Below are 72,089 nucleotides of genomic sequence, written 5' to 3' on the forward strand. Positions count from 1 at the left end.
TATGTTAGGTACAAAGTTAAGGTATATCGTTTGTTTTCCACTTCGGAAATCCACAAATCCCCCTCGAGGCTCAGTGTGGCCACATGCAATTCTGCAGTGGATTTTCGAATCTTGACACACTTTGAAGAAAGAAAAACTATTAGACCCACACAGGCACTAACAGACCCACACAGGCATTCGCACACCCACTCACAGACCCACACAGCTACTCACACACCCATTCACAGACCCACACATCTGTACTCACAGACCCACATGGGCACTCACACGCCCACTCTCATAGCCATGCAGGCACTGACGACCCATTAACAGATCTATACAGGCACTCAAAGACCCGTCACAGACCCACACAGGCACTCACATGTGCACTCACAGACCATACAGCTAGCCATACACCCAGTCACTGACCCACACAGACACTCAAACACCTTCACACAGACCCACTCACACACCCACTCATACACTCACAAACCCACCCACACCCATAGACCCATATAGTCATATTGTCACTCACACAGCCACAAACAGACTCACACAGACACTCACACATCTACTCACAGATGCACTCACACACCCACTCACAGATCTACACAGACACTCACATACTCTTTCACAGAGCCACCCATTCACACACCAAGTCACATACCTATACAACTACTCTCACACCCACATAGGTATTTACACAGCCACTGACACTCTAAGAGAAGCACTCACACGCCCACTGATATACCCATAGAGCTACTCACACACTTACTCACACATGCATACGACCCCTCACACACCAACTCATATACCCATATCACCATGTACACACCCCATTGAGACACACTCACACACCTATCTAATCTGTGACACACCTACTCACACACCCATGCAGCCAGTCAAACACCTACCACCACTACTCACCTACTCACACACTCATACAACCACTCACACAGTGACTCATATACCCATATTACCACGTACACAGCCATTGAGACACCCAGTCACACACTCACACACCCACTCACACACCAATCTATTATGTGACACACCTACTCACACATCCACACAGCCAGTCAAACACCTACTCACTCACTCAGTCACAGACTCACAAACTCAGTCAGCGACCCATACAGCTACTCATACACCAGTTAGATGCCCCTACAGGCTCTTATACACCCACCTACACAGCATCAATAACACTGAGATACCACCTCACAGACCTATACAGGCACTTCCACACTCTCTTAAATGCCCAAATAGCCAGTTATATGCCTACTGTATTAAATGTGTTGCTATTTTACATAAGGGGTTTTGGCTGGGAAAAACCTATTGCTAATATATATTCGAATGTGTGGCTTTGGTTTGGGTTCAATGATGCTCAAAACACTAAACTATGACCCATAATCCGTACTATGACCATTTTGTAGGGAAGGAGGAGTAGCACAGAGGGAAAGGCTGCAGTAGAATGAAGTAGTTTTGAAGATGAAAGGGAGCTTAAATGGAGGACAGCAAGTAGAATGTAAAAGAACATATTTGATTGAATGGTGGAGATTGTTACTTGGGCCAGCGTGGGTCTGGCCACTGTGTTCCCTCTCACAGGGGTGTTGAGGTAACTCTCCCTCTGAACTCCTGTCCTGATAGTCACGACAGTGAAGTAGGGACGTAGGTGTTTATTTAGCGTGGCTCGGCACGTCGTGAGTCAGTTAATAAACGTTAATGAAGCAATAAACGCGAGTCCGTGTCGTGATTCCCAGTGTTAATAGTGGGGCCTACTGACATCCGTTGTTCCCAGTCGAGGAACACAACAGAGATGAGCATGGAACTAAAATTAGGAAGCTGTTTGGAGGAAAAATAACTACGTTTGTGATTGGTGTAAAAAATAATTATAAAATATGTTAGGATTATGCTTGAAATTGCAATCAATCAACCACACCTACTACGGTATTTGAAGCTGGTATGCTGCTTACAGAACATAATGTGTACTTTGACCTAGTGATAGGTAGACAGTGCTGATAACATGGTCATCATGGAAACTGAGGTAAAAGAATATGGGGGAGGGGATCAAAAACAACTGCATTTTGAAACTCAAAAAGAGAGATGTTGAAACATTGGTAATTGCGTAGTGCTTGGCTTTAACTGAATAGTATTAAAAAAGTAAAACTTAAATGCACACTATTAATAATAGATTGTTAAATGCTCCTAAAGGCTTTTGTGTGGATCCACAGGTCCACTGTGAAGTTACACAGGGGAGGCCGCGCTGAGCGTCGGGGTGGATCAGCAGATTTGTGGAAAAAGCCAACCAAATTGGACTTCTCAAGAAACATGGAAAGGGTTAAAAGAATACTGACGATTTAGAAGTGGTATACAAAAAATAAAAGATGAAAGTAAGCCTGTGATTTGTTAACGAAAGGAGTATAAGTACATGGTAAAGGTTGGCTATTTCTGCTGCTTTTGTCTCGAGAGTGGAGGATGATTGCTATATCCCTGACTAGATATTTCCAAAGAAAACAGATGTTCACAGAAATAGAAATTAAAGTTGGAGAACACCAAAAAGCTTTTACAGGTATGCAAATTTGGTTGCAGTATAAAAAGTATGTTTAGATAAAACATTGTGAGTGTATGTAAGAAGAAATAAAATGTGTAGCTTCTAGACACTATACTAAAAGGCAAAACAGAAATACAGAAGGTAGCGTAGATAAGAACATTAACTAAAAAGTTGAGTGAGTAGGAAAGGAGAAAGAGGGATTGGTGTGCTGAATATATAGTAATTTCATTAAAAGCCATTGTGAATGAATGTGTTTGCAATTAGATGTGGGTGTTTGCTTTTGGTAACTAATTTAATAGTATGTAATTTCCATCCACTCACATAGTTAGTCAGGCACTTACACACCCAGTTACAATCCCATAAAAGTACTTATGTACCCAACACTCATATAGCCAATGATTTCCACAATCAGTCACAGACCCAAAAAAACATTCACACACACACACACACACACATTTACATACACATATCTAATTATTTACACACTCACACATACACTGGCACACCCTCTCACCTGTACAGGCATACATGTACCCAGCACTCAAACTATCAGTTTCACATGCACTTACACATGTATACACTCAGCCATCCACCTATACAGCTACTCACATACCGAATTACAAACCCATGCAGCCACTCACACACTCAGTGATAAAGCAACAGAGGCACTTACACATACATTCACATAGCCAACATCACTTATGTATCCAATAGTAACTACACTAGGTGCACAGACAGTTACATACCCCAAAATTCACTAACACACCCAGCAAGCAATCCATACAGCCATTTACATACATATTTACAGACCCCAGTTACTAAGAGAACAAGTCATATAGCGACAATGGGCCTAATTACAATGCCGGTTGGGCGAGCTTCTGACTGGCATTGTTTCAGAAACGCGACCACTTGACAAGGAGTCAGAGGTACCACTTTCCCAATTAAGATGAGACCGCCTTCATGGCAGTTGGAAAGTGTATCTTTTCTGTTGCAGTTTGTGCTGGGGGCGGCAGCACAAGCTGCAATAGGAAAAATACACTTTATAAACATCCATGCACCATGTGGCAGACACCATGCAGTGCCTGGCACACAATGCATGAATGTTTAGGGGGGCACCACCCATAACAGAATCCCAGGGAGGACAGTGGCCCCGCTAATGGTCCCCAAAGACTCTTTCCGACATCTTTTTTTGATAGTTGGACCGCAATAGAAAGGCTGTTGGAAAGTGACATCGTAATCCCTATGGCGGTGCCTGAGCAGGCACTACCCCTATTGTAGGGGTTACACTTTGACCAGTGCCCCAACAGGCTCCTTCAGCCTATTGAAAAGCAGTGGGTGTATTTCAGCCCGCTGGCTCTGACTGCCGCATCATAATGTGCCTGTCAGACTACAGAGCCAGATGGGGGCGGACCAAAAACAACAGCCTGTTGGTTGCGGTCGAACCGACAACATAATGAGGCCCATAGTTACTTACACATCCAGTGACACTCTCACAGCGCATCTGATAGAGCCACTCAGAAATGTTCTCAAGTACTGACACTCCTAGTCAACTATCCAGAGAAGTAGCCCTTTATACAAAGTATGGGTGAAATTTGCGAATTCGCGTTCTGCGAATTCACGCGAAATCGAATTCGCAATCCGCAAAATCCACAAATTTGTGCGAATTTGCGGATTTCTTGTTTTTTTGCGTGTTCGCGGGGCTTTTTGCGTGTTTGCGGGCCGCTTGCATGGCGAAGTTACCCATGCAGTCGTGTATGGGCACAGCACCCTCTGGTTCACCACTGCCACCCTCTGGTTCATCACTGCCACCCTCTGGTTCACCACTGCCACCCTCTGGTTCACCCCTGCCACCCTCTGGTTCACCACTGCCACCCTCTGGTTCAGCACTGCCACTCTCTGGTTCACCCCTGCCACCTTCTGGTTCAGCACTGTCACCCTCTGGTTAACCACTGTCACCCTCTGGTTCATCACTGCACCTTTGGTTCACCCCTGCCACCCTCTGGTACAGCACTGTCACCCTCTGTGTCACCACTGCCACCCTCTGGTTCACGACTGCCACCCTTTGGTTCATCACAGCACCGCTGGTTCACCACTGCCACCCTCTGGTTAACCACTGTCACCCTCTGGTTCAGCACTGCCACCCTCTGGTTCACCACTGCCACCCTCTGATTCACCCCTGCCACCCTCTGGTTCACCACTGCCACCCTCTGGTTTATCACAGCACCCTCTGGTTCACCCCTGCCACCCTCTGGTACAGCACTGTCACCCTCTGGTTCACCACTGCCACCCTCTAGTTCACGACTGCCACCCTCTGGTTCATCACAGCACCTCTGGTTCACCACTGCCACCCTCTGGTTAACCACTGTCACCCTCTGGTTCAGCACTGCCACCCTCTGGTTCACCACTTCAACTCTCTGGTTCACCAATGCCACCCTCTGGTTCACCACTGCCACCCTCTGGTTCACCCCTGCCACCATCTGGTTCATCACTGCCACTCTCTGGTTCACCCCTGCCACCCTCTGGTTCAGCACTGCCACCCTCTGGTTCAGCACTGTCACACTCTGGTTCACCCCTGCCGCCCTCTGGTTCATCACTGTCACCCTCTGGTTCATCACTGCCACCCTCTGGTTCACCACTCCCACCCTCTACCGAGACCTTTTGTGTCGCAGCGGCAGCACAAAAGATGCACCATGGTGCTGGGTATTAACAACGTGACGCATCTGAGAGATGCGTCACGTTGAACAGCCCTGCGCCATCAGGAGGCGTTCCGGCGCAGGGGAGGGCGTTCCTGCGCAGGAACGCCTCCTAAAAGTGGCTCAGTGAAATCTACAAGAATTCACTTAGTCACTTTTAGGCCAATGTGGCGTCAAAACCCTGCGATGCTTGAAGCAGGCGCAAGGCTTGATGCACCATTGGGGAGATAGGGCCCTTACAGAGCATTGCTGGAGCGGAGTCGCAAGCGCGACGCAGCTCCAGCAATGCACTGCTTTTACGACACAGATGCGTTTTTTTGTGCCCTTCTGCCCTCTGTTAGACTCGTTTTTCCTTTGTTTTTCTGCCCTTCTGCCCTCTGTTAGACTCGTTTTTCTGCCCTTCTGCCCCCTGTTAGACCCGTTTGTTGTGCCCTTCTGCCCTCTGTTAGACTTGTTTGTTGTGCCCTTCTGCCCTCTGTTAGACTCGTTTTTTGTGCCCTTCCGCCCTCTGTTAGACTCATTTTTCCCTTGTTTTTCTGCCCTTCTGCCCTCTGTTAGACTCGTTTTTTGTGCCCTTCTGCCCTCTGTTAGACTCGTTTGTTGTGCCCTTCTGCCCTCTGTTAGACTTGTTTTTCCCTTGTTTTTCTGCCCTTCTGTCCTCTGTTAGACTGGTTTTTTGTGCCCTTCTGCCCTCTGTTAGACTTGTTTTCCCTTGTTTTTCTGCCCTTCTGCCCTTTGTTAGACTGCTTTTTGTGCCTTACTGCCCTCTGCATCACCACATCATCACTCAGCACCACCACAGCATCACTCAGCACCACCACATCATCACTCAGCACCACCACAGCATCACTCAGCACCACCACAGCATCACTCAGCACCACCACAGCATCACTCAGCCCCACCACAGCATCACTCAGCCCCACCACAGCATCACTCAGCACCACCACATTATCACTCAGCTCCACCACAGCACCACTCAGCACCACCACAGCATCACTCAGCACCACCACAGCACCACTCAGCACCACCACAGCATCACTCAGCCCCACCACAGCATCACTCAGCCCCACCACAGCATCACTCAGCCCCACCACAGCATCACTCAGCCCCACCACAGCATCACTCAGCACCACCACATTATCACTCAGCTCCACCACAGCACCACTCAGCACCACCGCAGCATCACTCAGCACCACCACAGCATCACTCAGCACCACCACAGCACCACTCAGCACCACCCCAGCATCACTCAGCACCATCCCAGTATCACTCAGCACCACCACAGCACCACTCAGCATCATCACAGCACCACTCAGCACCACCACAGCACCACTCAGCGCCACCCCAGCATCAATCTGCGCTACCATTCAACAACAACTGGTTCAAATATGTTCTCTCAATGTTTCAAACTTTATTACAAATGTCACAAAAAGATGTTAATATTTCACTTCTGTTCTTGGATTTTCGTCACAATAAAATACACCGAACATAATCTTCACAAATGTTATTTACAAAAGTTTAAGTTTAATTAAAATCACTTTTATTTAAGTATTACTTATTTAAAAAAATTAAAAGCCATTGTAATATGTAATATCAATACAGCTAAGTCACGTAAATACAAAACATGTTGCATTACAAATGCTATAGGTCTCACATTTGCAAAAGTTATAACTATTGGCATTGTAAATGACAAAGCTATTAATTTAGCTATTTTCAAAACCAACACTTGAATAAAAAAAATTGTCATTTACAAGACCAATAGCTCAAACTTTCCTAATGCGAGACCTATTGCATTGCAAATGCTTGTTTTTATATCTGTCAGTGCTTCCTGTTGAGATTTAATTTTCGTGACAGGCGCCTCATTGCCTACTTGTAACTATTCTCTGACCCTGCTTCAAGGGTCAGAGAATAGTTGCAAGTAGGCAACAAGGCGCCAGGAAGCACTTACAGGCTTACAGCAGCAGGTGCCCAAGTTGAAGTTAATTTCTTTATAACCCTTTTGTAAAAGGTTACAAAAAATTTGCTTCAACTTTTGCACCTGCTGCTGTAACCCTGTAAGTGCTTGGCTGAAAATTCGTCCTCGCTGATTCGCGGATTTTACCGCGATTTCGCGAGATTCGCGGATCGCGAAACCGCGGAAAATCCGCAAATTCCGCGAGCGCAACTAATTTTCAGCCCATGCTTACTTTATACATGTCTCTGGCGTGCTACTGCAGAGCCTGTGTATGCAGTTTTACTGCCATGTTAACTTGGTATTTAAAACCCCTTGCCAAGCCTCAAACTCCCCTTCTAGAACATATAAGTCACGCCTAAGGTAGGCCTGAGGTAGGCCATAGGGCAGGGTGCTATGTGCTCAAAAGGTGAGACATTTACTTTGAAATTTCAGTGAGTTAGATGTGCACTTCGAGACCCATACACCTGGTTATACATCCAGTGTCCCACCCATACTGCTGTGACTCACAAACCTATGTACAAAAGCATAGCACCACTAACACACCCAGTCAGACAGCGACAAAGTCAGTTGCACATTCACTCACACACTCACATAGCACTTATGTATCCAGCAGTAACAGAGCCAATTGCATACCCCAACACTCACTAGGACATCCAGTAAGCAACCCATAAAGCCACTCACAAATACATTTACAGACCCATAGAGTTACTAAGAGAGGCAGTCATATGTTGACATCGTTATTTACATATCCAATGACATACCCTCAGAAGGACTGATATACTCATTCAGATATGTACTCTAGAACTGACTGTCCTTGTCACCTATCTAGACAAGTGGACCTTTAAGCATGTATTGGACTTTTTACTGCAGAGACTGTGTGTGCAGTCTTACTGCCAGGTGGACTTGGTATTTAATAACCCCTTGCCATAGTTCAAACGCTCCTTTTTTACATGTAGTCACCTTTAAGGCATAGCTTTATAGCCCAATGGACACAGTGCTGTGTAGTAGAAGGTAAGACATGTACTTTTAGGTTTCACAAGCACAGTACTTACGTATGCACTACTAATACAGCCACTTGCACACGAAGTTACACAGTCAAACACTGACTAACACTGCCAGTTACTAACCCATACAGCCACTGGGAAGTGGGAACTGGCAACTGGGAAGAAGGAACTGGCATCAGTCAGTAAACACCTGAAGGTTCAAAGGGGAGGAAAAAAATAATTAACTCCGGTGATTCTTTACTGTATCCAGGTTGTAGCCACAGATAACATTTTTCAAACCATGGGCATCTAGCATTTACTACCATGACTTACCATCTCAGATAACTTATCGGAGGCAGCTGGCACAGATGAGACAGCCAGTAACAAGGGTTCCACTAAGACTACTGCAGATAATGATTGTTCTTCTACTGCACCTACCTTCCTCTTCATTATGCAAAGGTACATGCATTGATGGATAGTTTTGACGTATTTCCACATGGAACTTGTCCCATGGCAACACATCTTCCCAGTCTGTCTCGACAATTGCTTGATGCCGACATTGCAGAGGATAAAGTTACCACTAACCTTTTTCTCTCCTGAAGGAATACTGAAATGTTTTCAAACATGACTCTCCTTCTTTGAAGGTGGCATCTCTTTCTGCTCATGGAGTACAGGCTCAGGTTGTCCATGTTGGTATAAAAACTAGCCTGCATCTATCTGAAATACTTGTGCACAAAAGCTTACTTGTAAATGGTTCAATAAGTTATGTTATGCTTATCTGTTTATTTTTTGGTTTACATTGTATAATGTTACAGTCTCAGATAATTTATTGCAGTAAGCTGGTACTATTGTTTGTGGAATATTTGAAGATTCCCCCAAGACTACTACAAATGGTGAGTGTGCTTTTGCTCTAGTTGCCTTCTTATGCATGAAGTTATTATATGTCCTTTCGTGGTTGGCTTTAACATTCCTTGACATGAAATTTATCCCATAAGATACGTTCTGCTAGTTTCATCTTGATAATTGCTTGCTGTAGATGTTACACTGCACAAACTTGGCATATACACCACTTCTTTAAGTTCTCCTGTTGTCTTGAATTTGATTCCTTTAATGTTAGAGTTTGTTTCTCTCAAAAAGTCATGTAAGTCATCCCATGGTTTTTCTTTACAAAAGGGTTAGAAACTAAGTTGGTGTTCCTAAAGTTTGCAACATGCACAGGAGCTCACCATGATGATGATACCAGTACTCATTGATCCCACATTGACAGACCATCAAATCTAACTAATTTGAAGAGGTAAAGTAAATAGACAGCAGCACTGCAAGTACATGGGTGGGGTCCTAGTGTAGTTAATCATAAGTTCAGGTTTGGGTGTGTTTCTTTAATTGTAAATAGTTACAAGTTTGGTTATGTTTTTTCGTCAATTGCTTGATTTAAATTACAGTGTAATGTGTTAATAAAATACATTTGTAAAATTAGAAAAATTTATATTTCCAATTAAACTTATGGGTCATAAACACACCCATTCAAATAGTCATATATTAATTCACATGCCTATAGAGACATTCACACAGGTACTGACACACCCACACATACATTCACACACCAAACCAAAAGCCCATACAGTCAGTTACACACCCATTTACACATGTAAACACTTATATACACATAGCTTGTAGTTTTTCTACAATCGTTGATTCTTTTTCCACACTGTTCAATGATGATTCTTTCAACATTACATAATTTATGGTATATAAGTATAGAATCCTAGAACAGTAAGAAAAAAGGGAAAATGCACCCACAGAACACATTCTTACAGTGACTAGCACATAGCATTTTGCACAGTGAGTAACCATCTCACGCAAACCTTCGCAGGCAGCTACTATTGTAATGACAGCAGCTGATGATGGTTCTCACCAGGGTGCTGTAGAGGTGGACTGTCCGGCTACATCTGATTTCTCCTGCAGCATCCGTTTGTGGACCCTTTCATGAATTGTTTTTAGGTGCGTCACATGGAACTTGTCCCATGTAAATACTTCTTGGTAGTGCCATTGGATAACTGTTCGCCGCAAATTTTAAACTGCACATATTTAGCTGTAACCTTCTTTTCCCCTGAAGGTATTGTAAAATGCTTCCAGACATCACTTTTATTTTGTCCTTGCTGACTGCATGTATCGGGAGTATTTGTGAACAAAAGTGTGTTTGTGAACAGTAAATGAGTTGCATTATGTTTATTTGTTAATTGTTTGATTCAAATTGTATTGTAATGAGTTAATACAATGTATTTTGAAAGGTATAAAAATGTACATACTAAGTTAACTTATTGGTGACAAACACCCATACAGGTAGTCATACATGAACACACTCACCTATACAGAGATTTACACAGGTAGTCACACACTCACAGATGCACAGACACCCACTCAAAATCTCAAAGTCAGTCACACACCCATTTACACATGCAAATACCTACTTACATAGACTCATACACCCAGTCATTCACACAACCACTCATACAGCCAGTCACACATAAAGCCAGTCACCAACATAGCCACTCATACAACCAGCTATACACTGATACATCCACTCGCACACCCACACCCCAATACAGGTACTCACACACCCACCCATACACTGTTAAAGTCACACAGAGACTGATACATCCATGCACAGACCAATACAGTCACTGACACACCAAGACACTCACCGATACAACCACTGACGGAACCAGACTCACAATGATACAACCACTGCCCCTATCAGGGACACACCGATACAGCCAGTGACATACCCAGACACACACTGATACAACTACTGACACACTCAGGCACACACCAATATAGAAACTGATACACCCAGGCACATACTCATACAGCCAATGACACACCCAGTCACATATCTATACAACCCCTTACATGTTCAGCCAAACACTGATACAGCCTCTCAAACACCCATACGCATACTGATACAGCCAGTGACATACTCTGCCACACAATAATGTAGATGGTAACATACCCTTCACTCATTGTTATAGGCACTGACACACCCAAGCACTCACCGATATACCCACTGAAACACCCAGGCACACACTGATGCAGCCACTGACACACTCAAACACCCAATAGCACATCCTCTCACACATTGATACAGCCACTTGCCCCAGGCAAACCAATACAGAAACTGACACACTCAGATACAGACCAATACAGCTATTGACACATCTAGTCAAACACTCCTACACTTACTTACACAGCCAGCCAAACACCCACACAGCCTCTGAAACACCAGTGCACACATACCACCATGGACACACCCAGCCACACACAAATACAGAGAGTGATACATTCATGCACACACCGATTCAACCACTGACACACCAATACATCCATTGACATACTAAGTCACACAGTACTTTTCACATCAAGAACACAGAGTTAGCTTTTTCTATGACAAGATGGTGGATCTAATAAAAACAATTTTTTTTGTCGAAGTTTTTTACGCTTTTGTTTTTTAACAAAAAGTAAACAGGGTAGTAAAAGGGTAAGGAGAGGGAAATGAAAAGAAGCAACTGGCTTTAGTACTCAAAAAACCTTATGAGGTAACTGGCAGAAGAAAACAAGTATTGGCAGTGCCAATAGATCCCGTATTTGTGAGGGTTAGAGCTATTGACGTAGATGATAATATCTTTTACCCATGTGTTTTGATTTTGAGTGAAGTGGCTGCATGTGGTGTGGAGTGGCATTGTGTAGGGTGGATTAAAATTAGTAGTTGTGGAATTGTGTGATGTGGGTGGATTTATATAGTGGAATTATGTGCATGATGGAAAGGTGGGGTGAGAGCTGCACAGAATAGACAGAGAAGAAGACAGAATGGGATAAGTAGTTTGTGCATGAAATCCTGAATGAACTCGAGACAAAGGAGCAGAAAGAGTGTATGAAAAAGAGAGAAAGAAAAGGAGAGCAGGTGACAGGCACATAATGAGGAAGCACCTGCGTACACAGAAGACTTCCCAAGAAGAGGAGGAGAGCGTGGGACTGTGGGACAGAAACCTTGAAATGGCATGGTAATGAAGATGTGCTCAAAGATCTTAAGTCTGCCACATGAGAGAGGCTGGAAGAGTGTGTGAGAGAGTGAGAGAGAGTAGGGGAGAGAGAGAGAGAGAGAGAGAGAGAGAGAGAGAGAGAGAGAGAGAGAGAGAGAGAGAGAGACTAGTTGCCCTTCCCAAAGAAACTTTATTAACCTCAAAGTAAGGCAGGTGTTCAAAGAGCCAATGACCACCCACCAGCAGATGACAGCGCACTGAGGATGGGCACCGGACTGAGAGAGTTTATCATCATCATCGTCATCATCTTTAGTCGGTCAAATTAAAAAATAACCATAAAGGTACATGTAAATATATCAATAAAAAGATATTATTACAAAATATTATCATTTAAAATTCAAAATATTTCTTCGCAATCCTGGAATATTCAATTCAAGAGTTCTTTATTCGATGATTAAAAATCACCATAAAAGCACATATATATACAGTTAATTAAAATCCCATTAAATCATGATCAGAACCCTGCCTATAGTACAATCTAATTTTTAAACAGAAAAAAACAATATAAATTCATTGAAGGTCTTATCAATCAATCCCCCCCTCTAGTTACCCTCAGTCGGACCGCCACTTTAATGAAATTCATAATACAACACAATGTAAAAGGGTCAGTCGCTTGTTGTAAATAAATTATAGCAGCTCTAGCATATATCAAATTAGCTTGTTTTAAAATATCTATCAAGAATCTTCGCCTGGGCATTGAATAAAAAGAACACAATAATACAAAATGAAGGGAGTCCTGCGGAGACCTATTGTCGCAGCCGCAGGGTCCCTTCTGTTCAATTGTAGTTAAAAACCCTGACGGGGACGCTAATAAATAGGGTAATAAATTGAGCCTAAAACGACACATTAAAAACCTATCTTGGGCATTGTACATAAGGTATAAATATGGCTCCATTCCCTCTGTACTTTTGACAAGACTATGGGCACTCACAGTTTTTTTGGACCCTTCAACCTCAGCTCTGTATTTTATTTTCTGGCCTAAAAAGGCTCTCTTTACGATCACTTTGTCCTGAGGTACAATTGCTACCGGGTCGACAAAGAGATTCTTATAGCCCAGGGTTTCTAGGGTGGCCTTTACATAGTTGAGCCATGGAATGCTCATACATTTATCTCTTCCTAGGCAATCACTTAAAATTTCCCTACTTAAGGACGCCTCAGGATTTGTCCAAATTTTCAGCCAGGCCAGATGGGTCTGAGCTTCACCAGATCTTCGAGGTATGGCCTCCCTAATTCCCTATGTGCTATAACAGCAGGGGTACTTTGTGGGTCTTTCAAGATGGGTCGTAAGTATTTCTTTTCTTCCCGCTGTAATTGCGTGATGTTAGCAAAGCCCCATACCTCCGCCCCATAGATGACTTTGGAGCAACACATAGGGGCACCATATACCTACCCTTCGCCCATAGCTTGCAATAGCACCATTAGTGGCAATCATTTTACAACAACGCTTCTCCACCAGAGAATTACATTTTAAAGACCCATCGAATAGTAAGCCTAAGTAAGAGAATGTTTTAACCCTCTCTATTTTGTGGCCTCCTATCTTAAAAGTGGATTTAGTACAAGGTTTATTGCCTGCCAACAACACGTATGACTTGCCCAGGTTGACGGACAGATCTAAAGATTCCATAAATTTAACAAATCCGTCAGTTAAAATCTGTAGACTCTTTGGCGTGCGCGCGAGGAGGACCGCATCATCCGCGTAAAGTAAAACAGGGATATAGCGGGACCCTACTCTTGGACAGTCTGTTTTTAAATTTAACAAGAACTGCTCTAAATTATTTATATAAAGTGAGAATAAAAAAGGGGCGAGAATATTGCCTTGCCGTACCCCGCTCCTACATGGGAATGATTCGGTCAACCCACCCTCCTTATTGTACCGTACTTTTGCTGAGGTGTCACTGTAGAGCTCCCTTAAGGTATTGATTAGGCCAACGTCAATCCCCATAAGAGTCATCATATCCCAGAGCTTATCCCTATTCACATGGTCGAAAGCGGCTGCCAAGTCCATGAACTTAATATAGATGGCTTCATTGCTGGCCTTGGTGTATTTGGCAATCAGCATATAGAGGTTCAGGCATTGATCGCTAGTAGATCTCCCTATCCTAAAGCCGTACTGAGTGTCAGAGATGGTGTTATTTTCCTCAATCCACTCAGACAGATGATTAAGGATGCCTCGACCCAAAAGTTTAGCAGACACGTCAATCAGAGAAATCGGACGATAGCACTGGGGGTTGTCCCTATTGCCCTTTTTAAAATTAGGGACAATTATGGCCGTTGACCATGAAGGCGGCAAACCTCAACTAATAGCTGCATTTATAATTCTAGTCATTATAGGGGCCCACAGCTCAGGAACAAATCTGGCGGGATCCCATCTGGGCCAGGGGCTTTATTTTTTGACATACCCTCAATTCCGGCGGTAATTTCCTTAATGGAAAAAACTACAGGCTGACCCTGCTGCACCGTCCCTGCCTTCTCTTCAATCATTCCTGCTTCCTGATTGTACAGCCCCTTGAAATGAGTGACCCACTGTTATGGCAGAATATTTGTCCCTATTTCGGGGGCATTATCATCCTGGAAACTTGGTCTGTTGATAATTCTCCAGAATTCAGCCATGTCCCTTTTTTCTGCTGCCTCTCTTAAGTCTGCCCATGCTTCCCCCTGTAGGACTAATTTCCTCCTCTTGATCTCGCTCTTATATTTATGTCTACACTTTGCTACTAATTGGGTATCCCTAGGCCTTATTTTGAGGCTACGTTTAAGCTCCCTTAGAGCATGGGAGCAATCGCTATCAAACCATCTAGGTTGACAGTTTTCCCTCATAGGCGCCCTTGTTTTTAACAACCCATCTATCAAGCTAGCAATCTGCCCAAATGCCAAGAGTAAAGCAAAACCTTCTACTGACATATCTAAACAGTCCTTAAAAGCGGATTTCCCAGTATCCATCAAGGTTTTATAGAAGGTTTCCCCATCTACTTTGGACCACCTCAACCGTCTACCCTGGTCCGTTACCTTCTCAATGGTTGTACCAGGCTGTCTCCACCTGGACCGAGCGAAGTAGAGGAACTCCAGTACTAGGGGATTATGATCACTAAAAGAGCTCCATTCTATCCCTACACTGGAGATTCTGTTTTTTAAGACTCTAGAAGCTAGGATATAGTCAATAAATGAGGAGCACCCTCTGCCCTTGAATGTAGGGGGTAGACTGCCGTTCCTCTCCACAGCCATCATGTTAATTGTGTGCTCTAAATCATGGTTATGTAGGAGTTTACAAAAGGCCAGACCTTCTAGTGTGTGGTCGAAATGCGACCTGTTCTCCACGGGGCAATGTGACCATTCTGCGTCTATCGGAACTAGAGCCGGGCATAGGTGGTGGTTGAAATCTCCCATAACGAGAATAGTAGGGGCGTAAGCCCCCTTCCTAGCTATGGTTTCATGGCTCAATCTGTCATTCAATTCCCGTATAAATGTATTATAATCTCCACTTGCCCCTTTATTGTAAACATTAAACATGGTCAGCCTTAATCATTTGCCCCTAAACCGTACTGCCTGTAGAACATGCGAGCACCAGTCTGTATCGGACCATATGCCCTGGAGGTTCAAATCTACATATATAGACAATCCTCCCATGGCTCTACCCGATCTTGATTTCTGTGCCGGGACAAAAAAACATTTATACCCCTGAATGTGAAAGGGGCTATTGTGAACCACCCATGTCTCTTGGAGGCTGATTATCTGGTACCTGCTGATGTATTCACGCCACTCGTAGTTATTAAATTTGGATGCCAGACCAGCTATATTCCAGGAGATGACTCTTACTACTTCCGCTGCTTCCCCTGTTCCACTGATAGACCATTCTTCATCAGAGGTTCCGACGTGCTCTGGATCCAACCCTCTATCCCCTATGGATTGTTCAGCCGCTCTAGTCCTTGTCTCTATTAAATCTAGGCCCCTGCCCTCAGTGGGGATAGTTAACTGTGCAGGCGAACTTTGCAACCCAATTTCCACTGGTAAACCCACTCTATTTACATCAGCTAAACTCACCCTTCCCTGAGCCCTAGTGTTAACATCCTCGAGTCAGTCATTAATATCCAATGAACTCAGGACCTCATATCTGTTGCTTAATGTGACTAAATCAATATGGGGAACTCCTTGGGAACTGGGCTGTCTTTTACCAAAATCTCCAAAGTTATGGGGGGGATAAAAAAAAACCAACGGAAGTACATTTACATAGTCGTGGTGAATTCTAGCTGACCCCGCCTGCCTCAAAATGTCATCGACCAATCTGGGGGAGCTAAAACTCACCACCACACAGTCACCCTCCATACTTTTCTTAGACTTGCCCACCCATGGTACCCTTCTCACCATCTTACAGTTATTATGCAAGTGTTCACCCAACACAGTTTTGGTGCTCAGAAAATGAAGGGCTTTTTTTTTTAATGTGGTCCAATGTTCTTCACGACCATCCCGGGTTTTCTGAACATTTGCTAGGATTACTGAGTATGGGCATACCTCTGGTGGGAGGTGCATTGCGAACTCTTTTTTGGAGCGCTATGCCAATGATCTTAATCTTCCCACTGGGCCAGAGGCCCTTGTTTAACTCCCTCCCTGACTCCTTGGGCTGGGGATATCATAGTAGGTACTACAACTTGGGCTGTAACTTGAGGTAAAGGGGTCATCATAGAATCCACCAAGTTGTTTACTCTAGTTGTAATTGTACTCAAAGGATGAGCTACTGGTGGATCATTCCCAAGTATTGGATTTCTGTGGCTTAAGAAGTGTTTTTCGATGATATTTAATCTACTGTCTATAAGCTCAAGTTTGGCCATTAGTGGAGAGATAAAGGACCTAAGCTGTTCGTCCATGAGCCTCAAAAACATAGACATATTACACCCCTTATTGGTCACTACTTCTTGAGTCTGCTCAGTTCTACCTGGGACTCTACCTTCAGCGGCATTGGGTGGAACCTTATCTTGCTGACCACCCAACCCAGATGAGAAATTTATATTCCTGGGCTGTTTAGCTTGTTGCCGGCTTCCTTTGGGAGCATTGCTAGCCTTTCTTTTACCCGTTATGGTTTTAGCATTACTCGCCGGCATGGCCCGATGTTACCTAGTGCGTGTTGCCGGGGGTGAAGGAGGTAAACTGATAGCAGGAGAAGAAACCGTACTGATGGATAAACTGCCGTCTAGCACTGACCCGTTGGTAGCCTGCGGGAGATGTATGGGATCAGATAAAACAAAAGGACAATCCAACATCTCTGGAATTAATATAGGAGGAACAATACGACAAGATGGGTCCAGGGACCACCTCCTTTCTACGAGTGCAATTTCCTTGGCCACATCAGATTCGGCCCGTTTAAGGAAGGCATCTAAAGTCCCAACTCAACCAACCCCAGGACACACTTTAGGGTTAACTTTAACCATAGCAATACAATGAAATAAACCTAAACGTAGGTAAAACACTCTTAACCCAAGTCTGTCAGTACGGTAGGCCTAGTATAACAATGACTAACAATGTCTCGCAGCTTACTTGTTGGAGTCTCTAGTATTGGCCAACCATGAATGTAAGAGGGGTGGCACTGCCCGGCCTCCTCTGGCCCCGGACGGCCACAGGCGGCCCGCCCTCCGCCCGGGCTCAGCCCGGCTAGTCCCACGCGCGTCCCGCGACGCGGGTGAATCCACGCAGTTTTAAAGCACCTCCGGGCCCGTTTAGAGGCGTGGAGTTTGTGAGAGCACCTGGGGATTGTAGTTCCGAGCCTCCCCCTCTCGGCTGCTGCGCCCGATGTCCAGTGGCGCCAGCAGCGGGGAGAAGCTCCAACAGGGCAGAAGCGGCAAGCGGGAACAGACGGAGACACACAGCAACGCACAGCAGGTATCAATTAGAGCAACCCCTCGAATAAGATGAGAATGCATGAAAATGTAAAAAATAAGACATTTCATATCGCGGATCCTGTTACATTATTATTGCTGGTCGAACTCAGTGGACTACATATAATCCCCTTCCTTTTCCTCATGCAGGTCCATAGGAATGTTGCTACGGAATAGCAAACCAAAGGGTCGGGCAGTGTTTTTAAAAAGAATAATGCTGCCCGACACTGCTTAAAGCCCATTTTCTTTAGAATTGGTCTCAAATGGGCTTTCCTTTCGCTATCATAGAACCCATAAAAGAAAACCAAATGCAGTTCAGTTTGGGGTGATAAGTTATCACACGAACACATGCTTAAATTGGAGTGGTTATACGTTTTTTCAGGATAACCAAGCATTAGAGGAATTAAGTTGGTGCAGAATCTTCACAATATAAATCTATGTTGCCATTTGGGTCAGGGGTACTGTGTATCCCCTTCAAATGGAATGCCATAGGAGGAGTGGAGCTAATTGTATATAGTCTGATATGTAAGAAAGTGTAGTTCTGTGGTTTGCGAGTGAGGTTCGAAGGTTCCGAACCCGTTAAATAAAGGTTGTCGGAAATGGACGATCTTGGTGTCAGCAGACCGCAAATGACGAGTGTAGCGTGTCTGAGTGTTTTCGCATGAATCGATCTATGAGAACACTCCGTATTCAAGGATTTAGTTTGGACCTTCGGGTTCCATTTTGTGTATGGCAGCCATTTTGTATGGTTGCCCTCACATAGGCCCGATGACTGTGGCCGAACGAGTCCTTGAGACATGTATGCCTTAGCTGACTTTTGAGTGACCTGGCCGAACTGACTCTTTGCCCGAGGCTGACCTCGCTGAGCCAGTTCCTTGTTAAGCAGCTGGTCTGATAAAGATCTAAGAGTAGGACGTGCCCGAGTTTATGGTACACTGCTCCCACCTTTCTATCTCACTTCCAATCTGTTTCTGCCTTTCCTTTACGACATAATCACTGATTTGGGTTGAGGGTTTTATGATGGGTTTGTCTGGCCTGATCCGACAAGAAACATGGAATTTGCTTGGTCATTTCTGGTGGGCTGGACAACGGAAAGTGGATTGTCGTCATACGCTACTTTTGAAATATTACGCTACTATTGGCCAGTTTGTATGAACCTAATGCTAATTTGAAATGTTGCCTGAGGCTTGATTTTTGGCATAAAAGACCATGCTCCGCTCATTGAATTTGTGCAGTCTCTAGTGAACCACCCGTGTGTGCTTCGTAGATCTCTGTTCCTGGTTGCAGCCAATAAACTTTGGTCTTTGACGTCATCAAGAAGTATCCCGTGTCTCTGTTTGCCAAGACAGGGGAACTCGAAGGCATCGGGCATTCTCCCTGACGCCGCTGGGTTCTAAAACCCGGTCCTTCAGTTGGCGCCCCACGTGGGGCCACTTCAGCGGTACCGGTCCAAGCCCGAAGATCGTGAGAAGCTTCGTGTGAAAATTCTGGAGGAAGGCCAACCACTTCATCGACCCCTGTATGTCGGCGTGGTCCGAAAGTCTTTGCTGCGAGGTTTCCCGCTTTCCGACGGCTACGAAGGACTGCTGCCCTGACTGTCACCCTGTTTTGGAGCCTTAGACGTTTGTAGAGCGAGACGATTGACGGGTCTTCTGGTGACGCCATCGACATTTCAGTTAAGTATGAGTGGAGCGTCTCCTAGTCCTTAGTTTGTGGAAGAGCAAGAGAGCGAACAGATGCTTAGAGTGAAGAAGTTAGAGGTAGATAGATGCTACCCAGTCTTGCTGCCTAAAGAGCAGAAAGACGAGAAAGATCTTGCGAAAGATCCTTTAATGACGCATCTGTTAAGTTCGCCACCACCTTATGCACAGAGTGCTTTGGCACCACCGCCACCAGTTGTGGCTGTGCAACCTCCGATTGTTGTGCCACCTGTAATTCTTCCACAGCCAGCTCCTCTTCCGTTGGCTACTGCTCCTTTGGCGCAGCCTCCTCAGGGGCCGCCAACTTTGCCTTCGTCTGCTACTTCTACGTCTGTTCTTAATGCTCCTTCTGCTCCGACTCTGGATTCTTCTACTGTTGTTCCGTCTTCTCTTATTCTTCCATCTTCTCCTTCTACTAGACAGCGAATGACAGCTGCTTTTTCTGGTTTTCTGACTCCATTGTTGGGACAATTGGGTATGTCTCCTGTGAGTGAGAGTAGACAATTGCATAGTCAATTGCCCGATACAGATGAACGTGCAGTTTTGGATCATATGGCACGTAGATGGGTTACGTATACCTCCCAGTACGATCTTGAGGGTATTATAGATGTTTTTCAGCAATGGAAAGCACCAAAGCAACGATATGTTTTTGAAATGATGTGTGTGTTCCTCCATTTAAAATTTTAAAAGACCTTACTGCAAAAAAAACACCATCACTGCCGCCACCTCTCCGGACCTATGTAATAATATGGCCAATTTCTTTACCGACAAAATAAAGAAAACTTACGATACCTTCCCCAATTCCCCCCAGATCTCTGTCACTTTGGACCCCACCAGACCCTATCTCTCTTTCCTCCCTACACTAGAGCGTGAGAGCTTTCAAAAAATCTGTAAAAAAATCAAATCTGGCTCCCCGGCTGACCCCCTAAAACCCGAGACCTTTTGTGAAGCCAATGAGCTTGTCACGGAACCTATACGGAATATCATTAACCTGTCTCTTTCCATTGCCAAAATACCCTCTAAATGGAAGCAGGCATGGGTATCTCCCATCTTAAAAAAGCCCACCCTAGATCCCACTCTTCCTGAAAATTTTCGGCCTATCTCACTTCTCCCCTGGCCAGCTAAAATTATAGAGACTCACGTCAACACCACCCTCACCAATTTCATCCTAACCAATAACATCCTGGATAACTCCCAACACGGGTTTAGAGCTGGTCATAGCACCGAGACAGCCTTGCTCAGTGTTACAGAGGACCTCCGTGCCATTCTTGACACCGGCGGAACGGCAGCACTGATCCTGTTGGATCTCAGTGCTGCCTTCGACACGGTGTCACACGAGGTCCTTCTGATGAGACTGGAGGAAATTGGAATCACAGGGACTGCCCTGGGATGGTTTAGAGACTTTCTTTCCAACAGATCCTTTAAAGTCTCTACCCCCCCTTACCTCTCTAAAGAGCACAGCACTGGACAGGGGGTGCCTCAGGGGTCATCACTGAGCCCCACCCTGTTCAATGTTTATGTCCGACAGCTAGCAGAAGTGGTTAAAAAGAGTGGACTGGCGTTAGTGTCTTACGCAGACGACACCCAGTTGGTGGTAGCTCTCAATGACAACAACGGTTTGGAGGCCCATCACTTCAAACAGACCCTTACTGACATCACCAACTGGATGACGGCGAATTTCCTCCAGCTCAATGCGGGGAAAACAGAGATACTGCTCCTGGGGAAAAACACCGCATCCTGGGGCGAAAGCTGGTGGCCCGACACCTTGGGCCAACCTCCTAAGCCCAAGGAATGTGTTAAAAATCTGGGAGTCTGGGTAGACTCGGCATTGAAATTCACCCATCACACCAAAAAAGTGGCAGCCACCTGCTTCGGCATCCTGCGCAATCTAAGACCTATCCTGAAGTTCTTCGACTGTCACACCCGCCAGTTAATTGTCCAAGCTACCATCCTTTCTAGGCTGGATTACGCCAGCTCCCTTTTACTGGGCGCTAACCTAGCGGAAACTACCAGACTTCAGAGAGTCCAGAATGCTGCCGCCAGGGCTCTGGTAGGTCTCCCCCGCCACTCCTCGGTGGCTGGAGTCCTGAAAAAACTGCACTGGCTCCCGGTGGGAAAAAGGATTCAGTTTAAGGCACTCTGTTTAGCCTTCAAAATCCTTAAAACCGCCTCCCCCCCGATGTTGCGCCCCCTCCTGGCGGAGTACATTCCTAGGAGGTCACTTCGTTCAGAAGGACAACATCTTGTGGTCATTCCCCGTACCAAACTGGCCAGAATGGGCGGCCGATCCTTCAGCCTGCTCGCTGCCAAGCTTTGGAACAGCCTACCGGAAACAATCCGTGGCATACAGGACCTTCTGGCATTCAGGAAAGCCATCAAAACCCACCTCTTTCAGTAATCTCCCCTTCTCCCCTCTGATGCTTTTTTCTTTATCTGCCTTCTGCCTCACTCGCAGCGCCGGGACGCCCCTTGGCTGGGGCAGCCGAGCGCTATATAAATCCCAATAACATTAACATTAACATTAACATGAACAGTGGATGGACGAAGTGGGTAAAGCTCCTGAAGAATTGTATCGAGTGCGTTCCGAGTTTGTGAAAGGGACGATTGTGAGTCTCCTCGACATCAAGAGAGCGGTGTCGACGTTGTTGTCGTTTCGTAATAATGCTCCTTCCGAGCGATTGTTCGAACCTGATTCGTCGGTTAGGAGAAAAGCGCGTCAGTATCCGATGCGTGAGGTTCCTCCAGTTTGGAGACCTGCTGATGCAAATGCTGTTCCACCTATTGCTGCGCACTTTCAGGGAGTGTGGGTACATGTTCCTTGGAAGCGTGCTGAAGTTCTAGCACTTAAGCAGACTTTACCTGATCCACTGAAAAATCGGGCGGGATATTATAAAGAGCTCACTCAAACTGTGGGTTCGTGCGTCATGAATTTAGCGGACATAGACATGTTGTTTGGTAATGTTGTTCCACAGCCTATCTGGAATGTGATTCGACATACGGATCATGATAATGAATTGGGTGATACATGGGTTAATCTTGTTGCTGCAAATGATAGACAAGTTGGAGGTGCTAAGCCTGAAGATCTTATTACTGAACTTCCTGGTAGGATAATTAATTTTATGAAGACTTTGATACCCCTAAATTATGTATAATAATTCTTACAGTTTATGCTAAACGTATTAGCCCAATCGTATGATAAGTACCTCCCCTGGTGTTGTAACTTCATATGTGTAATGTTTTATTCTGTACACTTTTATGATGTTTTAAAACAATCGAATAAAGTTTATGAAACGAAACGATACCCGAAGTGTGTGTTAATTGGGACAAGTTGTCCGCATGTAAGCAGAAGAAAGACGAGACGGTGTCTGAGTTCTTCACGCGTTTTGAAGAAACATTTGTAGATCATAGTGGTCAGGATATGGCTACCGAGGGTGGCCAGAGATTGTTCGTTGACAAGTTTGTGCATAATTTGCTTCCCGAGTTGTGTACTAAGTTGAAGAATTCTGAGAGTGCTTGGCCCGTTTCCACGCCAGCACAGATTTTAGCTACGGCCCAGTACTATGAAAATAGGCGCAAGGATGAGTTAGAGAAAGCGGATAAGAAGACTAAGGAATTGAAGACTAAAGTTCTTCTACAACAAGCTTATCCACCCTGTGTTACTAGTCAGGTGATTATCAGCAACCTCAGCAGTATTCGAGAAACTCGCAAAGGAACGAGTCTTCTCAACAGCGTTTCCCGTATGGGCCTAATCAGTGTGCGTATTGCAAAGAAGAGGGCCATTACAAGAATAGTTGTCCGGTTTTGTTACAACGCACAAATGGTGCTTCTGGTGTATGAGGTAGAGGTGCTCAACGAGCGCCTAGAGGTAGAGGCCGCGGACAGAACATACGTCCTTTGCCTCCGCAGAACTCGATGAATAGTTTTGATCAACAGCAGAGTTTGTCTGGTAGGACAGCACAGTATTATGTGGATGATTACTATGTTGAAGGTGACAAAGCAAACGGTGATAACTGTCAGGACAGCCATGGACAAAGAGAGGGAGTTGTTTCAGTTCCAGTAGATCAGAGTGGACCTTATGTTGAAGTGATTACATCAGGTGTGTCAGAACCTTTTCTGCTAGATACTGGTGCTACAAAGAGTTCTATTATCCATTCTAAACTCCCTGGCGCACCTTTGTCTGGCTTTGATAATGTTTCTGTAGGTTTTTCTGGCGCCCCCGTTACGAATCCGATTTCTGCTCCATTGTCTCTTTCTATTGGTCCTCGTAAGTTCGAAGCACCCCTTCTTTTGACTACAGGTTGTAATGAGAATGTGTTGGGATTGGATTTGTTGAAGAGATTGCATGCAACATTGTATTGTTCTCCATCAGGAGTTCATCTTACTTTGGGTGAGAGAGTGATCTCTCCGATGTACCTGTCGAAAGATAGTCTTCCATCTGATTTGTCTCTCTTACCAGATTCATTGTGGGCTACTGCTCCAAATGATGTGGGCCTACTGGACATTCCCCTATATGTTGTGACACTGAAGGCGAATGCTAAGTTACCGCGCATTCCACAATATCGTATCTCGAGTGATGGTGAGCGTGCACTTTTAGCGATTATTTATGATCTGATCGAAAAGAGTGTCATTGAGGAAACAAGAGGTAATGTGTGCAATAGTCCTGTTTTGCCTGTTCTGAAGAGAACTGATCCTTCACAGCCTCCTGTATATAGGTTTGTCATCGATCTTCGCGAAGTGAACAAGATTGTTGTTCCACAATTTCCTGTTGTGCCTGACATTACAGCCTTGTTGACTCTGATTCTGGCTACTGCCACCTGGTTTTCGGTGATTGACTTGAAGAATGCTTTCTTCAGCATCCCGATTGCCATGGAGAGTAGGGACATCTTTGGATTCTCTTTAGGAGTACGAAGTTTCCGCTTTAAACGCGCTCCTCAAGGCTATTGCGAGAGTCCATCGATCTATAGTCAAGCTTTGAAGACACAACTTGATCTGTTGATTTTACCTGATGGTGCAGCCCTTATTCAATATTCAATACGTCGATGATTTGCTAGTTGCCGCTGATACTGAAGAGATTTGCAGGGAAGCCACTTTGTCGTTACTACGCCACTTGTCTGATTGTCATCACAAAGTTTCTCTCTCCAAGTTGCAATTTTGTCGACAAGAAGTAACCTACTTAGGTCACCTCTTATCGAAGGAGGGAAGGAAACTGACCCCAGAAAGAATTCAAGCTATTGCGAAAATGAGTGTGCCTACGACACAGAGAAAAGTACCTGCGTTTTTGGGTATTACATCGTACTGTAGATGGTGGATCCCTAATTTTTCTTTGTTAGCGAAGCCCTTGATAGCTCTTACTGTTAAGGATACTCCAAATCCTATTCCTTGGACTGACGAATGTCAAACGAGCTTTTCTGAATTACGCAATGCGTTGTGTTCGGCTCCTGTGTTGGGTACTCCCGACTACAGTAAGCCCTTCACATTGTATGTTCACGAGAGAGAAGGATGTGCATTGTCAGTTTTGACTCAGCAGTTTGGTGATAAGCAACGTCCATGTGCTTACTTTTTGTCGACTTTAGATCCGGTAGCTAGAGCGTTGCCGAGTTGCTTGAGAGCTACGGCGGCAGCGGCTGTTTCAATTCTACAGTCTGCTGGTTTGGTTATGGACAACACGCTAGTGGTTATGGTTCTACATGCAGTGGATACCTTATTGAACCGTACGAAGACACAGCATTTAACTAGTGCTCAGTTGTCAGGTTACGAGTTGACATTGTTAGCGAGTCATGTGCACATTAAACGATGCAACACATTGAATCCAGCCATGTTATTGCCGATTTCAGTTGAGACAGATGATGATAGTGAAGAACGTTTCGGAAGGTGAGTAACCCAATATACCCTTGCGGGCTCGGGCAGAGTTTAGTAAAGTATAAATTGGCCAGCAAGGGATTTCATTTATATGAATTTGCAGCACTAGTTTAGGACTTGTTGAGTAACAATCAAAGTACCTAAATTTGAGTTCAATCAGCGGCTGTTCGAATAAATTTAAAAGTTTCTAACAATGAGAAAGCACAGGATGTTACCACACTAACATCAAAAATAGAGTAAATGAATAATAAAACATGAAACCAGGATAGTTTTCTTGTCTGAGAAGTTATTATTTTTGCATTAAAGACAAAGAATAATTCTGTACACAAAATCAACAATAACATAAAGCAGGGTACATACAAAGATATATAATGGATATTAAAGGTACTGGTTACTTTTCCTATAATATATCCATGAAAACTGTCCAGACTGCTAAAGAGGTGACAACTTGATTTCTACTATTAATCAGGAGAAAATCAACAGTCGGTACAAATCATACAGTGCAGAATTGGACTATGTGGGTCGACGTTTCGGTCTTATCTTGATCATTTACAAGACCATCATCAGGACGGAATATTGATATATACAAGGTTGACCCTTTTTTTATTCCAGCTCACGACACTTATAGGTTTAAGTGACGGCCTCAGCTAATTTCTTTAAGAAGCGGGCAATGTGCAGACTCAATTATGAGTATCACGCACTTGTGCAAACAGCAGTTTTGCGAAAGACAGATTCTGGTGGTTTATTCAAATCGCGCTTCTTTTACCAAGTATTCACAGTTATTTATTATAATCGCGGAGCGTCAGCAACGAACAGTCCGGAGAGTTCGTTGCTGACGCTCCGCGATTATAATAAATAACTGTGAATACTTGGCAAAAGAAGCGCGATTTGAATAAACCACCAGAATCTGTCTTTCGCAAAACTGCTGTTTGCACAAGTGCGTGATACTCATAATTGAGTCTGCACATTGCCCGCTTCTTAAAGAAATTAGCTGAGGCCGTCACTTAAACCTATAAGTGTCGTGAGCTGGAATAAAAAAAGGGTCAACCTTGTATATATCAATATTCCGTCCTGATGATGGTCTTGTAAATGATCAAGATAAGACCGAAACGTCGACCCACATAGTCCAATTCTGCACTGTATGATTTGTACCGACTGTTGATTTTCTCCTGATTAATAGTAGAAATCAAGTTGTCACCTCTTTAGCAGTCTGGACAGTTTTCATGGATATATTATAGGAAAAGTAACCAGTACCTTTAATATCCATTATATATCTTTGTATGTACCCTGCTTTATGTTATTGTTGATTTTGTGTACAGAATTATTCTTTGTCTTTAATGCAAAAATAATAACTTCTCAGACAAGAAAACTATCCTGGTTTCATGTTTTATTATTCATTTACTCTATTTTTGATGTTAGTGTGGTAACATCCTGTGCTTTCTCATTGTTAGAAACTTTTAAATTTATTCGAACAGCCGCTGATTGAACTCAAATTTAGGTACTTTGATTGTTACTCAACAAGTCCTAAACTAGTGCTGCAAATTCATATAAATGAAATCCCTTGATAGTGAAGAACAGCATGACTGTTTTCTGAGAACTGAAGAAGAGACGAAAGGGAGAGTAGACCTTAGGGACACTCCTCTTCTGAATGTGATGGTACTTTGTGGGTTGATGGTTTGTGCTTTAAGTTGCCAAATGTTGATACGACTGCGGCATATGCTGTTACGACTTTGCATACGATTGTTGAAGCTGCGCATATCCCACATAATTCAGCACAAGCAGCGGAGTTGATTGCATTAACGAGAGCATGTGTGTTGGCGAAAGGAAAACGAGTGAATGTGTATACTGATAGCCAATATGCCTTTGGCGTGGCTCATAGCTTTGGACATTTGTGTCGTGAACGTGGATTTTTAACTTTGCATGGGACGAAGATCCAGCATGGACAGTTGGTGAATGAACTTCTTGAATCTCTTACATTGCCATTACAAGTAGCGATCGTGAAATGCAGTGCCCATAAGAATGTTACGGATGACGTTGGCCGTGGTAATGCGTTTGCGGATGAAGTTGCGAAAGAAACTGCGAGAAATGTGATGAGTCGAATGTACGTTGCGGGTCCGGCGAGATGGGTTCCAGAGAAGAGTATGTGTGAAGATACGATTGAGAGTGTGAAATCCATTCAAGCTGAACCTACAGAGAAAGAGTTGAATGAATGGAGAGAAAGTAAGGGTAGATTGGATTCGAATGGTTGTTGGACTGATTTGTCAGAGCATCAGAGATGGTTGTTGCCTAACGTGTATGTGCTGCCGGTTGTTACAATGGCTCATGGAATGGCACATATTAGCGTGAAAGGGATTTGCAAGTTGTTGGCTCCGGTTTGGCAGAATGCGGGAATTCCAAAATGTGCAGAGAACTTGGTGAAGAACTGTATGGTGTGTTTGATATACAATCCTGGTAGAGGAACTCCAACACCAGCTGGTCATTTTGCTCCTCCTACGTATCCGTTCGAGGCTTTGCAGCTAGATTTTATCCACATGGAGAGATGCAACAACTTGAAATATGTCTTAGTGGTTGTTTGCTCCTTTTCTAGATGGGTAGAAGCTTATCCCCTTAAGGACAATACTGCCTTGTCCACAGCGAAAGTTTTGATAAAAGAGTTTTTCCGGAGGTTTGGAATGCCGAGAATTATCTGGAGTGACAATGGGAGTGAATTTGTGGGTCAAGTTATGAAGAAAGTGTGTGAGGGACTAGGAATTCGGCAGAAATTCCACGCTGCAAATCACCCCCAATCAGCTGGTTTAGTCGAGTGCTATAACGGTACTCTTAAATTGAAATTGGCCAAAATCCAAGCGAGCACTGGTCTACAGTGGCCAGATGCCTTGCCTTTAGCGCTTTTGTCCACGAGAATGAATGTGCATTCGCAAATGGGTTTGAGTCCGTATCAGGTTGTATTTGGTCGCCCGGTGAATATTTGGGGCGTACCAAGACCAACAAAGTTTAGTGACCTCGAACATCCTGTGTTGCTTGACTACTTGCGTGAACTGACGACTAAATTGCGTGTTTTACACCAACAGGTTCACAATAGCCTTCCACAAGCTTCAGAGGATCCAGGCCATTCTATCAAACCTGGTTCATGGGTCTTCGTGCGAAATTTTCAGCGGAGCAAGAACGATCAGCCCCGCTGGACGGGACCCTTCCAAGTCCTCCTGTCGACACGATCTGCGGTCCGAGTGCGAGGCAAGCGAAACTGGATCCACGGAGTACATACTAAGCGGGCACCTTTGCCCTTACCATACGATAAGTGGGTCCAGGAGGGACTTCCAGATTCTGAAACAGACATTGTTCCACGATTTTTACCATTCAGCGATGCTTTTCTGATTGGTACGAACTCTGAAAGAGAAAGTGATGATATTTTGCAAGAAGCAGGGCCTCCTATGAATCGAATGAACACTACTGAGCCTGAACTCTTATTTAAAGATCAGGAATTGCCTGGAAGAAGCCGCTATAATTTGCGACCGAGAGTCATGGACAAATAAATAAAGACAAATAAAGTTTTATGATTTTTCTGTTTGCAGGTTAACTCTCCACCAAGGATCTGCTCATTTTTGTTTTTCGAACCGCCATCCGGGTTCAGCTGTAGGGTCGCGGTTGCCGAAAGTCTTTGGAGTACAAGCCTGAGACACTAGGTCGAGGGTTCTGGTTGGCCTAAGGGAGTTGCCCTGGGTTGACAGAGGCATTCCTTAGCAGAATCAACCTACCATCGCGAGCAGCATATTTAGTTTAGGATGGATTTCTTCGAGTTGGAGAGACCTGCAAGGACAATGATTTTTAGAAAGAGGATATGTAAAATCATATCGAAGAAAAGTTTTTTGATACCATGTTTGTTTTTGCTATTGAGCCTGATGATGTTCATAATTGGTTATGTAACATTTTCTTTTAAAGTGACGTTTAATTCCACTGTGCAACCTACACCTACACCTACCATTTCTTCTCATTCTTTTCACCCTCTGCCTGAACATGAGGTAGTTAGACAATTGGAATTTGCTAATAATTCCTTTATTCAACTTTTGCACCAACACCAGTTAGTAATGAACACGACAAACTGTTGGATTTGTGGTCTAATGCCCCATACGACTGATAAGGGTATTCCGTATTTAGTTTTGACTTGTAGTTTAAATGGTTCGATCTGGGCTTATAGAACGATGTTTATCTATGCCCATAGTGTCTATCCCCAACGTTCAGTGAAAGACAACCCAAAGAATAGTGCTCTAGTCAAGGGTATAGTCGACATGATTAGAGGGATTAGTTCGTATGAGACTATTCCGAGAGATGAGACATTAGCCTACATTGGTTGGAACGTTACTGGATATGGAGTTAGTCTGAGTGTTAACCAGCGAGCGAAGAGTTCTCCACCGATTTGGATAGTGCCCCATCAGGGTCGCTATTGTCTGCAGGGTAATGGCAAGAATCCGAGAGCTCAGTTAGGGAAGAGCGTTTATACTGATCCCTACGTATTTACGTCTCAGTCTTCCCCAGCATTTTTAGCTGCTAAGGGTACCTACTTTGTTTGCTATGACAAAGCATATACATGGTTGCCCCCTGATTTTTCGGGCACATGTTTTGTTTCTTTCCTGTTAGCTCCCACTATTACAGCTGCGGCAGATTACCATAAGACAAGAGTTGCTAGAGGTGTCTTTAGTCTGGAAGACACTGCAGGGCAAGAGTTGGGAGATTTCTTTAAGGGTTTTCTGCCGTTCTGGGGACCGATGGCTAACAGTAGGAATATTCGCCAGTTGTCGAGAGTGGTTGAGTCCACCATAGTCAAAACTGCCGGTGCCCTTGGTAATTTGACTGCTGAGCTCCAGTCGGATAGACTTATGACACTCCATAATAGAGTTGCCCTTGATGTCATACTAGCAGACCGAGGTGGAGTTTGTAAACCGATTCAATGGAGCTGCTGCATTTTCATTCCAGACAACGCTCCATCAGTTTTCCAGGCCATTTCCAAGCTACATAAGATCTCCGATTCTGTCCATTTGGACAAAGAAGATTGGTCGTTGATGGGATGGTTATGGGGATTGATATCCACTTGGGGTTGGAAGATTTTGATGGTCATTGGGATGGTCTTAGCTATCCTTTTCCTGTTCTGTCTCTGTGTACAGTGTACTCCTTCAATTTGTGGCCTCTGTGCTACTTCGTGTGCAAAGAGATCTGTCCAGAGAGAGGTACTAAGTAATAGGATGATGCTACAGCAACATATTGATGATCTGATGAATATAGATCCAGATTCAGATTGACATGGGTTTGGGTCTGTTGCCTATGTAAGGGCAAAAGGAGGGCCTGTAGTTCTGTGGTTTGCGAGTGAGGTTCGAAGGTTCCGAACCCGTTAAATCAAGGTCGTCGGAAATGGACGATCTTGGTGTCAGCAGACCGCAAATGACAAGTGTAGCGTGTCTGAGTGTTTTCGCATGAATCGATCTATGAGAACACTCCATATTCAAGGATTTAGTTTGGACCTTCGGGTTCCATTTTGTGTACGGCAGCCATTTTGTATGGTTGCCCTCACCTAGGCCCGATGACTGTGGCCGAACGAGTCCTTGAGACACGTATGCTTTAGCTGACTTTTGAGTGACCTGGCCGAACTGACTCTTTGCTCGAGGCTGACCTCGCTGAGCCAGTTCCTTGCTAAGCAGCTGGTCTGATAAAGATCAAAGAGTAGGACATGCCCAAGTTTATGGTACACTGCTCCCACCTTTCTATCTCACTTCCAATCTGTTTCTGCCTTTCCTTTACGACATAATCACTGATTTGGGTTGAGGGTTTTATGATGGGTTTGTCCGGCCTGATCCGACAAGAAACATGGAATTTGCTTGGTCATTTCTGGTGGGCTGGACAACGGAAAGTGGATTGTCGTCATACGCTACTTTTGAAATGTTACGCTACTATTGGCCAGTTTGTATGAACCTAATGCTAATTTGAAATGTTGCCTGAGGCTTGATTTTTGGCATAAAAGACCATGCTCCGCTCATTGAATTTGTGCAGTCTCTAGCGAACCACCATTGTGTGCTTCGTAGATCTCTGTTCCTGTTTGCAGCCAATAAACTTTGGTCTTTGACGTCATCAAAAAGTATCCCGTGTCTCTGTTTGCCAAGACAGGGGAACTCGGAGGCATTGGGCGTTCTCCCTGACGCCGATGGGTTCTAAAACCCGGTCCTTCAAAAGGGCCAATTCCGTGTGTAATATCTAATTTGTGAGGGACAGGGGGCGGTCCACACAGATTTAAAGAATTTATTTTCGATGATTTGTAGTGGTGTGGTTAGGACCATACCCCAAACCCCAGCTCAATAGGTCACGGCTGCTTTTACTCTAGCCTGATATATATATTTTTTATAGGTAATAGGGGTTTGGCACCCAATTTGTTTGCAAAAGATTTTACAGCACCATCACCATCACCAGCCTCCTTCCTTCCATCAATGTTGTCAATGACAGACCTTTTTTAAAAAAAAAAACTAAATAGGGGAAAGAAACTACAACATCAACTTTTCCTGCGTCCGCTCAAAAATGCGGGACTTTATCTCTTTTAAGTGCCCCCAGCTGTAATTATGAAAGACTTAGATTGATTTAATTTTAGCTGTAATGAGTCCATAAAAGAGACATGCGCAGTTATAAGCCTTTGTAGTCCAATCCCCGTTCTTGCACTTGAAAATGCATCATCTGCGTAGGACAGTATCGGTAGCATTTGGTTTTCGTAGAGGGGAACGTCCCTAGTGGCCACTGTAAGCGCCTTCTCCTCTCCATTTGTATACAGGGAGAAGAGAAATGGGGCTAGTACGCAGCCCTCTCTTACTCCCTTTGAAATTTTAAAAAGACATGCGCAATCTACAGATTTAACATGGGAAAAGTCCAGACCGAATGTAAGACATTGTTCTGCATTCTATCCATCAACTGTGTTTTTTGCAATTTTCACCCCGAGTGGGCAGGGTATGCTCAGACGTGAGTCCAAAGCTCTCCACATCACTGGAGTCAAGCTATCCAGGCTGAAGAAGGCTGATAGCCAGAAACCGGTCCTTGGATGCTTGATTCCGGTCTGGGAAAGACATGGCTTGGTAGTTCGTACTGGACTGTTCCCATGAGGCACAGGGTCAAGGCTGATTTGCATATAGCCAGTGTCTGACCTAGGGTGGTGTGGAGTGCAAAAGAACGATGGATTTAGGCCCAGATCTTTGTACTGGGGTGAATGTAAGAAGTTGTTCGGCATTCTGTCCATCAACTGTGTTTTTTGCAATTTTCACCCCGAGTGGGCTGGGTATGCTCAGACGTGAGTCCCAGGCTCTACACATCACTGGAGTCAAGCTATCCAGGCTGAAGAAGGCTGAAGAAGGCTGATAGCCAGAAACCGGTCCTTGGATGCTTTATTCCGGTCTGGGAAAGACATGGCTTGGTAGTTCGGGCTGGACTGTTCCCATGAGGCACAGGGTCAAGGCTGATTTGCATGTAGCCAGTGTCTGACCTAGGGTGGTGTGGAGTGCAATAAAACGATGGATTTAGGTGCAGATCTTTGTACAGGGGTGAATGTAAGACATTGTTCTGCATTCTGTCCATCAACTGTGTTTTTTGCAATTTTCCCCCCGAGTGGGCTGGGTATGCTCAGACGTGAGTCCCAGGCTCTCCACATCACTGGAGTCAAGCTATCCAGGCTGAAGAAGGCTGATAGCCAGAAACCGGTCCTTGGATGCTTGATTCCGGTCTGGGAAAGACATGGCTTGGTAGTTCGAGCTGGACTGTTCCCATGAGGCACAGGGTCAAGGCTGATTTGCATATAGCCAGTGTCTGACCTAGGGTGGTGTGGAGTGCAAAAAAACGATGGATTTAGGCCCAGATCTTTGTTCTGGGGTGAATGTAAGAAGTTGTTCGGCATTCTGTCCATCAACTGTGTTTTTTGCAATTTTCACCCCGAGTGGGCTGGGTATGCTCAGACGTGAGTCCCAGGCTCTACACATCACTGGAGTCAAGCTATCCAGGCTGAAGAAGGCTGAAGAAGGCTGATAGCCAGAAACCGGTCCTTGGATGCTTTATTCCGGTCTGGGAAAGACATGGCTTGGTAGTTCGGGCTGGACTGTTCCCATGAGGCACAGGGTCAAGGCTGATTTGCATGTAGCCAGTGTCTGACCTAGGGTGGTGTGGAGTGCAATAAAACGATGGATTTAGGCGCAGATCTTTGTACAGGGGTGAATGTAAGACATTGTTCTGCATTCTGTCCATCAACTGTGTTTTTTGCAATTTTCCCCCCGAGTGGGCTGGGTATGCTCAGACGTGAGTCCCAGGCTCTCCACATCACTGGAGTCAAGCTATCCAGGCTGAAGAAGGCTGATAGCCAGAAACCGGTCCTTGGATGCTTGATTCCGGTCTGGGAAAGACATGGCTTGGTAGTTCGAGCTGGACTGTTCCCATGAGGCACAGGTCAAGGCTGATTTGCATATAGCCAGTGTCTGACCTAGGGTGGTGTGGAGTGCAAAAAAACGATTGATATAGGCCCAGATCGTTGTACTGGGGTGAATGTAGGACATTGTTCTGCATTCTGTCCATCAACTGTGTTTTTTGCAATGTTCACCCCGAGTGGGCTGGGTATGCTCAGACGTGAGTCCCAGGCTCTCCACATCACTGGAGTCAAGCTATCCAGGCTGAAGAAGGCTGAGAGCCAGAAACCGGTCCTTGGATGCTTGATTCCGGTCTGAGAAAGACATGGCTTGGTAGTTCGGACTGGACTGTTCCCATGAGGCACAGGATCAAGGCTGATTTGCATATAGCCAGTGTCTGACCTAGGGTGGTGTGGAGTGCAAAAAAACGATGGATTTAGGCCCAGATCTTTGTACTGGGATGAATGTAAGACATTGTTCTGCATTCTGTCCATCAACTGTGTTATTTGCAATTTTCACCCCGAGTGGGCTGGGTATGCTCAGACGTGAGTCCCAGGCTCTACACATCACTGGAGTCAAGCTATCCAGGCTGAAGAAGGCTGAAGAAGGCTGATAGCCAGAAACCGGTCCTTGGATGCTTGATTCTGGTCTGGGAAAGACATGGCTTGGTAGTTCGGGCTGGACTGTTCCCATGAGGCACAGGGTCAAGGCTGATTTGCATATAGCCAGTGTCTGACCTAGGGTGGTGTGGAGTGCAAAAAAACGATGGATTTAGGCCCAGATCTTTGTACTGGGGTGAATGTAGGACATTGTTCTGCATTCTGTCCATCAACTGTGTTTTTTGCAATTTTCACCCCGTGTGGGCTGGGAATGCTCAGACGTGAGTCCCAGGCTCTCCACATCACTGGAGTCAAGCTATCCCGGCTGAAGAAGGCTGATAACCAGAAACCGGTCCTTGGATGCTTGATTCCGGTCTGGGAAAGACATGGCTTGGTAGTTCGGGCTGGACTGTTCCCATGAGGCACAGGGTCAAGGCTGATTTGCATATAGCCAGTGTCTGCCCTGGGGTGATGTGGAGTGCAAAAAAACGATGGATTTAGGCCCAGATCTTTGTACTGGGGTGAATGTAAGACATTGTTCTGCATTCTGTCCATCAACTGTGTTTTTTGCAATTTTCACCCCGAGTGGGCTGGGTATGGTCGGACGTGAGTCCCAGGCTCTCCACATCACTGGAGTCAAGCTGATAGCCAGAAACCAGTCCTTGGATGCTTGATTCCGGTCTGGGAAAGACATGGCTTGGTAGTTCGGGCTGGACTGTTCCCATGAGGCACAGGGTCACGGCTGATTTGCATATAGCCAGTGTCTGACCTAGGGTGGTGTGGAGTGCAAAAAACTATGGATTTAGGCCCAGATCTTTATACTGGGGTGAATGAAAGACATTGTTCTGCATTCTGTCCATCAACTGTGTTTTTTGCAATTTTCACCCTGAGTGGGCTGGGTATGCTCAGACGGGAGTCCCAGGCTCTCCACATCACTGGAGTCAAGCTATCCAGGCTGAAGAAGGCTGATAGCCAGAAACCGGTCCTTGGATGCTTGATTCCGGTCTGGGAAAGACATGACCTGGTAGTTCGGGCTGCACTGTTCCCATGAAGCACAGAGTCAAGGCTGATTTGCATATAGCCAGTGTCTGACCTGGGGTGGTGTGGAGTGCAAAAAAACAATGGATTTAGGCCCAGATCTTTGTACTGGAGTGAATGTAAGACATTGTTCTGCATTCTGACCATCAACTGTGTTTTTTGCAATTTTCACCCCGAGTGGGCTGGGTATGCTCAGACGTGAGTCCCAGGCTCTCCACATCACTGGAGTCAAGCTATCCAGGCTGAAGAAGGCTGATAGCCAGAAACCGGTCCTTGGATGCTTGATTCAGGTCTGGGAAAGACATGGCTTGGTAGTTCGGGCTGGACTGTTCCCATGAGGAACAGGGTCAAGGCTGATTTGCATATAGCCAGTGTCTGACCTAGGGTGGTGTGGAGTGCAAAAAAACGATGGATTTAGGCCCAGATCTTTGTACTGGGGTGAATGTAAGACATTTTTCTGCATTCTGTCCATCAACTGTGTTTTTTGCAATTTTCACCCCAAGTGGGCTGGGTATGCTCAGACGTGAGTCCCAGGCTCTCCACATCACTGGAGTGAAGCTATCCAGGCTGAAGAAGGCTGATAGCCAGAAACCGGTCCTTGGATGCTTGATTCCGGTCTGGGAAAGACATGGCTTGGTAGTTTGGGCTGGACTGTTTCCATGAGGCACAGGGTCAAGGCTGATTTGCATATAGCCATTGTCTGACCTAGGGTGGTATGGAGTGCAAAAAAACGACGGATTTAGGCCCAGATCTTTGTACTGGGGTGAATGTAAGACATTGCTCTGCATTCTGTCCATCAACTGTGTTTTTTGCAATTTTCACCCGAGTGGGCTGGGTATGCTCAGACGTGAGTCCCAGGCTCTCCACATCACTGGAGTCAAGCTATCCAGGCTGAAGAAGGCTGATAGCCAGAAACCGGTCCTTGGATGCTTGATTCCGGTCTGGGAAAGACATGGCTTGGTAGTTCGGGCTGGACTGTTCCCATGAGGCACAGGGTCAAGGCTGAGTTGCATATAGCCAGTGTCTGACCTAGGGTGGTGCAAAAAAACGATGGATTTAGGCCCAGATCTTTGTACTGGGGTGAATGTAAGACATTGTCTTGCATTCTGTCCATCAACTGTGTTTTTTGCAATTTTCACCCCGAGTGGGCTGGGTATGCTCAGACGTGAGTCCCAGGCTCTCCACATCACTGGAGTCAAGCTATCCAGGCTGAAAAAGGCTGATAGCCAGATACTGGTCCTTGGATGCTTGATTCCGGTCGGGGAAAGACATGGCTTGGTAGTTCGGGCTGGACTGTTCCCATGAGGAACAGGGTCAAGGCTGATTTGCATATAGCCAGTGTCTGACCTAGGGTGGTGTGGAGTGCAAAAAAACGATGGATTTAGGCCCAGGTCTTTGTACTGGGGTGAATGTAAGACATTGTTCTGCATTCTGTCCATCAACTGTGCTTTTTGCAATTTTCACCCCGAGTGGGCTGGGTATGCTCAGACGTGAGTCCCAGGTTCTCCACATCACTGGAGTCAAGCTATCCAGGCTGAAGAAGGCTGATAGCCAGAAACCGGTCCTTGGATGCTTGATTCCGGTCTGGGAAAGACATGGCTTGGTAGTTAGGGCTAGACTGTTCCCATGAGGCACAGGGTCAAGGCTGATTTGCATATAGCCAGTGTCTGACCTATAGTGGTGTGGAGTGCAAACAAACGATGGACTTAGGCCCAGATCTTTGTACTGGGGTGAATGTAAGACATTGTTCTGCATTCTATCCATCAACTGTGTTTTTGGCAATTAATGAGCCCATTAACTTATTTAAACCGTTACCATATTCGTTGTGATGAGTGGTATATAGGGTTCCCCCTCATGTCCTATAGCTCGCATACTGGCGAATTTATGTAGTTACAAGGGTGAATGTTAGCCACTTCTGTGCTGATGACGAGCCCAGGCTCGTCATGCAGCACGGTGCTCGTGTGCTGGTGATGAGCCTGGGCTCGTCATGAGCCGTGGAACGCTCACACGCTGGGATAATTCCCCCGCTGAGCTGAGCGTTCCATTGCGCGGGAGGGCTCATGACGAGCCCAGGCTCGTCACCAGCACACGAGCACAGTGCTGCATGACGAGCCTGGGCTCGTCATCAGCACTGCGGCGCCGTGCGCAGCCCCCCCACCCCCCCGCGCCGTGGGGGAATTAGCCCCGCGGCAAAGGGGTTAAAGTCACCTAGCCATATGAGGTCAACATTAGAGGTCTTGTTATTGCTCAAATCTCTAAAATAGCTTTATCGACTTCTCCCACGATCGTATGCATCTTTGGGCCAAATCTGTTATAATAAAAATGTATCAGAACCCATACCCCTTCCTGGTATATCTCCAATATCAAAATGTGAAAATTTTGGTTGGGATATGATTTCATCTTTGCATTTATTGGCACAGCGTTCCTTATTAGGGTGAAGATTCCCCCTTTGCCCTCCCTGAAGTAGATGGGATTGCCTGGGTCTGAACGGATTGATAGCCATTCATGAAAATGAGTTCCGTGGCCCATGTTTCCTGGAAACAAGCTATTTCCTGATACTGCCATGTCTTTAACCAATTGGTATCACTCAACTTATGTGCGATGCCAGCCACATTCCATGAGGCTATGTTCAAGATATTTCTTGTTCTTCCTTTTGTGTAGGGGATAATTGTGAGTCCATACTATTAAACTGACTGGGTGAATGTTGCCTTTCATTACATGGGTGTGGGCTTGTGGATGCTGGGTATAGTCAGTCACAAGCATCAAGGTCGAACAGGGGAGCATATCTGTTCTTAAACCTCCAGTCCACTGTCTCACTATTTACCCCGGGGGTACCCCCCATTGTCCTTCCCTAGGCCATAAGTGATCTATTAGTCTTAGTAAAAAGGGGGGTTTATAAAAAAAAGCCCAATGGTAGAGCAATGATACCTGAGTTTTTGATATATAAATTGCCCAATTGCTCCAGGAGAAAACCAACATCAGATTCATTTTTAAAATTTAAAACCACACAGTCTCCTGTTAATTCTTTCCTAGCAGGACCCACCCAATGTACTCTTCTCACCATAATCATCTGGCTTGCAATATTGTTGCCTATGCTCCCCACCACCTCCAAATTTTGAGTTATCCAGTGTGGCTCTTTGGACATTAGTTGGGATGTTGATTCTATCTGCCCTTTCCACAGCGTTGTTACGTTTCCCAAAATTAACACCAAAGGCGCAGCTGCTAGTGGTAGGTGAAGAGTCTGTAGATCTGTCGGCTGGCTGATCGGACCCAGTCTCATTTCTTTATGAGTGCACAATCTTGTCCATATACTATTTTGCCCCCTAGGTGCTGCATTAGAGTTCACCACTTCCTGAGTTCTGTTTTCACCTGGGTCGTTCGTTTTATTAGAGATTAAAAACCCATATTGCTGCTGGCCTTGTGGGTATATGTACCTTGTGGTATATTTGGGGTTAATCCTTCCTGATTGTTTCTTAGCTGTTGATCCCTATTTATCATTTCAGAATTATTTAGTGGAGTTATACTTCGATCAGTTCTAGACCTCTCTTGAAATGTTGGGGGCTCTCTGTCCATTTTTTGTACAAACTTTGTTAATGCTGCCTCCAAAGCATGTCGATTATCTGTGGCTTGACAGTCAGATACAGTTAATTTTTCCTCTATCTGGGTTAATTTCAGTAAAATAGGTCTCAACATAGTGCAAACAAGTGATTCAAATCTCTGCAACATTATTTCAGACATCACGGTGCAAGGGGCCAAATCAGCTATTTCTGTGCCCATTAAGTCTTGCTGAGTCATTTCAATGGTTACCTCCCCCTCCCCCTCATATTTGTTTGTCCTCTGAGATTTTCCCGGGTTCGGTCTCTGCGGCACCCTGCCCCTCTTTCTCTTCTGGACGACATCCGTATTAGTCCTCACAGGTTTTTTCTTGGCTGCAATCCTTGAGGAAGCTCTTTCTTGGGTACCACCCACTGCCACGTCATGGGGTGTGGTACCTTCCTTACAGTATCTTCTTTACTCCGATCTAGTGGCGGGGTTTCGCATAGGATGATATTAGGCTCTGACCCTCCCAAAGATAGTCTTTTATGATTTAGGGGTTCCAACGATAATCGTTGTTCTGTTATTTCAATTTCATGTGCCAGAACTAATGTTGCCCGGGTCAGGAAGGAGTCCAGAGTCCCTATTATGCTTTTTTCCCCTTGTTTACTCATCCCTGCTAGCTCCTATAGCAGAGGTCTTCAATCTGTGGGGCGCGACCCCCAGGGGGGTCGTGGAGTCCTTGGAAGGGGTTGCAGATTCTGCCAGAGCACGCAGTTCCTGGCGGTGGGCTGATTGAAGGCCTCACCGAGGTGTGAAAAACATCAAAGCCTCATTACCAAGTAAAAGGTCTTCTAAAGACCGGTCAAGTACTCGGGTGTGGCTGTGTGTCTCCCTGAAGCCGTTTTGAGCTGGAGGAGGAGAGGAGGGGGGGGGGGCGGAGGGGGGCTGGGGGAGCAGGCTTTAGTGTAGCCCTTTGAGGTCAATGCATATTGCGCGCTGGGAGCTGTGAGTCCCATGACACGTCCCCCGCCCCCAGCAGGGAGGCACAGAGATGCCCTCCCATGATCGGGAAAGAAGGAAGAAGAGCAGAGAGATACTGAACCGCCCCCCCCCCCCCCCCCCCCCATGAAAGAGGCACAGAAAAGGTGGGTGGATGAATGATGGGTGGATGGATGGATGTAAGGATGAAGGATGGATGGATGTGTGAAAAGGTGGGTGGATGAATGATGAATGGATGGATGAAAGGGTGGATGGAAGGATGAAAGGATGGATGGATGGATGGAAGGGTGGATGGATGGATGAAAGGATGGATGGATAAAAGGGTGGATGGATGGAAGGATGAAAGGGTAGATGGATGAAGGATCTATGGATGGATAAAAGGTTGTATGGATGGATAAAAGGTTGCATGGATGAATGATGGATGGATGGATGGATGTGTGAAAAGATGGGTGGATGAATGATGGATGAATGATGGGTGAATGGATGGATGAAAGGGTGGATGGATGAAGGATGGATGGAAGGATGAAAGGGTGGATGGGTGAAGGATAGATGGATGAAGGATAGATGTAAGGATGAAAGGGTGGGCGGATGAAGGATGAATGGATGGATAAAAGGTTGCATGGATGAATGATGGATAAAAGGTTGCATGGATGAATGATGGATGGATGTGTGAAAAGGTGGGTGGATGGATGGAAGGGTGGAGGGGTAAAGGATGGATGTATGGATGGAAAGATGAAAGTGTGGATGGATGAAGGATGGATGGATGGATGGATGGAAGGATGAAAGGATGGATGGATGTGTGAAAGTGTGGGTGGATGAATGATGGATGGATGTGATGAGGTCTAACAGGCGCAATTATGGTTGGCAAAAGATGATGATGAGGAGTACCAGTTTCTAGAAACTTTTGTCGGAAGGGGGTCCTTACCCCTAAAAAGGTTTTACAAGGGGGTCTCGGCATCAAAAAGTTTGAAGACCTCTGTCCTATAGTCTGAGATATAATCCCAGTATACACGGTCAGGGATGTGAGGGTGAGCTATGAAAACAGTTAATCGATAATAGTATTAGATAAACACTAGGTTAGTCACTTTACCTTAGCTGGTTTCTAGATGTTAGAGGGGGTGCCCAGCCCAGCCTCCTCAGAGCTCCGACGGGCGTGGACGGGCCCGCCCTTGGCCCAGGCTTTGCCCGGGCGCGTCCCGTGCCGCGGGTCAGCGCTGTGCTTATGAACGTGACCTGCGCGCTGGTGATACTGGGACTTGCAGTCCCCACCAGGATTCCTCCTCCGATGTCGGACCCGCTTGCCGCTTCCCCGCTACTCAAAATCCAGGGCCTGGTTGCATACAACGGGTCAGCGCTGTGCTTATGAGCGTGACCTGCGGGCTGGTGATACTGGAACTTGCAGTCCCCACCAGGATTCCTCCTCCGATGTCGGACCCGCTTGCCGCTTCCCAGCTCCTCAAAATCCAGGGCCTGTTTGCATACAACGGGTCAGCGCTGTGCTTATGAGCGTGACCTGCGGGCTGGTGATACTGGAACTTGCAGTCCCCACCAGGATTCCTCCTCCGATGTCGGACCCGCTTGCCGCTTCCCAGCTCCTCAAAATCCAGGGCCTGGTTGCATACAACGCGCCACGGGTCAGCACTGTGCTTATGAGCGTGACATGCATGCTGGTGATACTGGGACTTACAGTCCCCGTCGGAATTCCTCCTCCGATGTTGGATGGGCTTGCCGCTTGCCGCTTCCCGCTCCTCAAAATCCAGGGTCTGTTTGCATATCTTTGAGATTTTATGCACTCGTAAACTTTTGCTGATTTCTCCTGGGAAGTTGTCAGACATTTAACACTGCATTTATCTTACAGTGCAATGAAAACACATCTGCCCTGCATCTCGTTACCTTGTTGGAGAATTGTTTGAGTCAACAGTGAGAGCAAACAAAGTGACTGGCTGTGTTGCATTGGTGCTGAGTTGCTGCTGAGGTGAGGCTGCTCCGCTGCTGCTCTGATGCTGTGGTGGGGCTGCGCTAATGCTGTGTTGGGGCTGCACTGGTGGTGGTGGACTGATGCAGAGGTGGTGCTGATGCTGAGATGGTGCTGTGCTAATACTGAGGTGATGCTGTGGTGGTGCTCAGGGGTGATTTGCTGAGGTGGTGCTGTGTTGATGCTGAGGTGGTGCTGCGATGATGTTGAGGTGGTGCGGCTCAGATACTAGGCTGAGGAGGTGCTGCACTGGTGCTGAGTTGGTGGTGCTGAGTGATACAGAGGTGATGGTGTGCATGTGCAGAGTCGGTGCTCAGGGGGTGCTGTTACTGAGGTGGTGCTGAGTTATGCTTCGGTGGTACTGAGTAATGCTTCGGTGGTGCGGAGTGATGCTTCATTAGTGGTGCTGCCCTGGTGCTCAGGTGGTGCTGCGCTGGTGTTCTGGTGGTGCTAAGGTGGTCCTCAGATGGTGCTGACGAGGGGCCGAGTGATGCTGAGGTAGTTCTGTGCTGATGCTGAGATGGCGCTGTAATGGTGTTGTGGTGACACTCAGGTGCTGCTGAGGGACGTCACATCTTTTTATCCACATCCTCCAGAAATTAAAAAAATTCCAGTATTTACAAAATCATATCAAAATTCCTTCCTGGTAATCCAGACCTCTGAAGTTTTAGGAAAGACCTTTAAGATATCAGAACATGGTTGCAAGTTAAATGAAGTCTTCCCACATATCCAGTTCATGTTCACAGCAGAATGTCTAGTTAAAACTGTTTCTCATAAATCCTCTTCTGCAGTTCCAACTCCCTTGGTCCATGTGGCCTTCTTCACTCAAGACTCATGGGAGACAGTCCATATTGGAAGGCTAAAGTAATGTCAGTTGCAATGGGTCTACTGTTTTTAACTTCTAAGCAGTGCTGCCCTGCCCCTACCCCCAAGAGCATCTGCACTTACCAGCTCCAGAGGAGAGTTTCCACGGGGCAGCAAGCTACCTGTTGGGATCAGGAACCCTATGCCCTAGGAGGTCAGCAGGTCCCCAACACCACTAAACCTACAGAAAGGTTCTAGTTCCAGAAATTCAAGTTTAAAATTGGCAACGCCTCTCTCCAGCACTTAGTCAGGCAAGAATCCTTCAAAGCAGCATACAGGGAAGCCCTCTTTTCCTCATTTGTAGCATGTAGCTCCATACTGAGAATGGTTAATGCAGGCGAATCTAGAGTATGGAACCCGTGTGTGAGTTTTGAGAACCTCTGGGTGAATAAAACTCAGGTATCATTTATGAGAAGTGTTGCATCGCTACGTGAAAGCAGAGATGCAGCACTTCTCAGTGCGCTCTCCATGAGACATGATAAATGCGTCATATTTACTGTATGACGCATCATGTTGCAAGAAATGACAGATACATCAGTATTACTGACGTATCTGTTGGCACAAAAGTGGATCATTGCTGGGGTGTGTCTGAAAACAGATGTAACTCCAGCAATGTATCCTTTCACATGGGGCAAGCCCCATGTGAATGGGCCTGCGTCACCCTTACTCCTGCCATTAGGCAGGCGTAAGGTTTTGATGCATTGTCGTCCTACAAGTGGCGCAATTAAATCTTATAGATTTCACTGCGCCACTCCTACGACTCTTTCTTGTGGGGGAACGCCCACCCTGCATACAATATACCTGATGCACGTATAATGTAGCGCAGGGGTTTACGAAGTGACGCATCTGCCTAGGCCATGGCGCATTATTTATGCCAACGCTGCGTCACAAAAAGTGATGCAACTGCAGTGCAAAAGTGACGCAGGGGCTCATAAATAAGGCCCTCAGCTTTTTCCCACTTTACCCACTCAACATTTTCTGCAAAGTGAATCTGCTCATGTTTCAGAGAACTTTATGGTGAAAGTTATCCTATAATCCCGGGTACTCGAAAAAAATAACGCAGGACCAGCCTGTTTCCCTTCGACTCATCTGTCCCTTTCTCGAGTCGCTTCAAAAGGATGTTCCAGCAATGATCACCAAGCCTCAAAGAAATTCTCCTCTCCACTGGCCCCCATATTTCCTGCTTATGAGTTTCAAGACAATTCTACAAGTGGATTTTCTATACAATGGTGTTTAATATTATAACATCAGTAGTGACAAGCATCATATAAGAACAAAAAAGCCAAATCTTGAGCCATTATTTCTGACCAGTAAAAGACGCGCTGCAACTGACATACCATGAAAATAGAGCTGATTCACCCAGGACATGCTGTCACGGCACTAGCATTTGCTGCCTGTGTCAAATTCAAAGGGTGATTAATGCGACTGCACACATATATACCCAGAGACAATAAGGGCCTCATTTACAAGCTCCTTGTGTTGCCGTTGTGTCACTTTTATTTGACGCAGCGGCTGCACAATCACTTCTTATCTACAAACTGACACATTGGGTCCAATGCGTCAGTTTGTAGAGCCCTGCGTCACATTATTCCCCCACAAACAGCCACGTAGAATTGACACAGTGAAATTTACAAGATTTCACTGTGTCACTCTACAACTTGACTGCGTCAAAGTCCTTATGCCTGCTCAGAACAGGTGTAAGTATTGACTCAGGGCTTTGACATGGGACTTGCCTATATGTTCTGAAGCATTGCTGGAGTTGCGTCCGTTTTACCGACAACTTCAGCAATGCATCAACTTTGCCCCAAAAGATGCCTCCAAATTTCTGACGCATCTGTTAACCCATGCGCCATGGAGCCCTGTATTATAAATTTAGCTTATCCATGGTGTCAAAATGGCATTTAACTCAAAAGCAAGGAAACTGAAGCATCGATGCCAATGCGGCAGTTTCTTTTAAATGAGGCCCGATGTGAGGAAAGAGATGGCTAGGCAAAGTTTTAAACAGAATGAAGGCAACCTGATATTTCAGTCAATGTCAAGATTTCTGGATAGCTTATAAATGTACTCAAAAGTCTGTGAGGTACTGAATAACGCAGCAGACAATAGAGACCTCTGCCGGTGCTGTTGTTGCCCAGAGTATAGAAAATGTCACAGTAGATAAGATAAGATCAGGTAACAGTGGCATGGCAATGGAGGGCAATCGTTAGTGGCACAATAGCATTTAGAGCTGGGCACAGGCCCGCATCAGTAGGGAACAGAAGGAGTTGCCTGAGTCAACAGTATCCAAGCACTCATTGATTGATGTTCTCTCGGATCCAATCAGAGCAGCCTCCGTGATGGTACTAAGCCCCGCTCGCCTGCCGTAGGCTCACTTCTTTGCGGAAGTGCTCCCAGTTGTGTGACTGCTGTGCATCTTCTCTCAAATTTGAGACTAGCGCGCCCAAAGAAAGTGCCCAGTAATGCTTCAGCTAGGTTCGAGGGCTGCTCTGCTGGGTGGCGAATAGGTATGGCACGCACTGGGATAACACGCAGGGCTGGATTGCCTTCTCCACAGGCAACACTAGGTTTTAGAAACGCTTGGTTAAATGATATAATATTCCCACATCATCATACTCCTGTGATGGCCATCTTAGATAAGACGATTTCCCTTGTAATCCAATGGGGACAATGCATACCTGCTCGATGACAGGATTTGTGTATTTTGTGCTTCATTGTGTGACGACTGCTGTCTGCCCCCTTCATTGATAACAAATTTGAACATCTGCGAAATACTATGGGCTGGCCCAAAATGTGACGAATACCTTATCCAGCCAATGACGCGATGGAGCTCATCCAAACGTGCTGGTGACTTCAGAAAACTGACCCAAATCCCTCCCCTTAGATTGAATATTGCACATTTCGTTATATGTTGTGTGTTGTGCTGACATAAGGGCCTGGCAGACAACTAGTCTTGAATGTGAAAAGGTACTGGTTTGATTTGAGACAAATGAAGAGAGTTCTGATTTGGAAGGGAGGGTCAGATGCCCTTAACCGGAAATAAACTGAACAGAACTTTAAGGAGACTGCATATATCGTCGATGTACCTTTCTTCTGGGGTAACACGCCAGGGCTCAAGGTCACAACTGCAAAAGTGAAAGAAACAAATCATGGGAAGGGGAGAGGAACATGGTATGCGTACATGAGCTAGAAGAACTTGCCCGTACAGAAAGAAAGGAAAAGTGTACTTGAAAAAAACACATCTTCAGACTGCTTTGCAAAAATAAATTACTGCTATCGAACTAATTTGCACACAAATACAATGCAAAAAGTATAGTTATGCAAAATTAACGTATTGAACTGTTGACTTTTTGGGAATGTGTATATACACCGGCACTATAAGAACTTCTTAGCCCAAATGTGAAACCTCGTATTATTTTGGATCGATCATTTGCACTCCTGTCTCGAAGGGGGAAAAAACAGCGCGTGAAGCAGTGGTTGTGATTCCATAACCTGGCTTTCAAATGTGCTTTTTATTGTTTACTTGATTTTGTGTTAGAAAAAGCACCACGTGGCCTTTACGTGACTGCGATAATTGTTGCGGCCTAAAGCGTAGCTGAAACATACACATTCTGTGGTGCGAATAGCGATTTGTATATGTTAACAACACTCGTTTTATCGTGACCTCTTCTCCCATTCGCTGTGCTTATGACGACAAAGCACGTTGTTGAGAAAGATCCCGTCATACAGCGGTTTCCAGCGTTAGCGGAATCTCACAGTACAATGGGGGCTAATTATATCCATTGCCGAAGAGCAAAACGATTCCCGATTGGAAACTTTATTGTAGTGACATGGGAATGCCAATGACCGAGTAATGAAGCCTGCTGCCTATCCTCGGACCTCTCAAATGCCTTTGTTTACTAGGGAAAAAAACGAAATCTATAAGTGGGGAAACTGGGAATTTCTATTTCACTTCCAAGGACCTGGGTGGTAACGTGAACTTGACCTCAAGGGGTCAGGCTCAAGTGTAATGCGATCCATCTAATTGACAAGGCTGCATTCTCTAAACTCGGGGCCAGGGAGCGGCGGGGGCCATCTTGTAAACACCCGAGAAAGAGCCATGGGTTGCAGAGCAGGCGTTCCTGCCGTTCCGTCCATTAAGCAAGAGTTAAACAAAATATTTAAAAGGGAGGTTTAACAACAAAAGACATTTATGGTGTTTACTTAATTTTCTGGACTATTGAGTCTAAACGACATGAGTTATTAGATTCGATATAAGGCCAAAACTAGTGAGGGCCAATCAGAGGTTTACAGCTTTGCACGCTGCCAGTATCCAAGTTCAAGAAATCTGTGGTCAACCCCAGTGTTCTCAGAGGACAAGACTAGGCCGCCTCCATTGTTGCCAAAAGTACCTTTTCAAGTTTATATTACTATGGATATTTATTTATTTTCCCCCTGTAACAATGACAGCGGTTGAGATAAACTAAGTCATTCTAAATAGAAAACACATCTGCCATTGCTGTGTTGTTTGTGGTTGCTGGAGTGGTGACAATTTAAGCCTAGTAGCCGGCATGACATTTTAAGTGAGATGTTACATGAGAGTTTACAGCTGCTTTGCTTTTCGGTCTTCTGCTTCGTCTGGTTATCTGTGTCAAATGTTTGGATTACTAACTCCATTGGGCCTTGCTGGTGCCTAACACGCACAGCAAACCATGTTATCCGCTGGAAAGGCACAAAGGATCAAGCTGCATTCTCTCATTACTTTGTTATGCAAACTGCCACACCGCGCTTGTTTTGAATAGAGCCCCCGGGTGGGCCGGGTCCCAGGCCTCCCTCCTGAGGCTCATTGAGTCCTGGGTACCACCACCTCCCTGGGCCTTTATTGGTTAAAAAGGAGGGGGCACATGGGGCTCCACTCCATGGGCTCCATGGGCTCTCTAAGCTCCGGGGACCACGTCATCCTGAGGCTCATTAAACATCGATGGGGGGGTCCCATGAACCCCTGATACCTGAAGACTGCCACCTCCCCGGGGCTAAGAAATACCTAATGGGGAGACCTGCGGACCCACTAGGCCCGAGGACCACCAGCTCCCCGGGGCTTAAAATAAAATTATTTGGGGGGCCTTGTAGGACCCCCTCCTGAGCCCCGGGGGCCACCACCTCTCGGGGCTCCGAGGCTGTATGGACCACCACATAACCTGAGACCACCGCTCCCGGGGCTTTCTTTCTATTTAAAGAAGGAGGGTGGCCACGCGGCCTATCTCCTAGGCAATTTTGGCCCCAAGGACCACCCCCTCCCCAGGGCAGGACTGTGAAAGTGAAAGGAGGCGAGCTGCACGCCCCCCCCCTCCTGGAGCCAATAATGGCCCTGGGTACTGCTTCCTCCAGGGCCGGCTTCTGCTATATCCTAGGGAGCCTACCCCTGGGACATAGCTGTTTGCTGTGACTTGGTGGGAGCTTTAACAGTTTCCACCAAATCAGAACAAACACCCCACTTCCATCAAGATGGAGCTGACAAAAGGCTCTTGCTTGCTGGAAGCGGAGGTTTCATCTGTTTCCCTGCCCACTGTCAGGCGGGCAAGGAAAAAGATGAAATGATTGCTCTCACAGACAAGGAGCTGCACGTTTAGCAGCTCCTCTTCTATGAGAGGTATTCTGGCTCCCTCAGGAGGCGGGAACTGGCTACGACTATGGGGGCCTTGATGTTTCCCCACTGTACCAGGAAAAGAAAGCAGAAAGAGGCATAATAAAAGTAAGAAACAAGCAGAAAACGGGAGAATAAAGGTCAGAAACAATCAGAAAGAGGCAGAATAAAGGTCGGCAGTGAGCAGAAATAGGCAAGATAAGGTGAGAAACGAGCAGAAAGAGACAGAATAAAGGTCAGAAACTTGCAAAAAGAGGCAGAATATAGGTCAGCAACCAGCAGAAAGGGGCACGATAAAGGTTAGAAATCAGCAGAAGGAGGCAGAATGAAGGTCAGAAACGAGCAGAAAGAGGCAGAATAAAAGTCAGCAAAGAGCAGAAAGTGGCAAAATAAAGATGAAAAACCAGCAGAAAGGCGCAGAATAAAGGTCAGGAACGAGCAGAAAGAGGCAAAATAAAGGTGAGAAACAAGCAGAAATAGGCAAAATAAAGGCCAGAACCGAGCACAAGGAGGCAGAATATAGTCAGAAGGGAGCAGAACGAGGTAAAATAGAGGTCAGAAACCAGCAGCAAAAGGCAAAATTAAGGTGATAAACAAGCAGACAGAGGCAGAACAGAGGTCAGAAACGAGCATCAAGAGGCAGAATAAAGGTCAGAAACTAGCAGAAATAGGCAGGATAAAGGTGAAAAATAAGCAGAAAGGGCAGATTAAAGGTGAGAAACGAGCAAAAAGAGGCAAGTTAAAGGTGATAAATAAGCAGAAAGAGGTAGGATAATGGTCAGCAGCGATAAGAAAGAGGTGTGATTGTGGCAAGGGGATTCACACAAGCTTCTAGAGACGATAACGATAATTAAAGATAAGTTTTATTGGTAAAACCAATAAGCAATAATCTTAGGAGAAAGCTCATCGGAAGAGCGACAAGTAAGTTTAGAAGCCAGCTGCCACTGATTCCAACCAGAACAGAGTCTTAATGACATCCATAAGATTCTAAGGTAGAATCACATATTTAAAGGAGAAGAAACTTAACAAGAAACTTAACATGTAATAACATACCCTCCCCCCATATAAGAACAAAAAATAAATAAATTCATTTATTTATTTATTTATTTATTGTGCGTTATTCAAACGATGAGAGTGCGAGGCGTTTAGGGAGATGTTAGTATTGACAAAGTCGCGAGTCAGTCATTACCAAAAATATGCACAAACGAGTACATAAAACGTAATTAGACTAACCTCAGAACGACAAGCCTCCAACTAAAGTTCCTCAATGAATCCTCAATGTTTTTAAATGGCCCAAATTTCCCACCGATGACTGAAAGTTGAAACCTGAGCCAAAGTGAAGTTAAGTCTTCTTAAACAAAACGTTCTTGAAGCCTCCTTAAAATATTACGGTGAGGCGCTCTTGAAATAAAATCAATTCATTATTGATGCAGATAATTTCCGAAGCGTTGTGTCTGACCCCACTTCTGGTACCAATTTGTAGCAAGCTTCTAGAGACGATGACGATAATTAAAGATGTTTTATTGGTAAAACCAATAAGCAATAATCTTAGTAGAAGAGCTCATAGGAAGAGCGACAAGTAAGTTTCGAAGCCAGCTGCAACTGACTCCAACCAGAACAGAGACTTAATGACATCCAAAACATTCTAAGGTAGAATCACATATTTAAAGGAGAAGAAACTTAACAAGAAACTCAACATGTAATACTACAGAGATAAAGGTGAGAAATGAGCAGAAAAAGGCAGAAAAACGGTTAGAAACAATTAGAAAGGTAGAATAAAGGTCAACAAGGAGCAGAAAAAGGCAAGATAAAGGTAAGAAACAAACAGATAAAGGCAAAATAAAGGCCAGCAACAGGCAGAAAGAAACAAACTAAAGGTGAGAAATGAGCAGAAAGAAGCAGTATAAAGGTCAGAAGGTAGCAGAATAAAGGTCAGAAGGTAGCAGAAAGAGTCAAAACAGAGGTCAGAAACGAGCAGCAAGAGGCAAAATAAAAGTCAGAAAGGAGCAGAAAGAGGCAAAATAAAGGTGAGATATAAGCAGAAAGAGGCAGAATAAAGGTCAAAAGGAAACAGAAAGAATCAGAATAAATGTCAGAAACAGGCAGAAAGAGACAAAATTGAAGTTAGCAAACAAGCAGAAAGAGGCAAAAATAAAAGTCAGCACTGAGCAGAAAGAGACCCACACACCCACTCACAAACCCACACAAAGATTCATGCACTCACTCACAGACCCACTTAGAGACTCATGCACTCACTCACAGACCCAGTTAGACAATCATGCACCCACTTACAGACCTACTCAAATACTAACACACCCACTTACAGACCTACTGAGACACTCATGCACTCAATCACACACTCTTTCAAAGGTTAGTGGTTATAGTTAGGAAATAAAATTTAAAAAAGTTACAAATTCACTTAAAATACCAAAGGTTACAGGGACGTTATAGTTAGGAAATAGAATTTAAAAACGCTTAGAAATTCACTGAAAAAAAAACAAAGGTAACAGGGACATTATAGTTAGGCTCACATTTCACTCATACAAAAGCAGAGAAATTCACCAGTTATAGTTACCTGAGCTAAATATTTCTTACGCCCTGCAATGCACTGCTTATGACTTTACATATTACATCACTTATGACATGGTCAGTGACATCACCGATGACATCTCAAATGACATTACTGATAACATCATCCAAAGAATCACTTACATAACCCCAAAGAACCCCTCATATACCTATCCTACTCAACCCCTCACATGCCCATTCACAGACCCACACCAGTGCTCACACAACCAATTACTCATCTATGGAGCCACTCACTCATACTGCCACTCACATACCCATTAACTCACCTATACAGCCAATCACACACCCAGTCATACAGACATAAAGACACTTATACACCTACTCATACACCCTTACAGCCAATCACACACCCACTCAATCACCCATACAGAAACTCAAACAGTCACTTACTCACCCATAACGGTACTCACACACCAACACACTCCGCTACACAGCCATTTACTCTGCACTCACTCACCAATACAGCCACTAACACACCCACTCACTCACCAATACAGCCACTCACACACCCACTAACGTAGCCATACAGCCACCAAACCATACATCTGGGCCCCCATTTGAATGTTTTATTGAACAGTATAATACAAGAGGATATGATTCCACCCTCATGGCAAGGTGCCATTATTATACCTATTGTTCTACAAGGGGACAGAACTATTCCATCAAATTATAGGCCCATAAATTTACTTGATAATTCACAAAAAATATTCTGTAGACACTTCTTATGCAAATTAAATAAGTGATACTACAAAATAATGTTCTGGAAGAGTCTCAAGCAGGCTTTAGATTACAGGTCAGCACATTTCACCAGGTCCTGCGCTTCAAGGTGATAACCTGGAAATACATCACCTTGTTGCGTAACCATGTATTCGTCGCCTTTATTGACTTAAGTGCGGCCTTTGACCTGGTCCAGAGAAACACACTCTGGGAGGTATTAGCTGGGTATGGCACCCCCTAGATCTATTAAGAAAACTCAGTCCTACACAACAACACATACGCGAGGGCCAGATGGAACTCCACAGGGGACAAGACTGATAAGATAGAGAGCTTGTAGAGGCTCAGACAGGGGTGCATTCTTGTGCTAACATTGTTTAGCTTATTCATCAATGGCTCAGTGAAGAGATTGATGGAATGCAAAAATGAGGCCCGAGAGTGGCAGGAAAACCAATCCCAATATTAATGTTTGCTGACAACACCCTGCTGATCTCCCGAACCCCTATGGGCTTTCAATCGGAACTAAATGCTTTTGTCACTTTTTGCGGGGAAAGGGGCCTAGAGCTAAACTCGTCAAAATGAAAAGTTATAATGATCAATCCACACAAAGGGTGCAGAGGTTGTGTGACTGTCAAGGGGCTCCCACTATAGGTAGTTCACCACTTCAACTATAATGGGGTGTGGCTAAGGCGGCACCCAAGCATGGGACCCCCAGATGGAAAAAAGTAAAATTACCCTCCATCAGAAAGCCTCTGCCATAGCGAGGCGGTACTAAAGAAGCATCTCGCGGAGCTGTCTCTCTGGTCAAAACCATATATAAGTCCTCAGCTGTAACGTCAGCAATATATGGCGCCGAGATCTGGGGCTATGCCGATGCTGAGAGTTTAACAAAAATAGAAAACAGGTTCATCAAAACACTTTTTAAGCTTCCCTTAAGCTCCCCTACTACACTGCTATGCTTAGACCTGGCTCTCAATCCAATATATTTAACAGTGGTTTTAAAACCCCTCCTTTACTGGGGCAGATTATGGACCACTAATGAATTGGCAGCCTATAGACAGTGTGTGAAAGATCTTCTGGCTCGCGATAGAAATCTGAGAACACCATGGCTGATACACATCAAAGAATTAAGACACAGAATGAGTGAGCTATGGACTGCCCTGGAGACAAAAGCAAAAGGAGATGCTTTAAAAATAAAACAGTCTTACTGGGAGGCAGTCCTGATCCAAACATGGGAAATGCACCAGACCAACTCTCTCACAGGTAAATTCCTGAATCATAAAAGTATGCCCAGGCTTGAACCTTATTTGAACAGAATGCACTCATGTACATTATAGGTGCGGGGTTCTGCGCTTTCGCGGTCTTTAAGTACCTGTATATCGCTTGGGCATTATGAAAGAAGGCTATTTGTAAATCTGAATCCTGGTAGAGAACTGCCTTATCTTCCCTCCCTTTCATCAAGTGATTCTGAATTGCTGCACATATTTGTTCTGCTAACCCATTCCTTTTGTACAGCCCCCATGATAACTATTTTGCACATTGTCCCCGTTATGACTACTTTAATATTTTATGATTGATTGGAATACTTCCCAGCAAAATGCACAATTAGTTATCATGCCAGGTCTATGAATTTTTTTTAGGATGACGTCCCTTCTTTTTCACTTTTAGCGCAATGTAATGTTTTTAACCGCTTTCATCGTCAGGCATCTGTACTTTTTTTTTTTTTTGTAAATATATTTTTATTGCAGATAGTCATTCACAGTCATACATCGGTCATCAACAGAGCAAACAGCATTGGTAGCGATGAGGCGACGTTACCACAGTTACACAGCCATTCAGCCCACATCCCGGAGGTCGGGCGGCAAATATCAATCCAATTTTACACGTGGGTTCTGTGCTCAGCTAGTCATGACCAGTCATGAAGGACGGTTTGTGTCTGCTTTTCTGAAAGTACTGATTCCCCAACCAACCCAACAGAACTATCCCAGAGGCCTAGCAGCAGATCAGCAATTTCGGATACTCAAGAAATTGTTGTAAAGCTTGAAAGTCCTCCCCCCTCCCCTTCTCCACCCTCCCCCCCCCCACGCCATCGGTGCATTATTGGCATGTCAGAAAGTATGAGGTAGGAGTCTTTCTCACAGCAGTCTGGACTATATACATTATACCTGTCGTGCTACGGCGTTGTAGGCTGCTCGTTGTCTTCACAGTCCATGTCACTGTGCGTATCGTGGTCGCGCAAAGCCTGCACCAAAGCCTCCCATGCTTGCGCAGATTCCAGTGCCCTCTCATTCTGTTGCTGCCGCGCTAGCTGGAAACGCAAGGTGCTCTCTCCCTCAGCCCATTAAGGAACTCGCTGCGCCATTAAGCGTCCGTCGGACCAACTCGTGCCTTCCAATGCCGCGTGATTTCCCGTTTCGCTAAAAGCAAACCCATATCTATAAATTTGCTGGTGATTTTCATTTTAGGGGTGTGCGGAAACCAATGAAGGATCCCCACTGCCATATCATACTGCAGAGTGCGTTCTGTCACCCCATTAAGAGTATCTCCTATCATCTTCCAGTAAGAGGTCAGAGCAGGGCAATTCCATAGCATATGGCCTAGGTCTGCTCCGTTCGCCCGGCATCTAGGGCAGACCGCAGTATCTAAAGCAAAGTATTTTTGTATCTTCTCTGGGGTTAGATATGCTCGGTGTAGGATGTAAAAGTGGACCAATTGGAACCGCGCGTTGCGCGTGCTCTTCCAAGCTCGGCGCATCAGCTGGGCCCATGTGGACTCTGGAATTTCCCTCCCTATGTCTGCTTCCCATTTGGCCTTGAGTGCCTCCAGCAGAGGCAGTCCCTCGTTTATCATCCTGAAGTATAAGCACGTCACTGCTTTAATCGTCCCTGCTGCCATCATGACATATTGGCATGCCATGGATGTCTGCGGCTCTTCAAGTCCACTCCGCCAGTGTGCTTGGATTGCCCTCGTGAGCGCCGCGTGTAACAGGAAATCGCCCCTGGGTATGTCGAAGCGGTCCGAAATTGCCTGGAAGGGCAACAGCGCCCCGTCCTCGTACAGGTCACCTATTACCTGTATACCTGCGTCTTCCCAGGTTTGTAATTGCGACCAATCCCCGCCATGCGGTAATGCTGTAAGCATTCCCAGCGGTATTTCGGGGGCGTAGGGGTGTTTCATTCCTGTCTTTCGCTGCATGCGGTTCCAGCACGATCTAATAGTACGTTCCTCCTGTGTGAGATCCCTTAGGGCTAGCCTCTGCTGCATTGCGATGTAAGAGAGTACGTGCCTGGGTATTCCCAGTCCCCGCTCCTCCTCTGGACCGTGGAACTCCCGTGCTACCTCCTGAGTATATACCTGCAGCTGAGCTGCCAAATAGTACACCTCGAAGTCAGGGACAGCCAGCCCCCCCTCCGCCTTAGGCCTCATCAAAGTCGTGAGCGCCACTCTGCGACGGCCCGAACCCCAGAGGAAAGCTACAATCAGTGACCTCAAGTGTCGAAATACGGCGGGAGGGATCCAAATCGGGAGCGTCCTAAAATAATAAAGTAGCCTGGGAAGCGCCACCATCTTAAGCAGCGCAATCTGTCCCGCCACTGACAGCGGTAGGGTGGCCCAAAAGGACATGCTTCCCTTCAGCGCTCTAATGCAACGGGAGATATTACCCTGCAGTACATCAGCTGGGCAGTGATAAATGTGAACCCCTAAGTATTTCAGGCAGCTGGGTGCCCATCTAATTGCTCTGGGCGTGTCAGGCTGGGGTTCTCCCTTACGAACTGGATATAGGCACGTTTTCGACCAGTTCACCCTGAGGCCTGATATTTCACCAAAGGAAGTGAGTACAGCATCGGCACCAGCCAAGGACCCCTCCACATCCTCCAGGAAGAGCAACAGGTCGTCGGCATAAAGGGAAATAAACTGTTGCCCCGATAATGACCTCAATCCTCTGTAGTGGGCTCCGGTGCGGATCGATAATGCCAGGGGCTCCACCGCCAGCGCAAACAGCAGCGGGGACAGCGAGCAGCCCTGTCTCGTTCCCCTTTCCACCGGGCATTGCTGGGATATCAACACTCTTGACTTTACCCTCGCCATCGCAGCAGCAGAGAGCACTGCTGCCCACCGCAGGTATCCCTCTCCCACCCCGTAGCAACTGAGCACTCTTCGAAGGTACTCCCAATCTAGACTATCAAAAGCCTTTTCCAGGTCGATCGACAGTATCATGGGATGGGGGGCCTCCTCATGGTCTTCCTCCAACAGGCGAATCAGCCGGCGTATGTTCATAGTGGTGTTATGTTTGGGAATGAACCCCGCTTGATCTTTATGTACTAAAGTGCCCATGTGTTCCAGTAATCTAGAGGCAAGGATGCTACTCAATACTTTGTAATCTACTGTAAGCATCGATAATGGCCTATAGGACGTTGGGTCGCCGCTCTTTGTCGGGTTTAAGCAAGGGGATCACCAAGGCCTCCCGCATCGTGCCCGGGAGGCTCCCTAGGCGTTTCGCCTCCTTATATACTATCAGTAGCCGGTGGGCCAACAGGTCAATATAGGTGGCATAGAATTCTACTGGTAGGCCGTCTAATCCTGGGGTTTTGTTGCGTGCCATACGCTTTATGGCACTGCGGATCTCCCCTATTTCTATGTCCTTACCCAAGTCCTTCGCCTGTTCGGGTTCTAGTTTAGGGATAGGTAGATCTCGTAAGAAATTATCTATGGGAGCGGAGTCTGCCATCACCTTGCTTTGAAATAGATCCTCATAGTAGCTCATGAAACAGCGGAGAATCTCGGGTTGGGTGCAGACCTCCACACCCTCAGAGTCACGCATGGAGACCGTGGGAGAGCTGCGCCTCGTGGGATTGGCTAACCAAGCCAGCAGCGCCCCCGACTTGCCTCCCTCCATGAGTGACCTGGTCAGGTAAGTCTTAAAGTCGAAACTACGTAGTCTTTCCACTTCAACGGCTACAGCTTCTTTCGCCGCTGCAGTCTGGTGTTGCAGCTCCGGGCGGCCGGGTCATAAGAGCTCCAACTCACGAAGTTTACGATCCGCCTTAGCGAGGTCCTCCAGAAGTACCCTGCGCATCCCCACTTTCTTAGCTATACAACAGCCTCTCACTACTACCTTGAAGGCGTCCCACTCTATTGCCCTCCCACCAGTCGTGCCCTCATTCTCAGCGAAATAATCAGTGATCCTATCCTCTAGTTCTCTCCGGAATATTGGGTCTTCCAACACTTCAGGGCGTAATCTCCAGGTTGGAACTCAGGAAGCACCCGGGAACCATCTGAAGTCTGCCAATAACGGGTTGTGTTTGGAGATCGTCCTAGCCAAGTACTCGGATCTCGCGGCCGAGGATACCAGTTCCGCCGAGCACAAGATCCCATCTAGCCTCACATGCAATTCGTGCATGCCCGAGAAATGAGAATAGTCCCGGGCATGCGGGTGTTGGGCTCGCCAGATGTCCGTCAATCCCCACTTAGTCTGCCATTCCCGTCTCTCCTTGGCTACTCAGCATGTTGGGGAATCCGCTAGAGAGGGGTGTGATCTTTCAAGGTCTACGTCCACCACCGAGTTAAAGTCCCCTCCCAGCAGGAGTGGCCCCACCAAATAGTGGGCCAAGGAACCCGACATTGTCGCGAAGAAGGCCAGTTGGTCCGCATTAGGCGCGTAAATGCTGCAGATGTTTATGTCTTTACCTCCCAATTTACCCGCTATGGCAACAAACCTTCCTTCCGGATCTATTGTACGTTTTGTCACCTGGAAAGGGACCCCAGCCCTTATCCAAATCAACGCGCCTCTAGCATAAGCCGAGTATGTGGTGTTGTATAGTTGTCCCCTCCATCTGCGCTGTAATGCTAGTCCCTCTGCTTTTGTGAGGTGCGTCTCCTGCAATAGCGCTATTTGCACTCCCCTGCGCACTAAATAAGCATGTATCTTGTGACGTCTTGACATAGTATGTAGCCCGCACACGTTCCAGGTAATACATTTTAAGTTAGATAGTTCAACCATTGTCCCATAATGTTCTGCCATTTCCCCTCCATACGAGCTCTATACAGCCCAAACACAGTGGTTGCGTGCACCGATGGTGTGCCCGCCCCCCAACAAAAACATAACAACCCCAGCCCGCTCCCCCTCACCACCCTCCCCAGAACAGGTCCCAAAGATCGCTATCTAGTTCCCATCCAAACTGTCCCCAGAAAAACGTAAACTATCCTGACGGTAGTCACCGCAGGCTTGCCTTAAGGGCAGTGTGGGGGTCGAGCACCGGTAGAAAGCTGCCCTCTGCCCGAGCTACCTAAGTGCGATCGAGCCATAGTTACCTAGGGCTATTGTAGGTCTTACCCCGCAACCCTTCCATGATCATGTTAGCAAACGCTCCCCGCGAGACAACATCCCCACTCCCATTGCCCGTTCCTTTATGAAAATCTGCTCACCCGGAATCACCCCTGTCCATCCAGCAGCCCTTCCGCCGTCTCCTGGGTAACCGTAGGCAGATGTGCACTGTCAGTCTCAGAGTCCTCTGTGTCCGTGTGGTCTTCCTCATCGCCAGGCTCTGTGTCTTCTATTATGGGCCCTCCTTGAGACCCCGACATGCTGGACACCATCTCCAAAACCCCTCGTTCCGCCATTGTCTCCAAGGTCGAGGGCCGTCCAAGTCTACTACGGCCATTTCGGATCCTCCTAGATCTCCGCCGTGGTCTCTCTTCCGGAGCCGTTGGGAAAAGTGATCCAGGGCCGTCCTTGCCAGCTCTATACAGTTCCAATCAGCTACACGCCTCGTCAGGGGTGTCAAAAAATTTGGTGGTGCAGTCAAGTATGATTCGGAGCCTCGCCGGGAACAGTAATGAGTACTGAATACTCTCGCTTCTCAGTTCTCGCTTTACTGCCAGGAAAGAGGCCCTCCTGCGCTGGGTCTTGTAGGTATAATCCGGGAAGATATTAACCCTACTGTTCTCCACCTGGAAGGGTCCATTCAGTCTAGCATTGTTAAGAAGTAAGTCCCTGTCCTGGAAGTGCAGCAGCCGCGCAACCACCGGGCGCGGAGGTCGTCCCTGTTGTGGTGGCCTGGATGGGACCCTATGTGCTCGTTCCAGGGTGTAAAATGAGGACAGCCCCTCGGTCGCCACCACCGTCTGAAGCCACTCTTCCATATAAGCGACCATGTCCCCACCTTCAATTTTTTCCGGCAGCCCCACTATTCTGATGTTGTTCCGTCTATTGCACCCCTCCGCGTCCTCTGCCTTCTTCTCCAGTGCGTCAATCCGATTCAGAACGTCCTTCATGGCAGCAGAGAGTGATTTTTGCGCCGGCTCCAGGGTACTAACCAAGCTCTCCACTTCCTTAACTCTGTCCGAGAGCTTACCATGGTCGGCCCTAAGCAATCCCAGGCTAGTCGCGACTTGTGCTATATCCTGTTGGAGCGCCAATCTCGTATCTGTTATCGCCGCCAGGATCTTGTCTAGTTGGTGCTGGAGGTGCGGGTCCCGCGACGTCCCCGGGTCCAATTGGTCTCCTTTGTCTGGCGTCTCCACGTCCGAGGTAGCCTGCGCATTGCCCTTGGTTCCTTTTGGCTTCCCCATGGTGTCCGTGGTGTCTGACGTTAACCTGGGCGAGCGCCTAGTTGGGGAACTTCAATCAGGCTTCAGCAAGTCCCACCGCAGAGCGTGGGTCGACGCGCCCCAACGAGTCTTCTCTGCAGCCTCCTTTTAGCCAGCTTCTGGCGTGGCGGTGGGGAGGGAGCCGACCGCTAGGTTCCTTTGCCGGTGTTCCGGGGACCCCGAGACAGGGCAGCGCCCCCTCGAGTTGCTCCACTCCTAGTTGTATCTGGGGTCCACTACTACTTGCCACCGGGTCCGTGGAGGATTCGTCGGAAGTGTTCGGATCAGTTAACAGTGGCGCCCGCTGCGATTACCACGTGGTCTGGTCCCTCCCGGATCGTCTCCCTGACGGTCAGGGGCCCAAGTGCAGGGCGGCTTCAACCCCCCATGGGTCGGACTCGGACAAGAAGGGAATCGGGAGTGGGGGGAAGGGCCACAACCAACCTGCAGTGCTTCGCCGGAGGCCGCAACCCCCTCGCTCCACCTCCACCCCCGTCTCCGGCAGCAGGCCTCCTTCGTCACCCGCGTTGGGCCACGCAGGCCCAAAAGGCCAGGCCGATCGCTCTCGCCACCGCGTTCGACATCCAACCCTCCACTCGGGGCCCAGGAATCGCGCAGCGTGTTCAGGGTGGGCCCAACACTCCTCTCAAGGCACCTCGTCAGCGTGGGTCACCAGTTCACGCTCATGGGCCGCAGCCAGCTACACCTCCGGGATCCAGCGCCAACCCTATCTCCCGGACTTCATGGGGGCATCCCCCCGGGGGGACCACAAGGACGTCCAACAGCTCCCGGAGGGGCGAAACAACCCACTCGAGTTTCGGAGCGGCGGAGTCCAATGGCATCAGGAGTCCGACAGGGCTCCGGTCGGCTTCCTCCGCTCTCCCCGACACCGCACACTACTCACAGGGGTACCTTGGGCCTACCTTAAGGGTGACTAATATATAAGATGAGGGAATGTTAAGGCCTTGCAAGAGGATGCACTTGCCAGGTCTACCTGGCAGTTACAAACTTCATGCAGACTCTGCAGTGGCAGGTCTGATTTACCTTTTCAGGGCTACTCATGAGGGTGACACAATCAGTGCTGCAGGCCCACTAGTAGCATTTGAATTACAGGCCATGGCACACTCAGTGCACTTAAATAGGGGTTTACCAGTAAATCAAATACGCCAACCATGGAAAGACTAATCCATAATACAAAATTCATAGAGAAAATATGCACTTTACCACTGAATAGCAGTTGTAAAGTGCCCAGAGTCCTAAAACCAACAACAGCAGGTCAGGAAAAAATAGGAGGAAGAAGCAAAACGTATGGGGATAACCCTGCAAAAAGGGCCTTTTTCCAACAACTTGCTATTCTGCTTTTGTTTTCACAGCGGAATTTGTATTGACGGGCGTACCTAAAGTACAAATCCTTTTCTACATGCAGGTGGTCCATCACATTTCACTTTTTTTCATTTAATATTTTTATTGAGCAGGATGCATAGAGAGCAAACTTCATACCATATTTATAATATGTAGGTTGTCTTCACCTTCAACATTGCAGCAGTACCGACCATACAGGTGCAACAGTGCATTGCAGATTCAGCGAGCCAAAGTCGTAATTAAATGTACATAGTAGCAGATATTAAAGTGCAACAGTATGTTGGAAAAAAGTCCCTTATGCAAAACAGTGCGTGGCAAATTCAACCAGTAAAAGTCCTGATTGCATGTATATTGGAGCAGATATTAAAGTGCAATATTATATAATAATAAGGGAACAAAGTGATGTGTGCAAGACAATTTCCCAAATACAACCAGGATAAACAAATTATAATACAGTTCATCCTATTACTCAAAATCTTTTATAGAATAGTATGATTGGGGAAACGAGAAAAAATTAATCTGAAGAAATAAATTGATTCCTGGGAATGCTGTCATTAGCTAATAAAATCGAAACTATTCCTTCATTACCAAACTGGTTATCGTGGTAAAACTGAACCATAATAACACATTCTGGTTTACAAATTGTTGAACTAATGAATCCCATGAGGTCAAATTGGAGCCGTTATACAAATCCCACACTTTCTCAAAGCCTATTATTTGCCATGACTGAACCATCATTTTTGATAATTCAACCCCCCAGACGACACAGTCCTGTAGCCGGGTGTAAACATGACATACAGGAATTTCCTAGGATTAAAAAAAGTCTGGAAACGTGAGTCTAGAGACCTTGTACCTTGTCCTTGTTTTCTTGGTAAGTTTAGCAGTTCAGACGAAAACTGGTAAACGTATTTGATTTTCCTCCATCATGCGTTATAACAAAAAAATATCAGAAACTGTGGTCTCTGCTGTTAATTGGACCAATGAATCAATTAAAGCGGTCTGATAGTGTGCCCTAAAATGCGCAAAACCAGAACTCCCTGCATTAGTTGTAGTTGTAGTTGTAAAACAGACATTTTAACCTGAGGTTGTTTCTTGGACTAGAGAAATATTCTAATAGTATTTAGTTCTTTAAAATAAATGCTTGGTATTTTTAGCGGAAGATTCAGAAAAAGAAATAGAAACAATGGGAGAATAGATATTTTAACCAGCGGAAGATTGCTAACCAAAGAAAGAGAAACTACAGTCTTCATCTTTCCAGTAACTTTCTCATTTTGACAAGAGTTACGCAGTAATTTAAACAAAACAGTTGTGAAAAATCATTTGTATCAAAAATCCCTTAATACCTAACAGGGTACTGTCGAACCGTCTGTAAAACAGCTGGAAGCTTGGAACAAGGTGAATTGAACAATAATAACTCGGTCTTGGGCTGATTCACCTATAGTCTTCAACTCGCGTAAATCTATCAATTTCATTCATAGCATTCTGGAAATTTAGACTGTCGACCCTTAAATATAAAATCATATCGTCAGCGCATAACCGGATCTTCACCATACCCTCAATAGGATGTAAAATATTTTGATTATTTTGAATCTTGGGAACTAGGGGTTCAATAAAAAAAGTGTAAAAAATTGTGTGGGAAAGGGGCAACCCTTACAGGCGATTCATTTTCACTGTCCCCACCTCATGGGAGTTAATCATAATCTTAGCCTCGGCCACTTGATAGAACTTCCAAAGCATATCTATAATTGCCGGTGGAAAGTCAAATATATCCAGGATGAAATAAAATGGGCGTTCCAGTTAATAAGGTCAAACGCCTGTTCCGCATCCATCATGAGGATTGCCGCTTTCGCCTTGTTAACTGTAAAGTATTCAATGGCTTATATCAATTGATTGGTGTTAGCTGCTATCAACAATTTGGGCAAAAAACATTTTGATCCAGGTGGATCAATGACTGTGCACATAGTGCAAACCTATCCGCCCAAATCTTTATGAATAGTTTATAGTCCACATTTAGTAGATTTGTAGAGCAATTTGAATTAGGATTTGTAGGATCTTTGACTTTTTTTAAATGAAGCTGACAATCACTGATTCTTTAAAATTTGGGGGTATTTCAGCTTCCTCCTTAATTCCTTTAAAAAGAACTAAGTGGAATGGAAGAAGTTTGTAAACTTCCGTAGCTCCCACTTGCCTTAGTGTTGGCCATATCTTTTAAAGCTAGAGCGACATCATGGGGTTCGATTTTGCTATTCAATATATTTTTTGAGTGTCAGAGACTTGCAGGAGCTGCAACCTACTAAAATACAGTTCTAAATCATAGCTGCATCTATATTGCTTACAAACCGAGGCTACCTCTGCATTTTCAGTCTCCATTGCTCCTTTGGCAGGATTTCTAAATGTATTAATTGTTTGTCCATTCCTCTGAGTCTGGGCTGACCAGGCCAGAAACTTCCCTGCTTGTTGGCTCCCCTCATAGAGCTTCTGTTGGGTGAGCTCTGCCGCCCATTATTTCCTCTAACAAAGAAAACTGTGAGTACCCACCCCCCAAACGATCCCTCCGTCTGTATTACAAATTTATAAACCTGCTCCAGAGCTCTTTATCGTATGTTATGGGCCATTTAAGTTGAAAAAAATTCAATACCTTATTTGTAACACTAGCTTTAACCCAAATCCACCTGCCCCTGCTACCCCTTGAGACCGCCTTAATTTGCCAGGCTATAGAACTGGAAACAAGTATGGCCACCCTCCGCATTGCCACTCCTGCAGAGGCATAAAATGCCAACGAATATTTCCCAGGAATATGTAGTTTGGGTGCGTTGATTTTGGGATGTATTTCCTGGAGGAAGATCACCTCCGGGTTGAACGAAGTTAACCACTTCAACAAGGCACAACACTTCTGCTGTTTCGACAACCCATTCACACTACAAATTATAATTTTAATTTGTTGATCCATTATCAATCCCTTCAATCAATAGTTGCATCCCCGTGGCTAGGACTAACAACTTTCTGCCTTAATGACTTGCAACACTTATATTTTTTGAATGCTGCACTTCTAAAGACGTGCTGCTTGCTATTCATGATTACATTTAAGAAATACAACCACTCCTGCATACGGCTAATTTTCAATTTACACTAGTCCCCCCACAGCCAGCCCCACCTCCCTCCTCATTTTTATGTTTACATGTTTTTATTAGCATTTTAAAAAAAAACAACACACAACAGTCCAACGACGTCAGCTGTGAAATGCAAGAGAATGCGTCATAAGTACAGTTATGCAATGTAGAGAAGGTATAGTGCTCGCAGACAAGATTGTACATCCGTATCACTGTCAAGGCAAATAGAACTTTGCAATGCGAAAGATACTGCTTTTCATATGAAATCCAAAATTGAAACAAAGCCCCCCTCCCCGTCTGATATCCCTCGGCCCCTGACTGTCCAAATCTCGTCGTGTCACAAAGATGGCTCTCCTCATGCATTTGGAGCAGGTTACAGCTCTATCCCCAGGTCGGAGATTCGCAGCACACACAGGTATTTGGGCTGAGTAATTTTGTTGAACACAGCTAGAAGCAGTTTTGGGAAAGAACGCCAGACTTTCTGGAAGGAGGCAGCCAAGCCGCTCAGTGTGGCTGAAATGCGTTCCACCCCGATGATGTGCCATATGCGATGAAGCCACTCCACATATGTAGGAGGGGTAGTAGTCCCCCAGTGCATCAAAATATTCTGTAAAGCTGCACTCAAAGCCGACCCTTTCTGTCGCCCTCTCATGCTCTTCAGTGGAAATGTAATGGGATTGGGAAGCCCAGGACCATATAGACCGGGAGACTCGGGATTTCAGTGTCAAACAGTTCATCTACCTTGTCTAGGATTTTGGACCAATAGGAAGACGGCATCAGGCACTCCCAGAGTGTATGAAGCAGAGTGCACTCGTTATCACAGCCCCGCCAGCAGGTGGGACTCCTGTGTGGGTTGCCCCTGTGGAGACACGTGGGTGTTAGATACCAATATGTCACTATTTTCATGGCAGTTTCGATACTAGTTACAGTTAGGGCAGTGTGCTTTGCTCTGTAATAAATACCATCCCAGTCCTTCCCAGGAGGTCACCTCCCAGTTCCACCTCCCCCATCGTTTCTGACTCGGGGTTGCTTGTGGATGAGGACCATCCCTGAGCGTGTCGTAAATGTCAGATATCATCCCTTTGTCGGTGAGCCTGGTAATTAGCCATTTTTCATATTTGGTCAGTTTGCGACCCCCCCTGCTCTCTCATCCCGGGTTGGAGGACCCAATGTCGTATTTGCAAATACCTCAATCTCTCCGACTCAGGGATCCCATACTCTGACCTCAGCTGGGGAAACGAAATTAGTCCAGAGAGGTCAAAGTGATGACCCACCGAGCGGCACGAGGTGTCGCGCCACTCCCCAAATGACCTGTCAGACATGCCTGGGGTGAATTCACTATTGCCAAACGGGGGTCAACGGGGAAGGAAAAGTTGTGAGTTTCTTGGTGGTTGCCACCCCATCCCAAACCGCTATTACTGACTTGGTGACCGGAGAGCCCATCAAGCATCGCAGCCGTTGTGATCTCCGGAGAAAGGGGACCTTCCATAGCGGAATGCCGGCCAACACAATCCTGGAAGAGCCACCGCTTTTCTGACTCCGGCCTTGCCCACTCCACCAAGTATCGCTATTGGGCTGCCTTATAATTGCTAAGGAGATCCGGTATTCCTAGGACCCATGTTCAAGGCGCATGTATCCTAGGGCTTTGCTCATCCTCAGTCTTTCCCCTACCCATGCAAACTGATTAATGCTGCGCTGCACCAAGGTGAGTACTCCAGCGAAAGGCTGAACCGGCAAGGTCTGAAACAGATAAAGTGCTCTAGGGAGTAACGACATTTTGATCGCAGCTACCCATCCAGGGAGAGATAAGTGGTGCTTGCTCCAAGTGCCCAAATCTTTCACAGCTTGTTGTGACTGCTTAGCTTTGTTTCGCTGAATCGTTCGTTGGACCGTTGCCACTAAATCTAAACCTAGGTAAGGAATTACATCTGCTACCTTTATGCCGGCTAGCCAGTTGCCCATGGATGTCGGTGGAGGCGGTGATGAAGGCACTGTCGGGTTGAGAATCAATGCCAGGGACTTACCCACGTTGACCCGAAAGCCAGATACCCGGACAAATGCATCCAGCTCCACGAGGAAGGCGGGGAGGGAGAGGCTAGGTTCCGTCAATGCCGCCAGAACGTCATCTGGGTAGAGGCTAATGGGATGTAATTCCCCCCCAAACGGGATCCCCCTAATTCTAGAATTATCCCTCCTCATTTTTGGATACGGTAATACCCACCTCCCCCCCAAAGGTGACCTACCCTCCTAATGTGCCCTCTTGCTACACCCAGCGTCCCTGTATCATCCTCCCTTGCTGCCCCCCAAGACATACACATGTGATCAAATTGGAAATAACATAAACTGTCGCCTAGAGCAAACTCCAATATTTCAACCCCTATTTTAGTATTTCGACATCTTGTAAAGAAGGGCCTGACCTCCCCAACCACTTTAAGCACATGAAATTGGCCATTGACGAGAACCTTTAGCTTAGATTGCTGGACTAACGATGCCTGTGCCCTTAACAAATTAAATTCTTGGAACAGGCCATGGAAGGATTTGCGCAGTTGAGCAGCCATTATTGACAGGTCTGAGAACATTTTCTTCTGTATGTTATCTGCCATCAGAAACGTTTTTCCTATTGCAACAGTCAAAAACTGCACTTTTATCCTGTAGTCTAAAAATTTAGCTAGAAATGTTCACGGATGTTTCATGTCTGTTGGCCAATGTGTGGGGACCCTGTGTGCCCGCATGCTTGTCAAGTCCATTGCACATCAGGTAGAATGTGTTTTCTGATCAGCGAGTTCATCAATTCAGATACATTCTGAACACCCCCCTTGGACTCACTTCCCTCCGAGGAGCCAATGACTCTGAGATTTGAGTGCCTAGAATAATTCTCCATTTCATCATTTTCTAGCTACTGAATCTTCTTTGGCTCGCTTGAAACATCTTTGTTGACAGGCGGCAATCTGTCTTTGAGATCGGAGAATCTTTTCTCTGCCTCTAGCAGCCTCTGCAGCATTTGTATAAGACTCTGCTCAATCTTGGACAGTCTCTGATTCAGAATTTCGATCTCAGGAAACTGCTGTTGTTTTGGCTGATGCATGTCTTTTAAAATTAGTTCAAACAAAGACTTACATTGGAACCAGAAGACCACAACCTGACATTCCTGCATGTTCCAGCCCCTTGACTACTTTGTGGGCCAACTTTTTCTTCCTTGTTGACAGTGACTGTGACCGGAATCTGTGACCTTACTTATTAATTTTCACCCTGAAGAAGTCCGGCAACGGACGAAACGCGTTGGCTATCCGCAACTATCTAAAAAAGAAAATAAAGAACAAAAATTGAATAAAAGAAAGAAAATCCAAGTCACTACTTTTGTGTGTCTTTCTGAATATTTGGGAAAACTAACAATTCTGTTCATTTGTATGTTTTTTAATAACTATTTCTGTAACAAATGTGTAACTTTTGAAGGGTGCTGTCCAACTTTCATAAAAAGACTTACATTGGTACCTGTACCAACGAGGCCCAATCATACCTTTTGTTACTGCAGTCTTTGGACACTAGTAGTGAAGGAGGGCCTTTTTAGGTTTCGCCTAGGGCACGGAGCTCCTAGCTCCGCCCCAGGAGAAATCTTATGTCTCTACAGTGTACTGCTTAGTCCCGCCCTCTGTTCCATTGGCTAGCTCCATAAATGGAGGCTAGCCATTGGAACAGAGATCTGTCCGTCATGGCCGGACCAGATTCGTGGGCGTTCCTGCATTTTTTTCCCTCTCCACCCTTTTTGCATCGTCATTGGGCGGTGGGCGGAGTTTCGTTTTTTTTTTGGGTGTTTGTTTTCGTCATTATGCCGACCACGGCCGCCGGAAGAAGTCCAGGTGAGTGCGTTCCTTTCCCGCTCCCCCCTCCCGCTGTCCGTTCCTTTCCCGCCCCCCTCCTCCCGCTGTCCATGCGCCGTTCCCGCCCCCCCTCCACTGTCCGTGCGCCGTTCCCGCCCCCCCTCCCGCTGTCCGCCGTGCTCCATGCTTGTTTTTTATTCTGCATTTCCTTGAACAGTTTGAAAACAATGTCGAGGTTGGAGGCAGAGTTCAGCGCGCGATTGTCAATCACTGTCGCTTGTAATTTGCAACGGAGCATGTCTTCATTGGAGAACAGCTGGGTAAATGGGAGAAAGCGGATTCACAATTACTGCTCAGCCCAGCCTACACTAAGCAAACAAGCATCAGGCCGAGGTGCAGGCCTCGCGCACAGGACGCATAATGGACGGCCCTGACCCCGGCGCCCCACGTTCAGCTGCGCTCCCGCCTGTGTGGAAGCCGCGCTCCCGAGGCTCAATTTATTCCCATTACCTGAGCCATGCAGATAAGGAAATGTTACGTACATCGAGGGGTGCTAAGAAGATATTGCACGTTAGCGGACTGCTAAAGCCCATTTCTACAGGTGCATTCACGCGCTGCAAACATTGAAAGTTGTAGCGTATGTAGATCACAAGCGATCTAGAGTGTATGCCATGCAATGTGACCATGTTTCTAATTATATTCACCCCCTTAAAAACTCAATAAACTGCCATGCACCCTACAATTCTATGACTATCTCACGGTTACTCACATTGACCGCTCGTGAATTCAAACCGAAGTCCGCCGCGGTAGCAATTCCATTAACGGGTGACTGTCATTTGCCCACGATAACAACCAATCCCCTGACTGAATACGTTCTGAGTTTGCAGTTTCACTAATGTGTAAAGTGACTCAGGATTGGAGCTCTTGAACACCACGCCCAATTTAGTGCGTCGCACAGGATTGTGAAGTGCAGATTGGCTGTGGAGTCCATGTGTACTCCGTGGGACCGCCAATCGCGGAGTGAACAGTATTTGGCTGGAGTCCTACGTACCGTAGGATGACAGCCTGGCTTGTACTCGGTCGACCATGTTAGGCTGCTGTCGCCTGTCGTTCTGCATTGAAAGTGAGGAAAGGAGGTAGTGGGAAGAGGAGAGACGTGGACAGCGCCAGCGCGGTGTTAGACAAATAGTGAGCGGTGGTTGGACCTCGTCAATGGCTATTAACGGCTGACTCTTTTGGTCTTAGCTTCTGGGGTTCAGGCTCTGCATGAGAGCTATCAGTTGCTCGGCCAGTACCGTTGTGCTTTACAGGGCGGCAGTTGCCTATTGGTCATGTGTTATTATCCCGCTGTCCGTGTGCCGCGGTGCTCCCGGCTGGCGAGAAGCAGGTAGGGTGAGAGGCGGAGCCCTGTCCGGGGAGTTCCCTGCACCGGCATGTCACAGCCTGGGAGGCATGGAGCAGAGGCGGCAAGGAGACCGCAGGGTGTAGGGATGCTTTGTAACTCCCAGTCCTACATTGACTATTGACAAGAGATCAAGGTGGCATGTCTGACCACAGGCCACGTGTGTGCTGGAAAAACAGGAACGCATCATCTCTTTACAATGCAGGAGGCACTTTTACCTCACAAGAAGGGGGAGTGACGGTTGCCAATTGACTGGAACGTTATTACAGAAGTGAAAGGGAAAAAATTATTTACTGGATAGAGTACCCCCTGCTGCAGTGCTTGTTTTTAGTTTGTTTGTCCGTCATCCATAGTGTACCGCTATATCCGCCCCCCCGCTTTGCCCGACACCGGCAGCTACTGCTCAGGATTAAAATGAACATCCAGCCACTGACCAATCAAAATCAAATTTGCATCTTCAGAACATTCCTGTCCCAAAGGACACATATCTTTGCAGTACAAAGTTCCGCTTAAAACCTGCAGTGAAATTTGAGCCTTTTGTTCCCCGTGTTTTTCTTCCTCTCTGTGAATTGTTTGTGATGTTCACGTATTTAAAAAGTTGTTTTTTATGCTTAAGAAACGATTTGAAAACGTGTGTTTTGTTAGTGGTTAGTGAACCCTGCCATTTTACCTAAAGTTTTTTTTCACAATAGGGCAAAGAGGATGCTTGGGTACGTGAGGCGCATGTTTTGAAACCTGAAGCCGTAACAATCAATATACCACTCTATCTGTTTACTTTAAGCTCCACCAGAGCCGTCAGGTCTGTTTACGTTCCACCAACAAGAGCAGGGGTGACTCACGCATGGCATTAACAAGGGGCTCCGAGCGCTAGATATTCAGATTTTGCAGGCAAACTCTGCCGCACTTTTTATTGGATTTAATGTTACATGTTGCCCCCAGAGGGATAACAGACCTCTTTGCTGGTCATAGTAGATATTGCTCATAAAATGCAGGTTTTAATATATACTGCTGTGAGTTTTACAGCACTGAGGTTTTACAATGCTTTCCAAATATGAAGGTCATCACCCATGGCACGTGACCACCTTGACGTGGAGACTGATTTGGAGCGGGGGTAGGGGGGTGGGGGCGTGTCATGCAGCTCAGAGATTTGGGTCTGGAAGGACCAGAGACGGGTGATAATGTACTTCCACAGATGAGCAGAGTTATGCAATCCTAGAGATAGACAGAATTGTCTCTGTACCCAGTGACGCTTGAGGTCCAGTTTGCGCATGATACAAAAATCGTCAGGTTGCGAGTGTCATTATTTGACTGATTAATTATTTGTTGAGCGCTCCTAGATTAAGGTACACGGTATCCTGTCTCAAAATACCGTAACGCAGACTGTCAGAGTGCTGGGGAATATTTTATGGCCTGTGAACGTGGCAAGCCAAAATGATGGAAGGCTTTGCTTTGTACAAGGTTGCACAGGTGTCACCGGACACTGAAGCTTGCAAATGTTCATTGCATTCTCTCTGTCATGCTATAGAGAATTACAGGGTTCTGTGTGTGGGGGAATCAGATTCCTCTCTTTGCAGTTTGCCTTTAGAGCCTCTACCAATGTGCATCCACATCACCTCTCACTTGCCTGATCTGCATTCACAAAGACTTTGGCCTACAGTCTGGTCCCAATAAACTCCTGTGCCTGAGCTGGTTTAAACATTATCAGGAGTGCTTCATCGTGCCGTAGCCCTGGCATGATCTGATCATGAGGTGCTTTGATTTGTGGTGCGCCCTAAAACAAATGCAGATGCCCGAGAGCTAAGGTTAGTTCTGGGTATCTCAGGGGGTATGCACTTGGCAGCGTAGCCAGTACTTTGATTCAGGTTCCCTCAGGTCCACAGACCTAGCTGTATTTTACAGTTGAGGCAATACGGAGTTCCAGGGAAAGAGTAAGCCTGACTGATCCTACCACACTAGAAACCAAATCTGGGTAGCGACTCTTGCTGGAAGCACTGGTGAACCTAGACCCTCTCAGTACCGCAGTCCTGTCCTAAGTGACTTTTTTCTCTGATCTGCTTTGTTTTTGCATTCATCCGCTTAACAGTACTCAAGTTCGTTTAAGGTGTGACTCCTGTCTTAGATTTAAATCAGGGTGTGTGAAGAGCTCCTCCTTTTCACTGCTGTAAAAGTTTACTGGAGAGTGTGGTAAAATCACTTCATTTTCTTATACTACTGGCTGTTGCCTGGCGATGAGGGCTCTGTGTCTCAGAATTGGTAGTTGATTTTTTAACTTTTGCACACCCAAAGTAGGATAGTTATCAGTGTCTTTGCACCAGTAACTGGTGCTTCACCTGGACTTTGAGAAGTCCTTGCTTCTCAACTGGAAGATATTATTGTCAGCGACTGGTCCTTCTTTGCCGGTAGCTTTCCACGTTTGGCACTGGAGAATATGTGCTGCTGTGACCAACCAGGAGAAGGTCAGTGGGGAGGAAAGACCAGCAGGGAAAGGAGGTATTAGCCAGGAAGAGCTGCGCCGGGCCCTGCTGACTGCCTCTGGGTGTGTGTGTGTTTGGCTGGCTCTGGGTGTGTGTGTGTGTGGTAGTAATTGCTGTCTGCTGAGCTCGTCCATAGGGTACAATAGGTCTCACATTTGCGAGAGTTTAAGCTAATGGCAATGTAAATGACAATGCCATTTATTTATCTGTTTTCAAAACCAACTCATAAATACAAATTTTGTCATTTACAATGCCAATAGCTCAAACTTTTCCAAAGGCGAAACCATTGCATTGTAAATGC

This window comes from Lissotriton vulgaris, unplaced genomic scaffold (assembly GCF_964263255.1).
Source record: "Lissotriton vulgaris unplaced genomic scaffold, aLisVul1.2 SCAFFOLD_1801, whole genome shotgun sequence".
In the NCBI taxonomy this organism is placed as follows: Eukaryota; Metazoa; Chordata; class Amphibia; order Caudata; family Salamandridae; genus Lissotriton; species Lissotriton vulgaris.